The 70,105-nt window shown below is 37.9% G+C and overlaps 6 protein-coding genes, 2 long non-coding RNA genes and 2 pseudogenes across 10 annotated transcripts in view; 6 read left to right on the top strand and 4 right to left on the bottom strand.

The window, feature by feature from the left end:
- The window catches only part of LOC103929220 (probable isoprenylcysteine alpha-carbonyl methylesterase ICMEL1), a 3,791-nt gene extending 1,349 nt beyond the window's left edge, over positions 1–2,442 (top strand). Inside the window, exons 3-11 of the mRNA XM_009338375.3 lie at positions 145–214; positions 300–380; positions 650–724; positions 875–976; positions 1,073–1,213; positions 1,389–1,454; positions 1,564–1,707; positions 1,921–2,011; positions 2,173–2,442. Of these exons, the coding sequence (XP_009336650.1) occupies positions 145–214; positions 300–380; positions 650–724; positions 875–976; positions 1,073–1,213; positions 1,389–1,454; positions 1,564–1,707; positions 1,921–2,011; positions 2,173–2,334 (932 nt within the window). The 3' untranslated portion in view covers positions 2,335–2,442. The remainder of the gene's footprint in view (positions 1–144; positions 215–299; positions 381–649; positions 725–874; positions 977–1,072; positions 1,214–1,388; positions 1,455–1,563; positions 1,708–1,920; positions 2,012–2,172) is intronic.
- Positions 2,443–2,683: 241 nt separating this feature from the next.
- LOC103929218 lies at positions 2,684–4,758 on the bottom strand. 2 transcript variants are annotated; one of them, XR_007253652.1, is made up of 3 exons: positions 4,300–4,314; positions 3,019–4,156; positions 2,684–2,878 (listed from the first exon to the last, which is right to left on the bottom strand). It is a non-coding gene; the product is annotated as an uncharacterized LOC103929218 (long non-coding RNA). The 2 variants fall into 2 exon arrangements; XR_664481.3 differs by having other exon boundaries at positions 3,019–4,758.
- A 702-nt stretch (positions 4,759–5,460) lies between these two features.
- LOC103929217 lies at positions 5,461–6,041 on the bottom strand. Its single transcript, XR_664480.3, has 2 exons — positions 5,721–6,041; positions 5,461–5,619 (listed from the first exon to the last, which is right to left on the bottom strand). It is a non-coding gene; the product is annotated as an uncharacterized LOC103929217 (long non-coding RNA).
- Positions 6,042–7,465: 1,424 nt separating this feature from the next.
- Positions 7,466–11,820, bottom strand: LOC103929216 (ABC transporter G family member 21). Of its 2 annotated transcripts, XM_009338374.3 has the most exons (5): positions 11,355–11,819; positions 10,359–11,157; positions 8,782–8,976; positions 8,519–8,700; positions 7,466–8,365 (listed from the first exon to the last, which is right to left on the bottom strand). In XM_009338374.3, the coding sequence occupies exons 1-5, from the start codon at positions 11,577–11,579 to the stop codon at positions 7,715–7,717; spliced, it is 2,052 nt and encodes a 683-aa protein (XP_009336649.1). In that variant the 5' UTR covers positions 11,580–11,819; the 3' UTR covers positions 7,466–7,714. The 2 variants fall into 2 exon arrangements, with proteins under 2 accessions (XP_009336649.1, XP_048428337.1); XM_048572380.1 differs by having other exon boundaries at positions 8,519–8,976; positions 11,355–11,820.
- A 16,467-nt stretch (positions 11,821–28,287) lies between these two features.
- Positions 28,288–35,377, bottom strand: LOC103929215 (phosphoenolpyruvate carboxylase 4). Its single transcript, XM_009338373.3, has 20 exons — positions 35,048–35,377; positions 34,659–34,822; positions 34,278–34,401; positions 33,972–34,049; positions 33,825–33,893; positions 33,652–33,730; positions 33,481–33,557; positions 33,284–33,379; positions 32,921–33,062; positions 32,326–32,448; positions 32,004–32,056; positions 31,644–31,886; positions 31,343–31,468; positions 31,113–31,214; positions 30,893–31,039; positions 30,539–30,637; positions 30,281–30,369; positions 29,947–30,073; positions 29,661–29,867; positions 28,288–29,308 (listed from the first exon to the last, which is right to left on the bottom strand). Exons 1-20 carry the CDS (start codon positions 35,201–35,203, stop codon positions 28,484–28,486), a joined length of 3,126 nt encoding a protein of 1,041 aa, XP_009336648.2. The 5' UTR covers positions 35,204–35,377; the 3' UTR covers positions 28,288–28,483.
- A 2,547-nt stretch (positions 35,378–37,924) lies between these two features.
- On the top strand, positions 37,925–38,640 carry LOC103929227 (nudix hydrolase 1). Its single transcript, XM_048571627.1, has 2 exons — positions 37,925–38,089; positions 38,207–38,640. Exons 1-2 carry the CDS (start codon positions 37,942–37,944, stop codon positions 38,515–38,517), a joined length of 459 nt encoding a protein of 152 aa, XP_048427584.1. The 5' UTR covers positions 37,925–37,941; the 3' UTR covers positions 38,518–38,640.
- LOC103929226 lies at positions 38,518–39,942 on the top strand (annotated as a pseudogene).
- A 16,388-nt stretch (positions 39,943–56,330) lies between these two features.
- LOC103929214 (geranyl diphosphate phosphohydrolase-like) lies at positions 56,331–57,405 on the top strand. The gene is made up of 2 exons (XM_009338372.3): positions 56,331–56,511; positions 56,765–57,405. The coding sequence occupies exons 1-2, from the start codon at positions 56,355–56,357 to the stop codon at positions 57,058–57,060; spliced, it is 453 nt and encodes a 150-aa protein (XP_009336647.2). The 5' UTR covers positions 56,331–56,354; the 3' UTR covers positions 57,061–57,405.
- A 3,184-nt stretch (positions 57,406–60,589) lies between these two features.
- LOC103929225 lies at positions 60,590–61,189 on the top strand (annotated as a pseudogene).
- Positions 61,190–66,348: 5,159 nt separating this feature from the next.
- LOC103929213 (protein MIZU-KUSSEI 1-like) lies at positions 66,349–67,644 on the top strand. Its single transcript, XM_009338371.3, has one exon. It carries the CDS (start codon positions 66,628–66,630, stop codon positions 67,423–67,425), a length of 798 nt encoding a protein of 265 aa, XP_009336646.1. The 5' UTR covers positions 66,349–66,627; the 3' UTR covers positions 67,426–67,644.
- The last annotated feature ends 2,461 nt before the right edge of the window (positions 67,645–70,105 follow it).

Genomic DNA, 70,105 nt, shown 5'->3' with positions numbered 1-70,105 from the left:
GCTTAACCTCTTGCATACCTTTTAGACATTATACATGTTTTTTTGGTCCATTTCAGACGTTAAATTTGTAGGCATTATCATGACCATGACATAGAGGACTCGTAATCCAGGGGAGCATGACTTAATCCACCTTTCTTTTTGTAGTTGGCTATTATTATTTCTTCTCCCGTCAGGTTCGCAGAGGTATAGTTTATGGCGATCAACCAAGAAATAGGTAGGATACGAATATATGTTTTTTATGTATTTAGGACAATATTCATTTGTGTTGCAGCATTAATACCTCAAGTTTTGTTCTGCAGGCTAGATCTGTATCTACCCAAAAATAGCGATGGGCCAAAGCCAGTCATTGCATTTGTAACTGGTGGAGCCTGGATTATTGGGTGAGTGATGTTGCTCCTTGGCAGTTTAGTTTTTAATAATTCCATGAAAAGTCTAATCTAGCAGTAGTGTACATTTCTGTTGGTTTCGGAATGTTAATCTTAAGCAGTGTGGCTGAGAGGTCACTTTTCTGGGTACCCTTATTCCTTATAACTGAATTGTAGATTCAGTGTCATAGTTTTGGTTTGTTTGTTCAAATATGATCTTAGTTGCCTTGTTCTCACAACAGATTCCTGCTTATCTATTCTTAACATGTTTTTCGGTAATGCAGTTACAAAGCATGGGGTTCTCTTTTAGGACAGCAGTTATCAGAAAGAGACATCATAGTGGCATGCATAGATTACAGGTGAATATTTAAACTTCAAGCAAGCACACATACTACAAATAACTGATGTCGGTTGTCTGAATGAAACTGTGTTCTGCTGAAGTTCCTTACTAAATACAGAGAGATTTGAGTCTTTCTTAAAAAGTTAATTGACTTGACATCTTCGTGCAGAAATTTTCCTCAGGGTACTATCAGTGATATGGTAAAGGATGCTTCTCAAGGCATCTCATTTGTGTGCAATCATATTGCTGATTATGGAGGCGACCCAAATAGGTAATAAAATCTTTTCTTATGTTTGTATAATTTTTTCCGTTGTGGAGGCAATCCTAGTGGCTAAAAGTTGGTGTTTTTCCTGCTATGTTTGTGCAGGGTTTATGTAATGGGACAATCGGCTGGTGCACATATTGGTGCCTGCACCCTCGTTGACCAGGCAATTAAGGAGGCCGGCGAAGGAGAGAGCTCTTCTTGGAGTCTCTCCCAGATAAAGGCTTACTTTGGTTTGTCTGGAGGGTAATGACAGTTTAAGATTATTATGACTATTTCTTTGTTCTTTCATTCTAAATTCGAATGTAAGAGTTCTGCAAGGAATCATACTTATTTCTTTATTCAATCTTGTGTTTCTGATTTCACCTTCTGCACTTTTTCATGTATCTTTGTTAGGTCTGAGTTTTCTGATTCCAAACAGGTACAATTTGCTTAACTTGGTAGATCACTTCCACCGCCGAGGTCTGTATCGTTCAATCTTTTTAGGGTACGGGCTTCTTGGTCTCCTAAAATGTTAATCATACATATGCTCTTATACTCTCATAGTTTTAAGTTCGAACTGCATTTAATTTTTATGACTTAAAAACCTCTCGCAGCATAATGGAAGGAGAACAATCTTTGCAACGTTTTTCTCCAGAACTCATGATTCAGGACCAGAATGTTAGAAATGCTGCCTCTCTCCTACCTCCTATTATTTTGTTTCATGGTACTGCAGATTACTCCATACCATCGGATGCCAGGTATACGTTCCCCTGAAATGAATTATTTGATTGCCTGCAGTTATTTCTTAATCGAAATAGTGCAAATCTATAGTTGGCTCTTCAGAAATAAACTCTTATAGTTCAGTATTTAAGTTTCGTATTGCTTAATATCACTATATTAGAGTGGAAAATATACTATTCAGAAATATGGTTCCATTGCCAGAGTCTTTGACAAACATGTTCTCTGTGCAGCAAGAATTTTGCAGAAACTCTTCAGAGACTTGGAGTGACAGCTGAGTCGATTCTTTATGAAGGGAAGACTCATACGGATTTGTTTCTTCAGGTAAGGGAGCACTAAAGATGGTTCATTTTTAACTCTCATGCCAGTTTTTCATTTTCCTGTTCGATAAGCCCCCCTCATGGGCCTCTCCCCAGGAAAGAAAGAAACAACTTAAAAAAGAAGAGTTTCATATGTTAAATTTAGTCGGTGGATGTGTTGTTCAGGATCCAATGCGTGGTGGTAGAGATGATATGTTTGAAGATTTAGTAGCTATCATTCATGAAGGTGATTTAGAGGCTCTCGCCAAAGATGCAGTGGCTCCGCCAAGAAGGCGCCTTGTGCCTGAGTGCATGTTGAAGTTGGCTCACCGTGTCAGCCCGTTCTAGCCAATTTTTGTTAATCATTTATCAACCCTAAACCCTTTGAGTTTCTTGGTGATTGATTGTATTCATTTTGTACATATCATTAATGACACGTGAAGTTTTTACCCCTTATTTTTTCTGCAACCTTCAGAATTATCCAATTCTCGTCTCATATCAAAGATTTTCTTTCCCTTATTCTTGTTCATACCAAACTATCAGTTAGCAATTTATATTTTGTAATTTGAAGTGAAATAGTTTTTAAACTGCACGTATTTAGCTCATTTACTCGAACATGTTCGCTTAAATTTTGTAATCTCAGACCATGCCTTCGTTGCGGTTAATTTGAGTTTGATTCTAGACAAAACCAGCTCCATAGCTAAACACGAGTTTTTATTTCTTTGGGATGGGTTACGTGGATTACATCAAAGTTACCATCCTTACACACCTTGCTGATTACAAAATCCAAAAACACAAAATATTACGAGAAAACGAAATGAAATCGTTTCTTTTGCTGCATGCCTCATCAGCAATTTGGTCAGTTCTTTGCTGCAGATTTGCCACCTTTACCCTGGTCAATTATCACCGATTTGTTAGTAAAACCAAATTAACTTGACGCAAGAAAATGACGGAAACGCAAAAACGAAGCCATGGTGTTTGTGAAAGTAACTGATAACATATATATATATATATATATATATATATTTATACCTTCTTCTTGGGTGCCGGAGACTTTGGTGCGGCTGCGGCCTTCTTTGGGGTGGCTTTAGATGCCGGAGCTTTGGCATCACCAGCCTTGGCAACGGCAGGTTCTTTCTTGGCCGGCCCAAACAGCTGAGTGCCGACTTGCCTATCCACCTTCATTGATGCCATACTTCTCTAAATTAACTCTCTTTTCGCAAATATACGAAAAATTTAATGTCTGTGTTGTGAATATTGGCTGCTTCTGAAACTACCCTCTTTATAAGTGCAGGGCACAAGTGTAGAAATGGAATTAGAATAACAAGTTATGATAAAAGGTGTTTGGAAGAGAATGGAATAACCGGTATTGGCAAAAAAAAGCATAGCTGCACTTAAAAGGCTGTTGGCATCAGATGCTTTTGCTTGCTTATTGATATATACTGAAATTATGAGAGATCGAATTTCGCCAAATGGGTTGTGAATGACATTTTACAGGAATAACATGCGATCAAGAACTAATTATATGATTCTTTTCATAAATAATTGTGTGATTCTTGGACTTTTGGGGTCTTCTGGAATTTCATTATGTAATAGTAAGTGCATTTAGTAGTGAAATTACACTAATCAGGAAAAACTACTATGATCCGTTGCTCCGAATCCGATCAACGAAACTTCTGTAAAATTAAGTAATATCCCAATACTTACATAACTAAATGTTGAAGACTAGTTTTTGGGGCTCAAAAATCACATCCATTGGCAAAATTGAAAACCCGCTAAGTGACAGTGTAACATACATTATTCAAGCAATACTCTAATCTAATCTAATCTAATCTAAACGACGTGGATAGGAATTTGAACTTAGGTGCAAAGGGGTTAGACTTCTCTATCTAGTCAAATTTGCTATGCCCAGATCCTCTCAGAGTGATTTAAATTATTAATTTATGTATGGTGACAGTATATACAACATTCTCTAAGGGAAGGGCTGAAATGCATGCTCATTTCCAAACATTCTTAGTTTCATTTTTATGAGAAAAAGGAGATCCTTTTGTATGAGTTGTAGAAATGGAGATCGTTATGCATTTCTTCTTTGTCTTAACTCTTGGTATTTAGAAGTTTACCAACTCAATACCAAAATATGTGGGAGATAAATTTACAAACTCTATCACACCTCTCACTTTGCACTCTCAGTAAATTTGGACAAAAGAAATAGAGAAAGGAGGGAAACAAGCAGCTTCGGCAAAACACTTGCACTTTGATATATTAAAAGGAGTTTACAAACTCAGGGTGATAAGTTTACAAACTCTATCACACCTCTCACTTTGCACTCTCAGTAAATTTGGACAAAAGAAATAGAGAAAGGAGGGAAACAAGCAGCTTCGGCAAAACACTTGCACTTTGATATATTAAAAGGAGTTTACAAACTCAACTGCTGAAAATGGAATAGGATTACAAAGAGCCTTACGGGAAGGCTTTCTTATACTTGCAAAAACAGAAGAACCACACAAGTGGTTTTAATAAACAAATGCAAACAAAGACTTCCTAAACCTAGCTAGTGTTGAAATCTATCCATGCAAAATAAATGAAGGTGTTCAAAGTCTTTACTTGCAGCAGCTTTAGACTTTTGAACACGCACACTACATTATTCCAGTGGTTGCAACCACATTTCGGCTAGCACAGAGAAGAAGCATTTAATTTGGGTAAGTGCCGGAACCATGAGTCAAAAAAACAGGTAGCAGTACACAAACATTGAAACTGGCTATGAATGAAGAAGGTCCTAGTTATTCTTCTTCCCTATTTTGATTTTTGCATTGATATTGTAACTTATTGGGTTGCATATATCTGATTTTATCGAACAACAACAGGCCGGTATATGCAGAGGATCTTTAGCCAACTAGAAAACAGAAGAATAAAGCTTGGTGCCTGTTTTTCATGACAGCTTATACAGCACTGCGGAGTCTCTCATATTTCCCGGTCATACGGTACATCAAAGTTCGCAAATTTAATGCCGCGTAATCTCATAAATCTGCTTTCTATTTCACCTTTTATCAATTTCTCTTTAGCATATTATTTTATGTTTTACTTTCAACGGCATTTATCTATTGGACTAGTCATCCTTTAATTTTTAGCACAAAATCAAACCCCTAATTTGTACCAAGAAACTTCAGTTCTATTGAATTTTGATATCTTTAATTTCTTGTGATCCTTGTGATCAAAGTTTTTCAGATTCACTTAAAACATTGTCTAATATTAGAAAGTAAATGGCCGATTCTTTTTGGAGGTTTTCGGATACTGAAAACATACAGAATCTGCCCTTTTTTTTTTATATATTTTTTAAACGGTTAAACACTTAAACTTTCTCAGTATCTTCATATTCCGGCACTTGATTCATATTTATGAACCCCTTTCTGAATGCTTTATGTTTGCAAATTAATATTTCATGTAGTTCAAGCAAATACCAAGCAAAGGTTCCTCTAAAATAAAGTTCTCTTTTATTTATCAGGCCAAGCCTAAAAGGAGAGACATATTATTATCAGAATATGGAGGACCACAGTGATTCAGCATCTTCGTGCACTCCTTGCCTCACACCGTTTCTTTCGTCTAATTCTTGGCTGCAGGCTTGCTTCCTGTTGTCTGATAAAACCGTCGCAAAACAAAAATTAAGGTATTAATAAGCACATGTTTGGTGCCCAATAAATATGAAAATATATGGATCGATGTATTTAGGCACTTACCCTCTTCTTAAGCTCCCTAGGCTTTGTCTCAGCCGTCTTAGGGTCGGGTTTGGAGGCTGGAGCTTTGGGTGTGGTACCACAAGCTTTGGGTGTGGTACCACAAGCTTTTGAAGCAGGCTCTTTCTTGGCCTGCCCGGCAGTGGGTTGAGTGCCAGCAGGTTTCTCTTGCTTGAGTGATGCCATTTCGGTTTTGTTAATCTTACACGCTAAAGTGTTTGCTTCCTGTTGTCTGGCCTCAAGTGTTACCTCTACTAGGGTTCAACCATTTTATAGTCGAAGTTCATAATTGTGACACGGAATTAGAATCCCTACTTGCAGCAGATATAAGGTGAATAAGATGTGATTGCACATGAGCAAAGGGGGATAAAATGGACTGGTGGCCTGTTGGGAGACGGTGCTGAATCGGATGCTTAATCGAGACATATGTAAATTGACATCATTTGATGCGTATTCGAGTGCGTGTATTGGTAGATAGTTGATTTTGATATGCTTAATTAAACCTACAGAGAAGTACAAACACACTATAAAGAAATTATGTACATTTTCAAATTATGTAGACATTAATCCATGCATGTGGACTAACATGGTTGCGTCTCGTTTGAAATTTTGGTAAATTTGCAATTCAATAATTGTCTGAAGGTTAGGCGCGTACATTTTCAAATATGAAGCACTGCAGAACTTTTGACTGCATGAAGCAAGTTAAAAGTCAGCCAAGCTCATGAAATGCACCATTCTACCAGAACACCATATTGCAGCACTGCAGAACTATTTATTGCTTTATGTAACACTTGAAAATCACAGACAATATAAAACGATAAGAATATTTTATGAATAAAAAATAGAGAAACGCTGCCGAGACAGCTATATAACTCGAAACGATTACATCTTGACAAACTTGTTATTCTAAGATTTACAGAGCATCCTATTCATAAAGAAAAACTAAAGGACACCCTAATTCCTAACGGCCGAGAACTCATAAACTTGACGGGCAAAGAATCATTATCTTTGGCCCACAAGAAAACCAACAAAATAATAATAATAATAATAATAATAAAATGAAATAATTTTCCAACAGTAACAACTTCTGAACTTTGATCAATTGCTAAAACATGACGGTTTGGTGACTTCACCTAAACAAGTCCAAGTGGTTCAAGTAAACTCATGTAGCATCCCCCAGAAAAACTGGTATATAGCCTGCAAATTCAAGAAACTGAGCTCCGGATATGGAAGACCTAGCTACAAGCTAAATACAATTCGATCAAGAACTTGAAATCAACTCCCTTAGGCTTCGGTGTGGGGTTGAGGAAGTTTTTATTTTGATCCTTTCATTTTTTTTTTCTTTCACCAGCTTCACTTGAAGAATCTTTGCTAGTAAATCGTCTAATATATTCACATTTTCACCCTTTCCCATTTTTAAGCATGGATTAGGATCATAAGTTAGAACTTTGGCAAGCACATTAAGGGGAAGGACATGGGAGTTTAGGAAGAAGAGACTGATAGTTTTGACTGGAAAATTTACAGATTAAAATTCTCCCTGTTTATTTAATGGGTTTTGAGATTGGGTTGAGTATGAATTTACTCCTTTTGGTCGATTATGTCAGCTTGTTTCAATTAAATTAGTTCCATCAATATCTGCCGAAATATTTTTAAAAGAACCGAAATATTATGTAAACAACCTTTTTGTTATTAAGGTTTTTTATTTTATATATTTTTTCTTTGTTCGGATAATGGAATAAGGCATGTCATCAGCAAATTGAGTTTTTTTCAACAAATCTAACAATTTATCATTACCATCATATCCATTTCCTTGTAACGGAATACAATTCATTACAATTTCTCCAGCCAGCATACATGAAATCTTGGTTCACAATATCAGTTCAAAACCTTCGATTACTCGATAAAACTGGATATCCGAACGTATGTCATCAAGTTCTCTTGCTGCAATAATATGCTGCATGTCAGTTTCTGATCTATCATCATCAAGATTCAAGAAGTCAGTGAGGTTGCCCCATCCTCAATGCCACATAAGCCAAAACCCTATATCCCACCAGCATCACAGCCAATGCAGCTACATCTATCCACATATTATCAAGACCTACACATTTAATACCAGGAAAGTCCAGCACCCTACAATGCACCCCCATCCCACACTCATAAACCTCATGCACCGAGTATTGCACTCCCACAAGAAGCTTGTAGCAGTAATGGCTGTACGAAATGTACTTCAACCAAGCTATGAAAGGCGGCAAGTGCTGAATGTAATATCCGCCTACAAGTAAAAACACCAGCGTTGTCACAGAAGCCAGAGTTGTGCCTTGCTTCACATCCATTAGAATGGCCCCTAGTGCTAGCCCTATGCCTTGGGCGACTAACACATTGTAAAGAACAATGAAAAGGGTTAGTGCAAATGTGACTATTGAAGGCTTGAGACCACTCATCCAATAGCTTATTGTTACAAAGACTGTTGGGAGAACAAGCTCCATTGGCAAATCACCAACCGTTCGCGCAAAAAAATAGGATGAGAGACGGTACATGCCCGAGGAACGTTCTTTTATCAGCATTGGTCTTTCCATAGGGAATGAAAATATGGCATTGGATAGAGGAAAGAAGCCCCAAAATATGGAGAAGAAGAAAAGAAGTCCCACCTGTTGAAGCTACTTTATTAGTATTGCTTCTTATTATAAGTCCAAATCTAGCCTGGTTTTTGAAGTCAGTTTTCATTTTAAAGAAAAACAAAAACTAGTTACTGAAAAAGAAATCTTTAACAGACGAGCAGAGATGAGAGGAAATTGGAGTACCTGATCTTGTATATGCGAAATGTTGGAGTGCCACCACAAAAGACCGGAAATAATTGCAACTGACATGACTTGGAAAATCCTTAAGCGAGAGAAAGATTCATGCTTCCTCTCTTTTAAACCCCTTTCCAGCAAAACGCTAAATTGCTCCCACCAGCTGGTGGTCCATTTGTAATTTCCACTACCTACATACCATATACATGCACAAATGAATATTCCAGCGGAAAATCTAGTTGAAAAATAGAGACTTATTGACTGGAGGTTACCTCTGGATGATGGTGTTCTTGAAGAAGAAACAACTGTGTCTTTATGAGTTTGCTGAATCTCTGTCTTCAATGCAGGGTATATATACTTTTTATAGGAAGATATTAAGAACTGCTTGGTTGTGTTTTGATCTTCTTGGTGGTCTAATCTGCCATTATACTCTACTTCCTCATCCTGTTTTGCATCAGGTGCTATACCTGCTTGTCAAAAAATATTCAAGAGATTTTTATTAAACCAATCATCACGGAAAAAAGGATTAAATCTCAAAGAAAGAAAACAATGTATGACCCACTATATTTATATTTCTTAATGGTGAATGGTGATATAAAGTTCTTCATTTTGTTTTTGTTTTGATCTCATCAAACTCACATGCAATTGGACACTGATGAAATTGTATCTTAAGTCAATAATGTATTATATGTTTTAATAATATGACATCTCGTAAATGGTTTGGAATAACACTACCTTTGACATCTTAGTTGCTTGTAAATTTCTGTCCACAACTTGATACTTACGAGTTCATCGTTCCATCAATTTTAGGTGGTAAAAAAAAAAAAACTAATAAAAATGATTTGAAAACGTAGAGTTTTAACGATAAGAAAAAAATAAAGTGTAAAATAAATAGTACGATGATTGACATTTTAATATAAAAATATAATTTTTCGTTAAAATAAATAGTACCGTAAATTTATCGTTAAAATCCTCTTAAAAAAATTGTCAGATGAATGAAAATGATGCAAATTGCAAAACAGATATTTTCGGACGAGGGGTCAAATCAGACTATACAAGTTTGTACATGCATAGGCGTTGTAGTTGTGGCATTGACTTTGGCAAAAGTTTTTGGTGCTTTGAGTACCGCGTACTCCAAATTTTTATATTTTTAAATAAAGTTCTGGCAGTTAAAATATTCAGAGCATTTAAGAAAGTCCTTAATTTTGGTGTTTGTTGGATAAAAAGTAAAAAACCCTAATTTGGGATTAGGTTTTAGGGTTGGCAACAAGTCCACATGTCCATGTGAATCCTCCCTGGCTAAGAGAGTGCTGAAAGGTTCCTTTCAATATTTTTGTGCTTTCCAAATGCGATCGACTAAGATTAAGAGTCGTGGTCTGCCCTTGCCCTCTATTGTATTCACGGAGCCGTCGGTGCGATGAAACCATTTTCTTTGTGGACCACTCACTCACACGCACGCACTAATATTGTTGTGAAAAATGGACTCGTACCCGAATGATTAAGTGTTAAAAGTTCCTCAAACTTACATTAATCATATGTCTAGTTTGTGACTTGTGGGTAAGCGCTGAGGTTGACATGTACTCATTAAGACTTGCGTATATGAAATGTATCTTTAGGTAAGGTGAGTAATGTTTTCTTATTCGTGTTTGGCATGTTGATGTGTTAATTAAAGATTGTCAATCCAATCTTTTTCTTTTTTAAAGTAAAATATTATTTTGATAACGTAGTATGTCAGAATCTCTAATGTTTTTATATATAAAAAAAATGCATAGTTACCATATTTTGATAATTAGTGCTAGAAACCAAAAAAAAAAAGGCAACGCTAATAATGAGAGAAGAAATTTCATACCGTTTGCAAGATCAAGCAAGACATCAGCCGGGTTGATGAAATTGAACCCGACCTCATATCCAATGGACCCGAAATACTCCATGACCCGACCAGCATGCCCGCTATAAATTGGGTACCCGTCCGATAACACCACTACTTTATCAAACATCCTGTATAGCCTGCTTGACGGCTGATGGATGGTGGTGATCACCGTCCGACCACCACGGGCCAGTCTGAGCAACGTCGTGATGATACGTTGGGCCGTGGTTGAGTCGAGCCCAGAAGTGGGCTCGTCCAAAAGCAAAAGACTCGGGTTGACAAGCATCTCTTGCCCAATACTGACCCGTTTTCGCTCACCACCCGAAATGCCTCGCAGTAGAGGCCCACCAACTACAGTATCACGACACCGGTTCAACCCGAGCTCCATTATCACCGTTTCGACTTGCTCAATTTTCTCTTCTTTTGTAAGCTGCTTGGGCAGCCTTAGCAAGGCAGTGTAGGTTAGGGTCTCCAGAACAGTAAGGTGAGGATACAAGACGTCATCTTGCGAAACGAAGCCGATGTTGTGCTTCATGGAGCTTGAGAAGTTCTGGCCATTGTATGTTATCTTACCAGAGATTTTACCTGGCAAGCGGCCGCCCAGGGCGGTCAAGAAAGTGGTCTTGCCGCTCCCGGATGGCCCCAACATTGCGAGTAGCTCACCCGGTAGAGCGATTCCACTCACTCCATTGAGTACAGTGCGTGTTGGTTTTGGCTTATGTGAAGCAACACAACCTCCGTTTGTTGCTTGCAGCTTGATGCTGTATCCAACATCTTCAAACTGTAGGGAAATGTTAAATTAAATACATATATTACACAAATGTTAGCTTAATAACTACTATAATAGTACCACTATTTTTTTTCTCAAACAATTTAGTTATTACATACTTACCCACATAACATGTCAAATTATCTAATAAAAAAGTTACTCATAAAATATCAAATGCGAATTATCAATAATTGGCCCTTAACTCTAACCTTAAGTGTTATAGGGCGCAACGACTGGTGCAAAATTGAAGCTCTGTGCGAGGTTGGTCGGGGCTGGCCCGGCATGTCGTCACCCAAACATGGGCTCACATTAGTCCTCGACGAAGCGGAGGGTTCGGGCTGAACCGAACAGTTCTGATCAGGCCGGTTCATATTAGAGAGTAGATTGTTTGGTGAAGTGTTTGTCATGCTGTTTTCCTGCCCAAGAGGTATCATAATTGCAGAAAATGTTGCACTATGATGATCAAATACAAATAGAGAGTCAATATTAGGCAAACGGGTGTCTGCAGGTCGACCAGCGAGAGAGAGAGAGAGAGAGAGAGAGAGAGAGGGAGACAGAGACAGAGACAGAGAGTGGTGGATGAATGTAATGGAGGGACTCAGAGGAGAGGAGAAAAGAGGTTTGGCGGGGAAGAGAGGAATTAATAGGGGAAGGAAGGAGGATCACATGCAAGAGAACAAGACGTGATGATTCTTATAAAGTGATCGAAGGCACGAGATTTAAGCAAGCAGCTGATCACTACTACATAAATTAAATTCAAAAATAAAAATAAAAATGAGTAGTACTGTTTGTTAGTTCGGCTTCTACCAGAAAGAGACCCCAACCAACTGAGTTGGACTGAGCATATAGGCGAGGGGTAATGCATTCCAATTAATAAATTAGTGTTTCTTTCCTACTAATTGGCTTAGGTGGGGTACGTGTTTGCAAGGCATTTGTTATATTCTTGTGTTTTGACATTTCAACTTAATTAGTTAACCTCTTATCACTATTTATGAATGATCTGAATTTTACGGGAAATGATAGCGTACACTCCTATTTTAACTTTTCGCACATCTATATTTAATTGTGTTTGTTGGTTTCGTTTAACTTATTCATTTTGATGAATAAAAATAAAGAGAAGTATGCGATGAGATGCTAAAAAATGTAAGGAAAACTAATGAAAAATACTTGAAAACTTTGAGTTTTAACGATAAGGACAAAATAAAGGGTAAAGTAAATAGTACCAGAATTGACTTTTTAGTGTAAAAATATGGTTTTTCGTTAAAGTAAACAGTACCGTGGATTTTTCGTTAAAACTCCCAAAAATGTATGAGAAAATCACTTCCCTTATATGCCGTTTTCTTTTTCTCTTCCATTTCTGATGCTAATTTCAAATCACAACTTGACAAAAATTTGGCTATCAAATTAGGTTGTATGTATTACTATTACTGTATTTTAATATTCCATAAGCTTTGGCAAAGCTAATAATCAAAGGGTATATATATTATACTAAACGTATAAATCTATGTTTAATGTGTCGTAGCTTAAAATTTTCTGTCTAGTTTCTGCTTTTGGTTTGGCCATTAGACTACTTTGTGCTTGAGGCTGAGATTATATACAATAAAGGGTGAGAGATATAATTCAAGAAGTATCACACTCCGATTCCTTTTCCAAAATTAATTAGAAGCACCAGACAGAGAAAGTATGCATTGCCCTTTATTTCTATGCTGCTAGCTAGCTAGCTTATTTGATATTTTCGAATGCAAGAACTGCTGTGGTCCATAATCTTCATTTCGTACGTCCTATATTATTAGATTGGTCGAAGATGTTCCCTTGATAATTCTTTCTTGTTTAAGATATTTAATTGTAGGCCATGGCCACTGAAAAAGTATGCTTGATATTATGTGTCAAAGTTTATGATGAGATAGTCTGGCCGTTCACTATTATTACCTTCAACTTAATCACCTATGCAAACTAAATGTAAATTTCGTGAAAAAAAAAACCTTGTTAGAATTAGTACTAAAAGGAGGATTTAACTTCATCAAGTTTTCAGTGTGATATGTTTAACATTATGGCACCAAAGATCTGGCACCCCAAAGGCTAATGTATATCATCAATACTGCGTGACTGTGTGTTTATTCGATCAATTAATTAAGACTAATGAAGCTGCTAATACATCATCATCGTCCACTTATGCGTTGAACTTAACTTTAAATGCATAGAAATTCAACTAACCAACCCTATATATTTCTTTTTAGGGAGACTTTAGATGCAGTCCTTAGCTATGAATATTCTTTGACTGAAACCTTGTTGATTTTCAATTTCTTATTGAAGTCCCTGAAATTAATGTGATAATTTATTTCTATGTATATTACTATATTTTTAAAATTAAAAATTGAAATTTATAGTTGTTTATATTAAAGAGATTTTAAATAAAAAGACCATAATTTGTGGGATTAAAAATATTAAAATATAAATTATACTATTGTGTGTGTATATATATATATATATAAACATGGGTACATTCAGCAAAATTAACTAAAAAATTATTGTACCAATACATGGATGCGTTCTTCAAAATCACACACACACAAATAGATATTAGGCTCAATAACATTAGTAAATTTCTTCGATTAAACTTGACATGGATACATTCTTAAATCAAAGAAAAAAGAATGTACCCATATAAGTTTAAAAATGGATTAGAAAAAAAAATTGAATAGATTATATATATATAATAAAAAAAGGTACATTTTACATGTAACAAATTGGTATATTTAAGAATGAGTACATTTTAAGATAAACATTTGCTAAAAAAATTATACGAATGGGTACATATAAGATTAAAAAATTGAAAACAATTTTTTTTTAAACCTAATGGGTACAAACTTATTCTAATTTTTTATTTATTTTGAAAATGTTTTGAATTAAAAATTAGTTAGGATTTAATAAAGGTGTGAGTATTAAAATTCTAAGTTAATTATTAATTTTTATTTTAAAAAATTATGTAACTGACATGTAAATTTATTATTACATTAATACTAAAAATTTTGATCAAAATATAAAAACTAATAAAATTTCAATTAATGTATATTAGCAACTAGCGACTGAATACTAACTTTTCCTTCCTTTTATTTGTCTTGGCTTTATTTTCTTTGTAGGGTATCTTCTTTTGTGGTGTGCCTTACGAAAGAAAGAAAGGAAATGCTGGGTTCCTCGTGCCCTTTATTGGTGTCAAATGCCTATTCATTAATACAAGATAGTGGCTCAGATCGTGTCGTCTTGACTATAAAAGGCTTGGTCTCTAGGTGGTCTCACCGTCATTGAAAGGCTGCCATGCTTTTCTATTTTTTTGTTGGAATTGGAATCACCATGTAGCAATTTGGTTGGTGGTCATTATGTTAATTACTATATATCTCACTAATTTTATTACGTATTTTAGGCAAAAAAAATGTAGCATCAATGTGTTGGACCGCCCGGAGAGAAAGTATATATACTATATAATTTACAGGTCGATTGTATTATTCGACCGATAATATAATGTAGATATCCGTCGGAAAATTGAAATGATAATCTGTTAAGATCTGGTGCTTTTCAAGAGAAGATTCGGGTACACAATTGTGTTAAAGTTCTATTATAAAATAAAAACTAATGCAAAGGGTTTGAAAAATTTTAGTTTTAATAAAAAAAAATCATGTTATACGTTTTGTTTAATGTTTAGTACAATGCCCATATTAAAGTAATCCAACTAAAAATGTCCTAACCATAATAAATTATGATTTGTCTATTTTACCCCTAACCTTTTTAGGTTGAGTTCCAAATTTTCGTCGTTAACGGAGTTCATCGTTATTTTGCAGACCTTCTTCTTTTTCTTTGAAACAAAAATATAGATCCTCATACTATTTCATTTATATTTTGTATTATTTCGTTGAAATGTGATCGTCATTATTATTCATAATGTATTCGAGGTACTGTTTTTCAATTTTTCTTCATTAGTGGAGTTCATCGTTTGTTTCTCCAAAAAATAAATTTGAGATCTGCATGTTATTCAATAATAACGACGAGTCACTGTTTCTGGACTATAAAAATAAACTGTTTCTAGATTTTAAGTAACACTGTTTTTTGAATCTAAGTCATTGTTTCTGGAATCTAAGTTATTGTTTTTGGAATCTAAGTCACTGTTTCTTGATCCAAATGAAATAGACACATTGTTTCTTAAATATAAGCTAGAAAAGAAATAGTGAAATTCATTGTATTTTGATTCAAAGCAAAATAAGCATCATGTTTCTTAAATATAATCAAATGATGCATGAAAGAAAAGAAACAATTAAAGGTTAAAACATAGGTTGTTTCTGGAATCTAAGTCATTGTTTCTAGAATCTAAGTCATTGTTTCTATAATTTAAATCACTGTTTCTGGATTTTGGTTTTTTTCTATCCAGATACAGTGTTTGTTTGTGCACAAACAAAACAAACATTGTATCTGATTTTTTTTTTCCAGAAACAGTGTTATGTTTTGGGTTCTCTAGAAACAGTTATATGTTTTGGTGTTTTTTTTTTTTAAGACACTTTTTCGCCGGTTTCTGCCATTAAACTTCTTTGAACTTGTTTTGGCGGTTTTGTTTCAATGAATGCTTCATTTTTCAACTTTGACTTGAACTTTGATTTGGTAAGCCTATAGTACAGTGGTACATTTCCCGGATGAAAGAATGCCTAATGCCTATGCATTTGCACTTTCGACATTAACCTCTACGTTCAAGGGGTCTTTTTATACCAGAAAGTTATTATATATCACATTAACCGTTTCCAGAATATGAAGCCAAGGAAAAAGAGAAATAAATAAACCGAGGGGAAAGGAATACAAATGGTGGCACTATTTTAGAAAGTAATGAAGTCTCAAACGAAGAAAGTCATGGAAGAAAAATCAAAATACACATCCTTCCCTCACACAACCAAAAAACACATCATTGAATGCGTATGAAATGCATATCTAGTATTTTTCTTCCTAAATGCTCATAATTTTGGGTGCACCTTATGTTTAGTCCTGATCTAACAAGAACCTAAGATAAAGACCTAAGTTAAGGTTATGAATTAATCTTAGCTATTTACAGACGCCAGACATATAGGTACATCATCGGGACAATAGGTCCTTATTGGATCTGATTGGAATAAAATACTAACACTATAAATTATTCGTGGTGCAAATAAGAGGATGAGGATGAGAACGAGGAAGAGGACGATAAGGGCACGAAAAAGGTAGACAATAGTTTTAGATGATTTTTTTATTAAACTTTGAGCCCTTTTGGTTAAATAACATTTTAAGATGGTTTTTGGTTAAATATTTGTTGGCCCAAACCCTTTTCATTAAAGCTTCCAATTCAAAAACCTGTACAAGCCTCTTCTTACATTGAAATATAGTGAGTGGAATTAAACTAGTTTTTACAATAATAAAACTTAAGGGTGCAAGTTTGAATGGTGTTTCCGAGATTCTGACTATAAAATTTCCAATTTCAAACTGAAAATTCTAAATCCGAATGCTTTCCAACAAATACAATGGAAATTGGAATGCATTTGGAGATTCGAGAATTCCGAAATTCCAATCTAAATTTATCTTCAGTGTTCTAAACTTATTCCGATATAAAACTTCTAAAACATTCTGATTTTTTTTTACTTATTTACTCAAATTATATATTTTGTAACAATTTTTGATATTTTATTGTTTGTTTTGGATACATTTTGTATTGTTTTTATTTTATACATGTTGTTAACGCAGGGGTCCTTTCCAACCCCAACAGACCCAAAGGAACACAGGCCCAAAGGAAAAGGTCCAATGAGCGTGGAAAGATGAAGTCAAACGCTTTAAAGAGCCCATGGACTTCAGGCGTCTAATCAGTAATCAACCTGAGCACTTCCCCATAAGGTGATTTCTAAGCACTAGATGGCAAGGTGGTCACTGACAGTTCTAAGGCACGAGGTCCTAGGAGCAGAAAGAGCATGTATACTCAAATGTAAACTCTGAGCTGCTAAAGGAATAGAAGTCTACGAAGGGGTATAAAGGCTAATAGGTAGGCGCTCAGGTACGAGTCCCCACCAACTCCAAGGCGTCATACTAAGAAAAGACACAAGTAGACCTGCACAAGTGTCACCTCGTTGCCACATGTCGGCCAAAGAACAGAGGAACATCTAGCAGCTCTAATCTATGCATTCGGCCCATTAAATATGCAAAGGAAGTGATAGACTTGAGCCCAGGGAGGCCGACGACTCAAAGAAAGCCTATGTAAGGAAGATGCGTACTCCTTAGAGAGGGTCGGACGAATTGAGAGAGTACTTGTACTATATTGGCCAAGCGTTACTTGTAATCTTGTCCTTCATTTATCTAAGAGACTCGTAGTCTAATTTTGAGGGGTGAGCCACTTAAATCTTTTGTCTTTCCCTTATTGTTTGCAAAACCCAAGTCCATCAAGGGCAAATAATCAACCAATTCTACTTTTGTTGACTTCATGAGTTTTGAGCACTAACACATACACTTATATATTAAAAAGGATAAGCATGCTTGTATAACAAAAAATTAATCAAATTTTTGCATATACATATACCAAATATTAAGAAATAAAAATAAATTGCAGGAACTAAAAAGTTAGAGTGTATTAAAAAACTTATAAAATATATAATTTTTCGAATTATATTCCGATATTTTCAAAATTAGTCAAATTTTGAAATTTCTGAACCAAATTTGAAAGCTTTGATCTGATTTGATCTAATTTCAAAATTTTAAAACAAAAATTGGAAAAGTTGTTTCCAATCTGGTCGTCCCAAAATACACCCCTAATAAAACTATTTACAACAGATAGTTTTTTATGTTTTAAAAGAGAACATATATTCGAACAAAGTACCATAAACAAGAATTCCCTAATAATATGCATGTAATCCACCATGCAGATTGAGTACTACTCAAAGCTTTATCGAATAATATAAAGGTTATAACCCTAAAACCGTAGAAAAATCCATTTATAGAAGGTAACACACAAAAATCACGAAATATCAAAAATATTCTCATACTTAAATGTCGTTTTGGGCTAATAAACAATACAATTCGACTAAAAATGGCCACAGGCTAGGTTAAAGCATACAATGTCGATGCACACATTATTCTTTTGTCACGAGAAAAAGAGAAGGGGAAGCCCTTTTTTGTATGCTTTTTACCCTTTACTGTATACTGCAGTTGCACATACTACAGTAAATTTGATTCGGACGCACTTTAGAAGTCTTATCTTGGGAGCTCTTTAGGTGCCAGGTGTGGCGGTGCTTTGTTTGGAGTTCCCTTTTAAGACGTATCCTTTCCACATTGCCATGAAGGAATGGTGGATAATTGAAATCAACTTTGACGTTAATCCACACATTGCCACGTATACCATTGTTCTTATGCCTTTTTCCCATAATCTTTCTTTTTTCCTTTTTTGCTATCCAAGTTTTGATGTGAGGGGCCAATGAACAGCAATTATGATCAGATTCTTTACTTTAATCGCAATTAGAATAAGATCTTAATTTGTCTTCTTGACCATAACCATATAAAGAAATGATAAACATGGGATGTTTACAAAATCTAATAATTTGATTGGTTAGAAAAGAAAATGAGTCATGACTCATCCTTTAACATAATTTGTTTTATCGATTACGGATAAAATAAATATCAATTTACAATTATAATAATGAAGACATATTTTTTATCATCACCCTCGTACTGGACACTCACATGTGGAGATCTCTTGGGGGAGGTTGGAAAGATTTTGTAATAATTAATCCTTCTTTCACTTTTTTTGGGTTTGTAAAAAACGATCAATCGCTCAAAGTTTGACTTGTAAATATCGAACAGAAAACGTGTAAGCATATATTTTAATTTTTATGGAAGAAAAAACCCGTTACTTTATCCAAATACATATAAAGGGGAGAATGTCAAAATAGTGAAGATTTCATAATACTCAAAATGTCTTTCTTGCATTAAAATTTTGATAAAAGAAATTAAAAAAACATGTAAGGTGGTTAGTAAGTTTATTATTTTATAAAAAAAAAACAACAATATTTTAAATAAATAATATTAAAATAATAATAAAAAGCCACTTGCCACACGCTAGTGGACAATAATTTTCAGCACTCAAGTGTTAGTGACCTTCAAGTGCACTTAAGAAAATTCTTAGCTTTCCATTTAATCACAATGTGGGGGTCTTGATGATCATGAGTCATTATGTTCTTGTTTCAAACATATGATGAATCGGATTCTTTTAATTAGAAGGAAATTAATTACTATTGTTGGGCAATAGATGAATAAATATTTGTATCAGTTACAATGTTAAACTTACATCAAACAATAACGAATGATGACCCACATGAGCAATTAATGTTGACATTGTTCAATAGCTTCATCCTTTCTGATATTGCGTGTGTATAATGCATGTCATCCTATCAACAAGTCAATTCCATGAGCTATATATAATAAAAGATTACGGGGACAACTAACATATGGTCTCGACGAGCCCCTTTTTAACGGAAGAAAGAAAAGAAAAATAAGTAGTGATAAGGTTTGTTAGCATGCATGTTAAGGAAATTAGCGATAAGGTTAGTTAACTTTTTTTTTAGTGAAGTAAAGTTCTTCCCGGATAATGTTCATCAAGAATTATATATTATTGCAAGCGTATACGGAATCATGTTAGTAATCTTATTAGGATCATGCACGAATCATCGGTCAGTCCATTTGGAAGGAGAAAGTGGGGAAAGTGAAGAGTATCTAAAACGTAATATATTGTTCCAAGTCTAAACATATGATTTGACTCAAGGAAATTAGTTGCATGCATGCATGCATGAAGCAAATGACAAGGCTACATCCGCACTGCTTAGTACTTATGCATTGTGACAATTCAGTGCAATAAATGAGCAAGTTATTTTACAAAATATCAACCATGCAAGCTAGCTAGCTAAGATCTATTTTGTCATATATATTCTCTCATGCCACCGATATTTTTTGTTCTTTTTCTATGATCGATGAATGTGTGTGGCCAATTATATGTAACAATATTGTACCTTAACCCTATGAGCTTTCCCAAATTATTTTGTCGAAATGAAAGGCATACAGAAGTGGTTGAACACTGGGGACATGCGCATACCAGATAAGAGCAAATCGATCATCTTGTCCAGACAGCTTTAGGGACACATTAATAAGAAGCACAGGATGCAGCCGGCAGGCCCCCTACATTGCCTGTGCATTGCTTCTTATATTATGCTCTTTTGCTTCCACTGAAAACCTCATCGATATCAAATGAGTAAATGCATTTGGGTATGGAAAGTTAAATTAATATTATGGGTCACTGCATGCATGCTATACTAAAGGGAAGCATTCCACCCTATCAAGTTGAGTATGACATCTACAAACATTTCGATTAGTGCCTTCTTATCTTTGTTGTAGAATTCTGCTGCATGTACCAAAGAGCACGGAAGTTAACCTCAATATATATTCCCTATTGGTTCCTTGTTTATCTCCAAGTTTAATCGATTGTCCATTAGGGTTCTTGTCGCACGTCAATTTTTCCTTTCATATCTTATTTATTATCAAATAATTACGCAGTTTGGTTCAGTGGTGGAGCTAGAATTTTGGTCTAGGAGAGGCCCAAATGTCGAAATCCGAAACGCTCATTGAATCTTACAAAAATTAATCTGCCATGTGGTGAGCAACCTACCAACATCGTTTAGGTCTAGTATGGCGTCCATCTTATCATCCTCTTCTTTAAACCTAAACCCCAAGCCTCTTTGACGTCCTCCCTCTACTGATTTCCAGAACAAAGTTCTTCTCAAAGCTCACAAGCAACGAATTGCCTGAACTCTATAGGAGTCACCAACCTCAAATCAAACCCAATGAAAGAAATTAGAGTAAAAATGTCGGATTGGGGCTCTGAGCCTATGAAAAAACCTTGAAAATCATAAGCATAGTACTAGATTGTTCTATGTAAAAAAATATCAGGATGGTCATGGGATCATCCTAGTCCTTCCATAGCTTCGCCTATGGTTCGGTTGGCCGGATTATGAGATTTTAACGTTGGGGACTGATCATTCCCTAAATATGGCTCTGTTCTTTTAGAGTCAGTAGCATATGGTCATCAGAGGTTTGCAGAAGGTCTTGGGTTCAGTCCTCATTTCTCACCTTTTTTTTAAGGATCTTAAGTTTTGGGACCAATGATAGGAGCTTAAGTTTCAGGACCAATGATTGTCTCAACTTTAATGTTGTATTGCTATAGAGTTCAATTGGTTTGGTTGAATATTGTATATGCATTTAGCGATACATGAAATGCATCCGCAACGTCGGGCTCATTTGAAATTGCTTTTATAGAAAGTATTTCTACTTGTAAGCACTTTAATTAAAGTGTTTTCATCATAAACACATTGAATTTTTTTATTAAAAATTCAAGTCCTACACTTGGAAGTGATTCGTCAAGAAGCAGTTGGTAGGTGCTTCTCTAGAATGCTATGATCCAAAAGCACTTTTTTTTTTTTTTGTCAAACACGATCAAATGACTACATTTTCATAAGCATTTTCAAACAAGCCCTATGTAATAATTTGGACGTCCGAATAAAAGAATAGTGATATTATGTAATATATAAAAGTGCGTATTCAGTGAACTCCCTAATTAAGTTGGTGGTAGGCTAAAATTTATACGGTGAAATTGATGGTTGTCCTTAGTCCACCAGTGTAACATCCCACATCATTCAGGGGAGTGGATCTTGTAAACCTTATATGTATATTCTTATCTCTACCTAGAACGAGGTCTTTTGAGAGCTCACTGGCTGAGTTCATCGGAACTTCAAAGTTAAGCGAGTAGAGCGTGAGAGCAATCTCATGATGGGTGATCCACTGGGAAGTTCTCATCTGAGTTCCCATAGACAAAACTGTGAGAGCATGGTCAGGACCCAAAGCAAACAATATTGTGCTACAGCATAATTAGGCCTAGGATGTGATGGCGTCCGGGCCGGGATGTGACAACCAAAATATTGTCTAATATGGTGCCGCTTTTCAGGCACAACCAAACGAATGTTACCAAACGTATATATCCAGCTAGAAAAATATAAGATATCAATCTCTACATTTAGACTTTATGTAGTTACTAGCATTTTGTTAAATTTACATTATTATAATAATTTAACGATTTAGGGCACGGCACATCACCTATAATTAAGTTTAATTTTAACTACAATTAAGTTTTCAAAATTTTAGAAAGAAATTGCAAACAGAAGTTAACCCTTTTTGCTGCTTGTAATTCAAGTATATTGATGCAGACCCTATTCCATTTTGGCTTGATGGGGAGATTGGATTCGATGTCAACGACTCCCCCTACTTCAACTTCTTCCCAAAAGCATTTTATGCATTAGTTCTACTTTGATAATCTTCTCTCATTATGTGGCCCAGCTGGCAAAGTCGAATAAATTTCGAATTCCCTGTGATGCTTTTGTGGCAAACATATGTTGCGGATGATGAGGAGGAGGGGCATTCTGATTTTGTTTATAAGATTGGACAATTTATTAGGTTCTTGAAATATTGGCTGCTTTCTAATTTAGAGCTTACTAACTAGATTAATTGATTTTGTTCTCATATTTAAAGAAAAAGACCCAATAGCTACTGATGATGAGGCAAAGACGGGAAAACTAACCAAGAATCGTAAATCATAACGGAAAATTGAGTTATCTTATGTTTGAAATTTAATTTAATTTTTAAAGTTTCAAACAATTAAAGTTAAATTTAGTTATAAGTGATGTGTCACACCATAAATCCTTAGATTATTTATATAGTGACGATTAAACGAAATGCGAGTAAATGAGCGAAGCCTAAATCTACAGTCTCGGGATCTAAGAAATATAATACTACAACGTCACCAAAACAGTGTGTATCCTCTCTAGAGTTATGGCACTTATACAGTTTAGCCGCTTTACAATTGTTTTTTAATTATAATCTATATACATATCCTCGATGCTTAATGGTGCTTTAATTATTTTAATTATTCTCTGTTTACAGTTTGGATTAAACGAATAAGAGAAGAAGAGCACACTCAGTACTATATATGTACGTGTATGGTGATGATTGCAGTTGCTTTAGAAATTAGAAAACTGCAGTTTCTTAATTTTACTGCGAGATAAGGTGGCCGGTGGCCGGTGACAGGTGTTGCTGTTGCTTATTGTTAATTATCGTGCATTTAAAATAGTAAAATGCAAAGTGAAAATTAATGGATTAAGTTGGACATTAACCACTGCTTAGTCATTGCCAAAACATTAAGCCCATTAATCTCATCATGTCCATTATATCACATTTTCTCAGTTTCCAACTATCCATGGCTCGGTGTAATTCCTTCTTTCTTGTTCATCGTTGAGGTTATATGAGTGGTACTTTTGGTGGCCGGTTTGACCAACAGAATTTGCCTTATCATGCTCACCATAGTGCATCAAATATTAAATTTTAATTAGTCAAGCGCACAAACAAGACAGAAAATCTCGATCGAATAAAATATATGCCGCCATATCAACATTTGCTAATTATTAGATTCTTATTTACGTAGCACCATTAACTAAGAATCGATGTTGGATTAAAAGGCAACAAAAAGAAAAGAGAAAAAAAATAGTAACAGTAAAATTCAATCAGAACATTGAAGGAAGAATATGTATTTCAGCAAACCTAATTTCATTAACGTATGTATTACACCATTGACTCAGGTGGTTTCTGTGCCCTAAAGCCATCTTCAACCGAAGGGTCCAGAGAGACAGAGGGTCGAAAATCGTCTCCAACTGAGGGCTCGTGGGCCCACAGAATCTGAAGGGGCTAAAGGGCTGGCCACAAGCAGCCAGCCAGCTAGCCAGCCAACCTGGGCTGGCCATAAATTCATAGCAAACCTGTCGGTTATAACCGACAGGATTGCTTAAAGAAAATTTAAATATAAGTTTTCGTTTTTAAATTTAAGTTGTTGTTTTTAAATTTAAGTTGTTGTAGTTTTTAAATTTAAATAATAAATTATGTTTGGCCCTTTAGCTCTCGGTTGGAGACGGTTTTTTGTGATAAGGCTAAAACGAGCCTTATGGCCCTCGGTTGGAGACAGAGGCAAATATGGCCATGTACTGTTCATTAAAATATTAATATCTTGGAGGGCTAGAGGGCTAAAACGACCCCTCGGTTGGAGATGGCCTAAGCTAGCTAGCCAGGGCAACTGCAGTGATTTAGATTTTTCTTATCTCAACTGATGTATCAAGGCAATGATTAATCTACCACGTATATTGAACATAAAGGGGTGTCTCAATTGATGCTAGGATGCACTATCAAGGATTTTTAACCACACATATATTGTCTTTTAAATTGTATCTTATCACCTGCATAACACGACAAGTGTCGGGGTTTTGTTTCTCACAAAAAGTATTGATGATAATAGAAGTAGAACAATTCATTATATATTATATTTTAGGTTATCAATCTTTCAATATAATTCTTATATTTTTTTTAACATGTTCGGCATTTGTCATACATGAATTAATGATGAAATATATTAATGGACTTGGTGTCCATCCAACAAAATATATATCGATCACTGTCTGGAATCTAAGTTTAAAACAAAAACACACACTGTGTTAATGGGGAGAAGTGGATATTCAAGGTTGACACGGATGTCACTCGCATAGAATTTAGACCTAAAACCAAAGGCTCCACCCCCATCGGTGTCAATTCCATACACAACTTGCGTTTCGTACGGCAGCATAACCATGTTGAAAACACTGGGTTTGAAATTTCAAACATTTTTTAATAATTATATATGGCCGGCCCTCTAAATCTGAATTTGACAGGGCTGCAGATTTTTTTTGCTTGTAGTCGTAGGCATGTTTGCCTTCACTCGGAAGAAAAAAAAAACATTTATTGACTTCTGTCAAAGCCTTTCGATCGCTGGCTCCATGTTCAAAATGGCATTTGATAGAATTAGGACTGGTTTGATATTAAGGTGTTTTTATTAAAAATAGGTATAAAAAAAATTGAGCTTAAAAGAATGTTCGGTAAACATTTAAAAATAATTTATTTTCACTCATGAAAATGTGAAGCATAAAAAATAAACTTATTCTTACAACACAGCATAATTATTATTTTTTTTCAAAACAAAAAAATACCAAATCAACCCTTAATCTAATTGTGGAAAATGAGTTGATTATTTAGTAATAGTAGTCCCTAACAGTCAATGCTGCAGCTTTGAGGAATAATAGTGGTGCTCCTGGATTGAAAGTTTCTATGTCCTTGGAAAGGGCTGAAACCCTAGTTAGAACTCTTTGGAGTTTGGACCGCATTGGATTGCATTATTGAGTGGGATAATATAAAGCACGGAAGCATGCAAGATTGTACTAAAGTAGCCGGTGCAATGATCTAGAACATATGGCTAAAATGATTGAAGCAGTGACGGCTTTGAGAAAAAGCGAAATGTTTGATTGCACAGATTTCCAAAATCAAAGGAGTCCAAAAATTTTGCTAATCTAACATATAGCATTATTATATCCAAATGTGACTGATTAAAATTCAAGTGGGACCTATAATTGTCTCTTTTCCTCTTTTCTACTTTCTTTGAAATAAACAAAAAAAAAAAAAACATTTCCACTTTTCTTAATTTTTTTAGCAAATTAATAATAATGAAGTGGATCCTACAACAATTACAAATCATACGTACAATCAAACATGTTGCCGGAAGGGTTAAATGGGCTTGTTTTGACATCCATTGAAAGTGTGTTTGGGACAAAATTGATTATGAAGTTTAATTGATGATTTTGCAGCAAAGTATGCACGAAGAATCATCTTTAAGTGAAATTTCAATGCTGGTGAAATTTCAATGCTGGACTTTTTGAAGCTCTTGTTCATTTGGTTTCTTAAGATTAAACTGATTGTTGATTATTTTGTAATAGAGTTGTTTTTTGTAGCCTTTTATGCATTTAATGATATATAGAAACCGACAATTATTGTGAGTTTTAAAGTTTGTTTTAGTTTTACTTACTGCTTTTTAGCATCAAAGCATTGTTTAATTTTTTTTAGAAGACTGTTTTAAGAAGGGTCTTTATGAATTCCACACAGGGCTCCGAAATCTCAAAGACGTGTCTAGATTGATGGACGGTTGGAAAGACGTAGAATCGGTCGTAAGATTCAAGCATTGCATACTTAAGCTCCGGTGTCTGATTTGGGCCCTTAACACACTGTTATGTAGAATACGACGACGTCAGGAACAAAGCTCAACGCTTTACTGAGATGTATGAGCATTTTGATCGAATTCCGTTGTTTACTATCCAAAATGGAATTTTTAAGAGTATAAGATATTTTCGATATTTTTCTATTTCTTTAATCGTTTCTTATTTGTACTTCTACAAAGTCTAGAGCAAGTGATCTAGGGCGATAGGGTTGTTATCTCTTGATCCATCAATAAATTTGAGATTTTCTTATTCCCTGAATTATTTCAGTTTGCTAATGGATTCTAACTTAGGGTAGTTTAGTTTCTCTGTTATTATATTACGTTGTGTCATGCTTCTAGATCATGATGACCTAGGATTCTGTATGGGAAATCAAATCCCAGGCATGGACCTAAAGCTGTCCGATCACGGAAAGTACTGAAATAATGCAAACACACCACTTGTTTTATTTCAGATGCTACCTGAGAATTTAACACCTATAGCTTACTGTTAGCAGAAAAACCGACCTGTAAGCTTAATTTGACACAACATTCTCACAAGTCGCTTTAGTGATTGAGTTCCACTTTGGTCATGGCTAGCAGCTGGTTCGCATTTAGTAGCTTTCCAAATGAAGAAATTGTGCTCATCAAAAGAACAGATTCCTCAAAATTCTATCCTATTTTTCGTGAATCAGGATCATGTTAGCTAGAAGCATCAAAACAAAATGGAACCCTACCTAGCTAGCCTTAGTTATAAAAAAAATTTAGTTAGGCCGGGTCGCACGGCACCAGCTGTGTATGTGATGAACATCTTCAATCATACAGTTGCACGTAAAAGTTTGAATCTAATTGTGTGGCTTGGTGAAATTTGTAATGGAAGTCAGAATCCAAGAAAGAAAGAAATGAAATGACTTCCCACTAAAAAAAATGCATAATACAAAACAGGCTGGTGCAATGCTGTATAATTGTGGCACTACTAGGGCTGATACCAGCAGTTTAGATTCAAAATTGGGTGTAAAGCACTACTATATCGACGTCGAAAAAGAAAGAATTTGTGGTTGCTCCAGGAAGCTTCAACTAGATTTTGTTTTTTTGGAGGTGTTGATTGAAATCACTTCCACAGCTGCAGGCATGGTATCTTCTTTAAGCAACATTTAGCATCTTGTAAATTTAAAAGAAAAGTTTGTGAAGAGGACAAGAGCTTGTGGATTTTGGAAATCAGGTTCTAATTTTAGTGGACGGTACAGAAAGTCTACTTTCCAGAGAAGATTGTAACTCAAGTAAACATAATTGGCAGGCTGCTTTCTCTGTGTTTGTACTGGCCTTTTATTTTGTTTGATAAAATCTGATCACCAGTAACCACAATAACCACAAAGAGACAACATAGCTCCAATGGCTTCCATTATGAAATTCACTAGGATTTAACAAAGCTTTTGCTCAAGTGCTATTAGATGGGGTGGGGTGAGAATGGTAAATCCTTTTCTTTCTTCCGACACAATGATGTTCCAATTACACTAATTTACGGGGAGGGGGAGTCGAATCCAAAATCAAGGAGACATGCACATTATCCTGATCAACTAGTCTAACCACATTTGCGAGAATGGTAAATCTTAGATTTAATTCGTAATGTGTACTTTAATTGTCTTTTTCTTTCTTTTTATTTTTATTTTGAAAATGGCCCATGATGGTAATAGGGCTTTGGTTACTATTGAGTTGGCTTCAGTCCCGAGCTGGAGTTTGTTTGGAAGTTTGGTATTTGGTTTCAATGAAACGAGTGTTCAACCGTTAGATTTGTTTTCAAAATTTGTTAAATATTTTATGTTCAATCACAACTGTTCTTTTTTCGTAGCATTGAATGATACGTATCATTCAAGCAAAATTAAGAAGTTTGGGGCCTTTAGTTCTCAAAGAAAACTTTGTTCTAGACTTGTTTTTCATGTTTTAGCTACCGTGAGAAAAGAAAACATTTCAGCATTTCGCCATTGCAGTAGAACTATCTGTATAATATGTCCATGAAACCGTCTGATCGATGCATAGAACGTTTCTCACGGACTTAGCCTCCGAATTACAGCAACCCTTGTGATAAAGCAAGACTGAAAAACAGAAAATGTGGAAATGTTCAGTAAAATAAGCTACATTCAATGGCCTCACTCAGCCTGTGTTTCTCATCCCTGCGGCGATCCCATTTATTGTGATGAGCAATGCATCCCTGAGTTTATTGTTATCGTCATCGCATCTCAGTCTCTTGAGTACCTCAACCTGTAACATGTTCATGGGATTGAGAAAGGGGAGCCTGCTTTCAATCAGCTTCCTCAAGCTCCGATTGTTCTCAGATAGTTTCTCGTGCCCGCTGACCACCAATACATATTTCTCTGTCGTCAAGAGCTCCTTTCGCAGCTCAGAACCAAGATGTCGCCTGCTTTCTGAGACAAGGACTTCATCGTAGTGTTTGGCTATTGGAGCGTCTGCCTTCCCCAAAATCATCTCTATAAGGTCAAGGGTACATTGAAAGAAAGGCCATTCTTTGTACATGGCTTTTAAGTCTTCGGTGTGGCCCTTCTTGCAAACCCCCCTTAAACCTGCTCCAACTCCGAGCCATGACGGAAGAACAAATCTGGTTTGGGTCCATGCAAACACCCATGGAATTGCACGAAGATGTCCGATTCCTGTGGAGCTCTTTCTTCTTGTGGGGCGGCTTCCTATGTTGAGGAAGCCAAGCTCAGCCTGAGGTGTAGCCTCATGGAAGTAGGCAAGGAATTCTGGATTTTCATAGACTACGCTCCGGTAGTTCTGGCAACTGATTTTTGAGATTTCCTCCATGAGGTTACGCCACTTTTCTTCACGAGGTGAGTGTGGAGGGCGTATGGTTGCAAGCAGCACAGCTGTTGTGTATATTTCTAGCTGCCTGACAGCAGTTTGTGGCAGCCCAAATTTTGCCTCAACCATCTCTCCTTGCTCAGTTGACCGTAGGGTACCCTGGAAATTTTAGAAACCATTGTAGGTTAAACATCATTAAGTAGAAACTACAAAGGTTTGTGTATTTATTTAGCCATCAGGCATAAGGTTACACAAATTCCGGAACCGCAGAAAGAATGTACACTACAGAATCAAACATAGACAGATTTAGTTGGGTACATGAAGATATCAAGTTATCGACAGTGTCTAGGTTCCAAACATAAGTAGAAGCGTGAACTGAAGTAGGTTGCAGATTGGGGTAAGTCTTTATTCAATGCAGATCATGATTGAGCATTTATCCCTTCAAACATTTTAAAGCTAGAATGCAATCAAGATACAGCAGACTAATGAATGAAAGAACAAGAAAACTTACCATTACAGAACCAGGCGGTTGGGATTGAATGGCAAGATATGTAGGGCCACCTCCACGACCAATACTTCCTCCTCGCCCGTGGAACAGGGTAACCTTAATACCGAATTCCTTACATGCTGCCACAACATCCTCTTGGGCTTTGTAAAGTTCCCATGCTGCAGTAAAACGCCCAGCATCTTTACCAGAATCGGAATATCCAACCATCACCTGCTCAGTATAATTTTGTAAGCTCCACGAGATTCATGGGACCCTACCAAAGTTTATTCAAAACTGCTGAGATAATTACCTCTTGAAGGCCATTATGGTTCTTGATTATGTGATCCCGGTACCAATCAATGGATAATAATTTTCTGATCGCCGAGCCAGCCTCTCTCAAGTCCTTCACAGTTTCAAACAAAGGAACCACCCGCAGCCTATACCAAGATGCATGAAATCCAGTTGTCATATTCATTCTAAGTGCAATTTATGCAGTAGGAAGCGCATTCCAGGAACAACTTAAAGGATACAAATCAATTATTACCCTATACATTAAGACAATGTTCTTACTCATAAAAGTTTAAGATGGTAAATAAACTGCTTAAGTAATCTAGCAATATTAACATAGAGGTGTGCAAACTTACGTTCCACCAGGACACGGCCTTCCTAGCCCCCCACTGACAGCAAGTCGTGCATCTTTCTGCAACAGCTCGACCGCGAGAACATCACTTGCCTGCCAGTTATGAATTGAATGGCAAAATTGATGTCAATTTTATCACTCAAACACATTTATGGAAACACTAATCTTGGAAAGAAAAAATCTCTTAATTTTAATGTGCACAAATTCTGCTTTATAGTGCACAACTTCAATATGAATCTGGTATATAAGTGGTATGACATACGTTTGACGCCATAGAAATCACATAGGCTCCAAGGGAATCGCTCCCCAGCTCAGCGGCAATGCGGAAGGTATCAAGTACTTCCTTAACATCAGAACCAACCTGAAAAGATTTTCATGAGAAAAGCCATAAGTCTCACAGTGAAGCACGAGCTCGGCAAATTGACAGGTAAAGAGTGTAAATTAGAGCCTTGATGCTGATAATACAAAGGTTCATGTTCAAGGCCTGCATCACCATTGTTCGAAGTATACATTTTCAACATTCCCAAAACCCTTGGAATGAAATTTTCGATTGAAGTAATTAGGTTAGTAATTCTGAATTATGTTAGCACAGTTATCCTGATGCTAAGAACCTTACCTCCATGCTTTTTGGAACCAGTGGTCTCTTCCCTTTGAGCTCTTTAGTAAGAAATTTGAGTTTCTTTTCTTCATCCCACTCACTGTATGTACCCATATCCAAATATTTGGTAACAGCATCAAGTGTTTCAGCATGCCTACCAGATTCCTGTCTCGTTTAAATCTTCAGTTAAAATATGTTACCAGAGCAAGATAAAAATTATATGCCAAAATAAGCACACCTGACGCAAGTCGAGCTTCATTAGTACCATCCCAAAGGTAGCAACTCTTCGGATCAGATCAGCAAGCCGACCGTCAGCTAGCACCCCAGATCCACATGCTTGCTGCAAAAAAAAATGATGGTTGTCAATATTAGATAGAAGTTTGTACAAATGTTCTGCAATTGTGTGTGACGCAGGTGCACAAGATAGTAGTAGAGAAGGGGAGGAGGGATGAGTTAAAGAGAGATTACCAAAGACTCATAGCATAGGAGCAGCGGTTCTAAAAGTTGATCTGAAGTGTCATAGTAATCCCATGGGTCGTAGTCACAAGGAAGATTTTCAAGAAGAAGCTCCAAACGTGTTCGTGTCTTCATAAGCTGAACCCGCGGAACAAATACAAGCATTAGTAATCGCCAGAACATACAATGACCCAATAGTCAATCCTTTTGAATAAAGCCTAAACCAACAGCACAGGAATATAAATAGAAACTTCTCTATGCAGACAACGACGACATACTTGACATAATTGAAGAATGAGTTCATAAACAATACCTTATCCTTTACATTACCAAGAACCACTCTATACGGAGCAATTCCAGATCTCTGAGGAGGCCTTGGCTCTAAAAGCTTTTGGAAACTAGACCTTCCAATCTGGGACTCTGCAAACATTTTCCTTTGGTTAAGCAGTCGACTTGAATTAGAAGAGGGAGACCCTGAAGATCCATTTGGTATCGTATGCCCATTGCGAAAAGGATTCTGGGATGAAGGATTTGACTTTGGAGAGTCCTGACCGTCCTGTCATAAGAGTGATATAAAAGTTCAAACAAAGAGACTATTTATAAGTAACCACAAACCATGTAAGAATCAAAATCGATGCTAGACTCAAATGCCAGCATCATAGAACTTCTTCACCTGATGGTTCAGCGGGTAATTAGCCCTCGGAATTTCAATTCGGGGAATGCAGTCTACATCAAGGAAAACGCAAGAATCAGTAGTATGAAATATAGCTGAGAGGAAAAAGTTAGCTTGCTATATTACAGACACTAAATAATGCTTTGCCCAAATTCGATTCCCTCCACACTTGATAATGAATTAAACTCCAGTGGGATCATTTTCATAAGCACTGCAACGATGAAGTATTACTTTGGGAATTGATGTGGGTTCCCACATGCATGATTTATTGTATGATGCAGAACTAAACAATTGCAGTTTTAAGAGGATAATTAGATGTCACCTGTGCACGAGGGTTGATCAGCTCTGGCTGGAAGTTGTGATGGAAGAGCCGCACCTTGTTGCTTCGACTGATGTCTACCAAAGTACTGATGCCGATTCTCATGGCGATCCTCAGATGAAGTTTCTGGAGAGAAATTTGATTGCCTTAATAGTTCAAAGTGAATCACAAATATTGTGAACATATATATATATATAAAGATAATGAATCCCAAGCATTCCAATGGAGATGACCAGTAGGCGGTACATAATTTCAAATTAGAAGGCTTGGGATAAGCATCTAAGATTACGTATAGGTTATGCTACATACAGAGTATTGTAAACAAAAGAGAAAAGATCACAATTCATCAATTTAATTACTCTCAAGTGAGTAACCGTGCAGTCTATCCCTGACATAGTGAAACTAAAGTAAGCGTTTAATGGCATATCAGTGTCTCGCAACATTTTTCCTTGAGCATGACAGAGATTTACAATTGTTGATCAGAACATCAAACTAACAAGTAATTGAAATCTTATTGTAACCGCAAGAGAATAGAATTATTGATGTAATCTGGTAAGCAGTTGATATATCAATGCAAAAGAACTGCAACATGCCAAACCTTGCTCTAGAATTTCTTCTGCCAGCCTTGACAGTCGATCACTGCAACGGTTCATGGATAGCTCAAATTTGAGGTTATCAAGTTCTCGAATGTAGAGATCAATAGCCATCCACTTAGATAAAAGTGAGACATCTTTTGTGACCTGACAATAAAAAGAGTGAGCAGATCAGTTGTCATCCTCCTAAACGAAAAATAACATAACACTACACAAACAATTATAAAAGAATAAATTGGGCTACCTTACAAAATTTTCATAGGAATGACGTGGTTATTGACAGAATAGACTCGTCTTGACTTCAAAGGAACAAATAATACAAGTTGGAAAAAATTTACAAATCAGAAAACATTCGGAACTAGAATTACCTTTGCTGTTACATTGGGATTTCCATCTCTGTCACCCCCCATCCAAGACCCAAATTTGATAGGTGTACAAGTTAATGGAAGTGGTTTTCCGGTATGCTGACAAATATATCAGAGAAAGAAAATCTTGAGATAAAATTCAGAAAGACAGAAGAGAGTGTATGCACAAAAAGAAACTAGAAAAGAAATTGAAGACGAACCTTCTTCAAAGCATTGCTGACTCGACGTAGATAATGAGGTACAGCTTTCCAAAGGGATTGCTCCACAATGTTCAAACCTGCGGTATGATGTATGCAACTCTTTCTGTTAAGAACCAAAGAACTTGAATACCATTAGGTAGTAGATACAAATCTAATATTCAACTATTTTACCTGCCCTAGCTTCATCAACCGGCGTAGGTTTATGGCGCCTAAGCTCATCCGTTTGCCATATTGAAGTTATTTCTCTTACCTTGAAAAGCAAGATACATTAGCCAAACGGAAAATTAGAAATATGACATTTCTTTGTCTTTTAGAATAAAGGAATTAGGCTGGAAAAACAATACCAGATCTTCAATCAGCATTTCTTTGTCTTCATCGCCAATATCAGGTCGGTGCTTGTAGTCTAAAAGATGCTGCAGGAAAATATATATCATAAATCAAAATAAATGTTCAACATGTTTAAGATTAATGAAAAGCCGCAAACAACTTACAGCAATTCTTATATGTTTGTATTGTAAGGTGCGACGATTAATTTGTGTAGGATGTGCGGTAAGAACAATTTCAACCTCCTGCAGCAAGAAAATGTTTGAGATTGAGAATAAATAGACTGATAACTCTTTACCACAAAAACATTTAAAATGCACACGCAAGGAAGATTAATACAGGACTATGCCTTAATCGAGCGAGTTCAACGTATACTCAGAGACCCAATTGAGCAATATATACTCTTTACTTCTCAACCAAGGCGTACAAACCGAGATGAAAAGAAGCTAGAAGCAAAGGAAACAAGAAGAAACCTGCTTGCAAACAGTATTATAAAGGTCGTCTGGGGAAACACCGCTATGAACAAGCTGATTAAAAACATCGTCACAAGATTTCGATAGAGATGCCTCATTCGAGTCATTTCGCTGCTTGCGAACCCTACACAAAGAAACAAAATTTCAATACTAATAACCATAAAGCTTATAAAACTCAAATATACAAGAAATTTAAATAGTTGTCTTTTCTCCAAGTCAACATTCTCTTAATTTTCCTATTTCATTGCCACAACTGGAAAAGAATGAAACTTGCATGTAGTTATAAGTAACTAGGCTACTCTCTGTATTGTTATATGGTTATACGGTGGAACCTCAACTTTCTAAACAAAACCGCGGATTTCGAGTAGGCGAAGAGATTACCTGTGATGGGTTTCGGCAATGCTCATCAAATTAAGGTAGTGGCTGAAAGTACGAGCGAGGATCAAGGCCTCCTCCAAGCTCATCTTTGATATTTCCGACGCCAGTTGCTTCTCCAGCACCTCCGCAACGTCGTCTATCCCCGCATTCCTCATAGTACAAGCACTCTGAAAACACGCACGCACACATTCAAAAAAGTAAAAAAAGCCCGATTTAAGCCTCTGTTTGGTTGCTAAGAAAAGCCAGGAAATGGAAGGAAAGTTGTCGAAACACAATACTCTCATCGCCATTTTTTGTTTTCTTTAGTTTCTTCTGTTTTTCTCGGCAACCAAACAAGGGTTAGGAAGTTTCGAAATGCAAAGGGAAGGAGAGAGACAGAGAGTGTGAATTACCTGAGCGAGGATTCGGGTCCTTTCGACTTTCTCCATGATTTGGCTTGGGACCTCTCGCTGCAACACCTCCTGCAGAAGGCTGCCGAGCATTCTGCAGTCGTCTTCGAAGCTCTGGAACGAGATTTCCTCCGCTATGTCGTCCGTCGTGTCCGTCATTGTTGAAGGGGATGGAGTTCAACAGAGAGAATGGGATGGTGGAGTTCTAGAGAGAGAAAGTGTGGTTCTATAAGTGTATGAGAGTGTTTCTGTGTGTGTGTTTTAGAGAGAGAAAGTGGAAGCGGGAGAGGCAGAGGAGGAGGAGGAGGAGGAGGAGGAGGAGAGGATGATGGTAATGGTGGAAGTAGTAGTGGTGGCAGGAAAACAGAGAGAGGGAGGGACAGAGTCTCTGCTTACGGATACTCTGGGGTGAAATTCGGACACACTTTTACCGAATGGAATGCCAAGGCTTGCTCCCGAGTGGCACTCTCCTCGTATTTTAAGGACAGCTCTGTGGCTCCGTGCCCACCTAATTCGGGAGATATTTTTATTTTTATTTTCTATAGAACCAATTATTTACATCAAGTCATTTATAAAACAAAATTAATAACTATAATTTATAAAATTTGATCTATATAATTAGTCTCCTTCGCATTACATTAGATCACTAGACTTAAGAATAAGTGACTGGACAAAATCTAGTTTTATTCATAAAATGAATAAATAATTCAACAAATAAATACAGTAAATAAATATAATAAAAAACTGGTGGGATCATACCGGTATATTCCTAGCACAGATCTTATCCTGATCAACAAGTTTGAGAGATAATTGAAAGGAAAAGAATCTTTCTTTTTTGTTTTCTACTTAAAAGATAGTAGCTTACAAATTAGTAATGAAAAACGAAAAATTTTAAAAAGAAATGGTGTATTTAGAGATGGAAGGTTTTTATTTTTATTGTTTGTTGTTTATTGTCACCTATATTCAACTCTAATTTACACTAAAATTAATATGTTAAACTAAAATATTTATGTAGTTGAAAATATCAATGTGTAAATTTATAAAAATATAGATGTTGATATCAATACTGGTTGTTTTCGACAAATTATGAAAATTTGCAATGAGGCAATATATCAACTCATTCAGATTTAGTAGAAACTAAAGAAAATTTTCTAAAATAAAATTTTAAAAGTTCGAAATCTGTAATGAGTTTACCAAAATTTCTGTTGTGAATTGATAAATATCATCAATGTTCCCTAATTTTTCCATATCTCATCAAATAAGATAAAGTTTACATTCCACCTTTTATTTCTGTATTGATCTTTAATCATTAAAATATTTCAACAAAAGAAATGATAATTTCGTAAGTATTTTAAACATTGATTGTGACTTTTACTTTTTTTTTTATCACAAATATTGTTTGTGACTTGAGTGTGTGACAAAGTAGGTTAAAAGAGGACGCGAAGGGCTAGTCCTCGTGATATATTTGGTCAATAATGCACTTGCATAGTTGCATTCAACTGCCAAAAACAAAAAAAATGTGATCAACTTTTTAGATATTTACTTTTGGATGCAGCCACTTGGCAAAATTTTGCTTCATCTACCATTCTCGATCAAAGCTGAAGACAGAGAAGCTCAGACATCTCCAAATCACATTTGTTTATCGTTTATCGTATATTATGCAATAAAAAATTATTATAAATTTTTTTATTTAAAATGAAATATAAACAGTACTTAACAAAAATTGATCGTATAATATACGATGAACATATATGATTGAAGATTTCTAAAATCTTCACAAAAAGAGCCCGAGAAGGATCCCCATTCAAAGCTGAATACCCGCAGGAAGAAAGCGACTGTCTCTGACAGCTATTTGGACGGGCATTGTTTTTCCTTCTTTTGGGTAAATTGGGGGTACAGGCCCAACAAGCAAAAAGTACTTGACCATGCTCTTTTTAGTAATTTGGTCTTCTTCAACCACTAGGTAAGTTGATCCAGGTTTGCCAAACCCATTAGTTAATTAGTCAACAAGTCTCAGTGCGAAGCACGACAACTGATAAGTCATACCGTTATGCACTACTGTTAATTTACGTGTTAGGATAAGAATTAATATTTAACATCAATAACATCAAGAACACTATTCTAAAAACATATGTAAAATATTTGAACTTCATAAATACATTAAAAAAATGAATACGCATGTAGCATGTCACGGATCATGAATTATTTTATTATACATTAAACATTATTTAGATCAAGCCATACAACGAGCTTGGTACAATTAAGTATGAAAATGAAATCTTCATTTTTCTTACAAATAAAAAAAAAAGACCGAATGCTAATTTTCTCGAACAATTTTCTAAAAATGAAATTAAACTTTGTTAGTGAGGTTGGGTAAGTCCAAAAGCATTTTTGCGTGTAGCACAAGCATGACGAAATGCACAATAAATACTTATTTTTTGTTGTTGTTATGGACTAACTGCGTATTTAAATCCTAAACCCTAAAGTTTCAACAAAAAGAGATTCAACGTCAATCAATCGGTCAACTCCCAGCATCCGTGGCGGGAGAGAATGGTCATTTTCGAATCTCTTTCATGAAGGCCACCAAATTAAGTGATCTATATATTTAAAATTTCAGTCAACGGTTTATTTGTTTTAACTTCTTAAAAACTATAATAATTTTTACCGTCAGATGAAATTTTCAAGATCCGGATCATTTGATCCAATGATCTTGTTGGAAGAGATCTAGATTTCTTCTCATGGCGGGAAAGCCCTAAAACAAAATGGGGTCGAAACGACATCATTAAACAGCGTTTTGACCGAAAGGTCCACCACAAAACAGTGAATCAGCCTTGCTTTTAAAGTGAGTCGAGTCCTGGCGTCAGGTCAGGTGCGTTGCGTACAAGAACAGAAACAAAATGGAAAACGGGACTACAGCCGCCGCCGCGAAGCCTAGAGTAGCGGTGGTGGTGTTTTTGCTGAGAGGCAAAACGGTGCTGTTGGGACGCCGCCGCTCCTCCGTCGGCGACTCTACCTTCGCCCTTCCCGGCGGCCATCTCGAATTCGGTAATTCTCACATGGGTTTTGTCCCCCTTCTTTCCTAATCCCAAATTAATTACTTAATTTCGTTGAATCAGTTCCAATTTTTCGAATTTCCACGGCCGCGTTTTGTAATTTTTGCAGGAGAGAGCTTTGAGGAGTGCGCGGCGAGAGAACTGAAGGAAGAAACTGGGCTGGACATTGAGAAGGAGAAGATGGAGTTGCTGACGGTCACGAACAATTTGTTCTTAGAGCCGCCGAAGCCGTCGCATTACGTGACGGTTTTCATGCGCGGAGTGGCGGCGGACCCAGATCAGGAGCCCCAAAACCTGGAGCCAAACAAGTGCCATGGTTGGGAATGGTACGAGTGGGACAACCTCCCAAATCCCCTCTTTTGGCCTCTGGAGAAAATGGTCAGGACCGGATTTAGTCCTTTTCCTAAAACAGTGGAATAAATGGAGATTCAGCAACCATATGTATTGCTATGTAATTTTACATGCATGATCACGCATGTGTATTATTGTACCTTTTTGAATGCTTATGAATCAGTTAAAATTGAGGGGTTTATTTTGTTTCAAGATGCGGGCTTTACTTTTATGAACCCTTATCTTTATGCTCGTAATCACTTGAGTTGCAAAGCGTTTACAATTTGGTTCGTTTGGATCACAGTTTCTGACTTTGATACAAGTCAAAGTCAGAGTTAGTCAATTATCAAAGAAATTTTGACGCATCATCATGTGGTGTTACTTTTTGATCATGTTCTATATATTGATATTGTATTCAATAATACAAACTTATCGTTGCGGATTAGTAAACCAATTTTTTTTGTTTTTTGGAAAAAGCTGAAATTCATTAAAAGAACAGCCCAAAGAAAACGGTGGGAGGGCCAATCCCTCACCGACAAAGGCCTTAAACAGAAGGCACGCCACATGCAGAAAAAACCTAATCTCCAACAGGGAGAAGCAGCCACCGAACTCTTGCTAGTAACCACTGGGGTGACAGCCATGTAGGAACCAAGACGAAGGGAGGATCCGCAAAGAGTCAAGCACAACTAAAAAAAGCCAAAAAAAAAGAAGGAAAAAGAAAACCCACCTCAACTAAACAAAACCAAGACGAGATTGGTGGTTGTGGTATGCCTGTTGAAAGGGAAGAAGGTGCTCTTAGGACGCCATCGTTCCTCCATTGGTGACTCCAAGTTTTCCCTCCCCAGTGGTCACCTCGAGTTCGGTAAATCATTTTCATATGAATACTTGCACAACGTACCATACCGATACTCTGTCACAAATATTTGCATCTTACCAATTTCACAACACGTGATTTTGTAACAAAAGACATCTCACTAGTATTAGGAATAAATTATTTATTGTATATTGTAGTTATTCTGTCAATTATCCAATATGAAATTCGTCTATTATTCAACATCTATTGCTTCGATGTGGGATTTTCAATTTGTTTTTGGTGTTTGTGCAGGTGAGAGCTTTAAGGAGTGTGCAGCAAGAGAACTGAAGGAAGAAACTGATTTGGACATCAAGAATATAGAGCTGCTGACGCTCACAAACCATGTGTTTCTAGAGGAAGCGAAGCAGTGCCAGTACGTGGCCATTGTCACCAGAGCAGTGTTGGCAGATGAAGATCAAGAGCCTCGTAATATGGAGCCAAACATGTGTGATGGTTGGGATTGGTATGAGTGGAACAATCTCCCTACTTTTGGCCTTTGGAGAGGGCGGTGCATGCCTGATTTAATCATTTCCGTCCATGATTGAATTAGTCAGGCAGATTTAATCTGTTAACAAAAAATAAAAGAACCAATTAATCTATGTACGTGAATAAAGATGGTAGATAGTTCTGCGCCGAATTAGCATTGGTGTGTTATTGTTTTATTTTTTTGGTATATGACAACATAGACAGTTTGTTGCTATTGATTTTTTTTGAAGAAATGGATTTTCGAAGTTACGTTTTTACTTAAAAGAAAATTGTAATTGATTTTATGGGGCTTTGAAAAAAATCCGATGATGATTAGGAAAAACTAAAACAAATTTCATGATCAGAACCCAGTGCTGGTCTTAAGCTTTTTGCGGCCCTGGGGGACACTAAAAATATGCCCTCACATAACTTCACATAAAATATATTTATTTTAGTATTAATAAATATGTACATAAAATATTAAAGAAAATAGACATTTTTCGTGTCAGGGACCTTTTTGGACAAATGATAGATAATCTCTACTGAACTAATTAAAACTACGGGGAGAGGAATTTGAACACGAGACCTTGACTGCAAGGGCAAACACTATAGGACCTTTCAAAAGAATTTTTCATAATTTAAAATCTCTAATTTTTATACGTACGCAATAAATGAAAACGAAAAACTGCTACTACTAAAGGCCACATATATTAATTTAACTTTTGTTTTTTATTTTTTGAGTTCTTATGAAAGGTCACACTTCAAAGTTATAAACATCATAAGGAAAAATTATAGAAGTATAGGATGATATTTTTGGATTGCCGATAACAACACTTTATTTAACAAAAAAATAAAACACCTTAAGTAGGATTTGAACCTAAGACCAATCAGTTAACAATCGACCACTCTACCACTGAGCTACTAAGGAACAACAAACTTAAAGAAGCCGAATCTAGTTCTTGGACCAACCTTTCCTCTGGATTCATCGTCTATTTTGGATTTTATCAATTGCATTGATCTTTCCTTTCTCTTGGTGAATCATATCTCAATCTTTTCTCTTGACAAATAATACAATAAAAAATTAGTGACTCCGCAGAGTCGAAGATAGAGTAAACCTACATCCGCGGAGTCACTAATTTTTTATTGTATTATTTGTCTAATTAGATGTAGGTTTACTCTATCTTCGACTCCGCGGAGCTTTGTCGAAACAGTCATCCTGACAAGTTATACCACTCCACCTAAGAGAATTATCAACAGCAAAGTTCAAGCACACACTTATAAGAGAATTATCGACAAGCCCCTGAATTGGCTTCAATCTTCTTATGGCCTGTGATGTCATTTTATTTTATTTTAAGTAGATTTGAGTTTTCAATTTTAAGAGAATTATCGACCCTTGCTGTTGTTGGTGCAATGCAACTAATCAGGTATGACTCTTAATTTTTTTTCATTTGGATTAGTCAATTTATTGCTATATTTTAGTTCGGTTTGTTCTTCATAGAGTTTGGAAATATATTCATACTATTGGATGGTCTAAGGTGTGTGTGCAAGTCTAGTGCTCTTGGGAATGGAATCTAGAAGAAACAAAGAAACAATAGCTTTTTGGCGTGTCCCAGAACTTTCAAATACATGTTTTACGTTTATATGCCGCAAAGATCTTGATTGTGGATCACTCAATGATTCGACTTTTGGTTGCATAGATTTAAGGTTTCTAATATGATTTTCTGCATCGTTCTCCTTACGCTTGAACTTCTCAACCAAATAGATGGATTTGAGGCAACAAACACAATAAAGTTACTTTAGAAAATGTGGATTTATTGAAATCGAAACATTGACTTCTAAACATTTCGTTTAATTGACAGCCACCTGTGAACACGAAAGTTCCTTGAAACAAGAAACAAGAATACGTGTACAAAATAATATTTTGTTTGATGATTTTGGGGTTACGATCTCTCTCAAATTTGGTCCTCTGATTCTATCTTCGTAGGGTGTAGGTTTGTGGATGAGTGGTTGATCCAAAGGGCCGTCGGGGCTTGATCTAAGGATGAACAGTTGATGAACGGATGAACACTTTCTTCAAGGGCTGTCGGGGCTTGATCTTGAATAATGGTTGTGTGGATTTCTTCAAGGGCTTTTGGGCTTGATCTTGAAGGTTGATGGATGAGTGGATCTTCAAGGGCTTTTGGGCTTAATCTTGAAGAATGGTTGGATGTGTGAATTTGTTGAGGTTGTTGATCCAAAGGGCCGTTGGGGCTTGAGCTTAGGATGAACGGATGAACACTTTCTTCAAGGGCCGTCGAGGCTTGATCTTGAGTTGGTGGAAGTTCTTCAAGGGCCGTTGGGGCTTGATCTTGGGATGAACGGATGAACACTTTCTTCAAGGGCCGTCGGGGCTTGATCTTGAGTTGGTGGAAGTTCTTCAAGGGCCGTTGGGGCTTGATCTTGAAGGAGGATTTGATGAAGAACAAAGAGTGCTTTCTTGATCCTTCGGGATTTTCTTGAGAGCTTTAGAACTCTAAGGCTTCAAGGTTTTGGTGTGTGGAGAAATGTATTTGTGAATTGGTTGATGCTTGATACCTTGATGGAGAAGCCTATTTATAGGCTTTGAGAATGAATCACCACCACAAAATATTTTTTTCTTTTCCAAGCACCATTGCCTAATTTTCCCACTTAATGCAATATTGAAATTGAAGTGGTGTAACTTATTGCCTAATTTCCCACTTAATACCATTTAAAACTTGAAGTGGTGTAATTTATGGCCTAATTTCCCACTTAATACCATTTTAAACTTGAAGTGGTGTAACTTATGGCCTAGTTTCCCACTTAATACCATTTTAAACTTGAAGTGGTGTAACTTATGGCTTAATTTCCCACTTAACACCATTTTAAACTTGAAATGTGTATGCTTTGTCATTGCCCAAATGAGAAAAATTTGCTTTGATCCGTAATGGATTGAAGTATGCTTGCCTTGTCATTGCCCAACATGAGAAGAAAAACTTGTTTTGATCCTCAATGGATTGAAATGTACTTGCCTTGTCATTGCCCAAAATGAGAAGAAAAACTTGTTTAATCCTTCAAGGGTATTTCTCCCTATTTTGTTGAGTCACACGCCACGTGTATAATTTGTACAACACGTGGCGTATGCCATGTATGCCTTGACACGTCAAAACTTTAATGCATTGGTGAACATTTGTTTTACTGAAATTTCGATGTCTACAAATGCCCCCACTTCAAGGCGCGTCGTAGACATGTGCTTGACACGTGTAGAAGATGCGTTTTGAAGTCCCTTAATGTAGATGTCAACCCAAGGGCCGTCGAGGCTTGATCTTGAATTGGGCTGGAAATTTCTTCAAGGGCCATTGAGGCTTGATCTTGAGTTCGACTGGAAGATTTTCTGGTTTCCTCCAATCGTTGATTTTTTCGCAGGCTTACTCTTGAACTGGGTGCAGGATTATTTTGGTCTCCTCCACTCGTTGATTTTCCTTTGTGCTACTCTTGAACTGGGCAGCAGGATTCTTTTGGTCTCCTCCGAAGGTCTGAGCTTACTCCTTTTTTTCTGTTTCTTTGTTCAATCTCTCCAATTCGTATTGAAGAGGGTTAGAGGATAGCTCAGCATATGCAGTTGCAGCTTGTCTCCACATGCTTCAATGTATCATTTTCACTTGCCTTACTTGCTCCCCTTTGCAGAAGTGGTATTTCCTTATGCAGGTTTAGCATCTTCTCTTGTAGTATTTGTTCCTGATGCAGGAGTTGAATGCAAACCTTGCATTTGAATGGACCATCACTTCTTGGTGGCAGCGCAAGTTTGAGTGGAGGTTCCGACATATTGCTTTCTCTGTCCTTGTCTTGGCAGGTGAGAACAAGGGCAAAGGAAAAGATAGGGGAAAAGCATGATATGAGATACCTTTGCTTTCGCCCTTGATGATATGAGATACTTTTGCCTTGGTGTCATTTGTTTGCAAGGGCATTCCCGGAGAGGAAGAAAACTGAGCATTTTGAGATGCTTTGCTGGGAGTGTACTCTCGGAGGTGAGGAAGAGTTGGGCATTTTTTTTTTTTTTTTTTTTTTTTGTTTGCAGGTCTGCCTTGCCATAAAAGATGAAGGTCGACATATATAGGGATTTCCCAATAGCAAGTGGTGGTACTGTTCTTTTACCCTTGTCGACAAGCGTTTTTGATTCCGCAAATCCGGCTTTTTGAAATAGTGACGACTCTTCGATCTTTGAATACGCCTCTTTGATTTCTGAACGACGCCTCTTCGATTTCTGAACGAGCGCCTCTTTTGACAAAGCTGCACGCGTTTTCTGAAAAGCAGAGAAAGCGCCACCGAACTTCGCACTTGTCGGCTAAAGATGTGTAGCTGCGATGATGACCTCCACGTGATCTTTTGACAAAGTGGCACCCGTGTTCTGAAAAGCTGAGAAAGCGTCCCCAACTTACGCCAGAAAACCCAGCTTTTGAGATTTGCAGAGCGATGTCTCTTCACTTTTGAATAAGCGGCCCTTCGATTTCTGAACCAACGCCTCTTCCTCTTTATAGAGGTATTGATCACCTCTAACATGCACACTTTGAAGGTTGCTCATTCCTGAAAATCATCTCCGGCCTTTTGAGTTTTAACTTCATCCACCCATCTCTTTTAACACCTTTGGAAAAATGGCTAACCCATCGAACCTTAGCTTAGAATTGAGTCTCAGCAGTGATTCGATTGCGCCGCGTCAAGGTAATGTATGGTGCCCGTCTTTCTTATCTTCTAACGGTCCTCTTACAGGTGAAGACTCAGTGATGCAGAATGCAATAACAGCTACAATAGTTGCTAGGAACCTCCTCACACCAACAGATAGTAGGCTGCTTTCAGGACGGTCCGATGATTTGGCCGTTCAAGAGTCCCTCGCTCTCAGTGTTCAGTGTGCGAGCTCTGTGTCCAACATGGGCCAACGCCTGCTTGCTCGGTCTCGTCAAGTGGAATCATTGATGGCAGAGGTGGAAGATCTTAAGCAGGAGATTAAACAGCTTAAGTACGAGAATAGAAGTTTGCATGTGCTTGCAAATAACTATTCGTCGGGCATGAAGAGGAAGCTTGATGAGATGCAAGAATCTCAAGGTCGAATGCAAAGTGACCGTCAAAGGCTTGCGTCTTTCTTCCAGAGGCACCTTTTTCCTGGGTCATCCAGCGTTTCGCCAAGTATTGAGGCCTCGAATGCTCTATCTTCAATGCCTCTTGCTCCGATGACTTCTGCTCCGATGCCTCCTGCTCCCAGAGTGTTGCCATGTAGTGGGGCTTCACGTACACATCCTTTGTGAAAGCTTCATCTTTTTTTTTTTTCTTTTTTTTTTTTTTTTTTTGTACACACTTGTAATTTCTCGGAGATCAATGTAAATGCTTTATTTTATTCAGTGTATTGTGCTAAATACAGATAAAACATATACATCACCAAGATGTGTTTTTTTTTTTCCTTTTTTTTTTACTTTTTATTTTGATGATGTGACTGTACTTGAAGTTTTGAAGTTTCAAGTTGCCTACGTACCCTTGGTTAGGAGGGATCAAGTCATGACGTAGTTCAAATGAGTGATGGTTTTTTTTTTTTTTTGATGATTTTGCCGTACACAGTTTATGCTCTTGCGGGCCAGGAGCATTTGGTGCCGTTTGCTTTAGGGGTAGTAGCGCTTCAAAAATCTGCCGTTGATGGGGCCGATCTTCAACCCGTCTTCTGCCATGATTAAGTAGGCGCCATTGGTGTAGATCTCTTGTATTACGTAGGGTCCATCCCACTTTGATGTGAACTTGCTTTTTGTCTTATGAGTTGTAATGATAGGCCTACGCAATGCCAGCACGAGATCTCCGGCTTGGAAAGACCTTGGGCGGACTTTCTTGTTGAATGCCTTGGATAACCTTGCTTGGTAGCATTCCAAGTGTTGTTGAGCTTCGAGCCTTCTCTCGTCCAGCGCTTCCAACTCCTGAAGGCGCAACTTTGCATTTTCTTCATCAGTCAAGCCTTCTTGTATAGCCATCCTTAGTGAGGGAATTTGACTTTCGAGCGGTAGAACAGCTTCTACGCCATATACGAGAGAATAAGGTGTAGCTTGGGTAGGAGTCCTATGTGTAGTCCTATATGCCCAAAGTGCTTCACTTATTCTTTCATGCCAATCTCTCTTTGTTCGGCCGATTACCTTTTTCAGGAGGTTGCACAGCGTCTTGTTGAATGCTTCCGCGAGGCCGTTGGCCGGAGCATGATACATGGAAGACTTGTGCTGCTTGAACTTGTATTTGTCGCAAAGCTCGTCCACGAGTCGGTTGGAGAACTGTTTTCCGTTGTCAGTGATAATGTAGCGAGGCACCCCATATCGGTGGATGATATGCTCCTTGATGAAACGAACAACAGTTTCCTTTTTTACTTCCCTTAAAGGGATGGCTTCAGCCCACTTGGAGAAGTAATCTGTTGCAGCTAGGATGTAAGCTTCCCCTGCAGATGACTTTGGCGTAATTGGTCCTACAACGTCCAATCCCCATGCGTCGAACGGCCATGAAGCAACTGTAGGGTGTAATGGTTCAGGCGGTTGATGTATGAAGTTGGCGTGGAATTGGCAGGCTTGGCACCTTTTGGCGTGTTCCAGGCAGTCCTTCACCATGCTCGGCCAGTAGTAACCCATTCTTTTAAGCCGGAAATGTAGCTTTGGTCCAGACTGATGTGCCCCACACACACCTGAATGTGCTTCTTCCATGGCTAGATTAACTTCTTCCTCACCTAGGCATCTCAGGAGCACTCCTTCAAAAGAGCGTCGATAGAGTGTTCCTTTGTAGTAAAGGAAGCGAGGTGCTCGTCGACGTATTTCGGAACGGTGTCTGAGATCATCAGGAAGCTTTCCGTGCTCTAAGTAGTCGATCAGCGGCTGTCTCCACTCTTCAGCATCAACTGGAAGTACTGAGATGACATTTGTATCATCTAGTGACATTTCATTAACGAGCGGAATCACCCATCTTTGGCAAACTGGCACGTCTGCAACTTCATCTTTTCCTAGTGTCATAATCGAGGCTAGATTGGCGAGAGCGTCTGCCATTTGATTTTCCTTTCTTGGCACATGTTCCAGTGTCACAGCTTCGAACTTTTGTAGCAGTTGGGTCGCTAGCCGGAAGTATGGGACGAGATCATCTTTCCTCACCTCATATTCAGTTAAGAGTTGATTGATTATGAGCTTGGAATCGCCATATACCTCAAGAGCTGTGATTTCCATGTTGATCGCCATTTGGAGCCCGATGATCAATGCTTGGTACTCAGCAACATTGTTGGAGCATAGCTCATTCAGTTGGAATGAGTAAGGTAGTATTTGCCTTTGTGGTGACATGAATACTACTCCTGCCCCCGCTCCGTCTGCTCGTGCGGATCCGTCGAAGAACATCGTCCATGTTGGGAAGATGTCGATGTAGAACACCTCCTCGTCAGGCAAGTCGTCTGAGATTTTCCAATCAGCCGGGATTGGATGATCGGCAAGGAAGTCTGCTAGCGCTTGTCCCTTGACGGCTTTAGCTGGGACGTAGATGATCTCATATTGATTAAGAAGCAAAGCCCATTTAGCTAGTCGCCCTGTCAAGACTGGCTTAGTCATAACGTATTTGACAGGGTCGGCTTTAGCAACCAAGTGGATGGTGTAAGCATGCATGTAATGTCTGAGTTTCTGAATGGCAAACACCAAAGCGAGGCACATCTTTTCTATTGGGGAATAGTTCAACTCAGCGCCGGTGAGAGTTCGACTGAGGTAGTAAAGTGCTCCTTCTTTTTGGGATTCATTCTTTTGCGCCAAGAGTGCTCCGATTGAACTTTCCTGAGCAGCAATATACAATATGAGTGGTTTCCCGGGCACAGGTGCCCCCAGGACAGGTGGACTTGACAAATATTTCTTTATGCTTTCAAAAGCATTATGGCATGCTTTGTCCCATACGAATGGAACATCTTTCTTCATAAGGTGACTAAACGGTTGACAACGCCCTGCAAGGTTGGAGATGAAGCGTCTGATGAAGGCTAGCCGTCCTTGTAGACTTTTCAGCTCGTGCAGGTTTCTTGGCTCGGGCATGCTTTGAATGGCCTTGATCTTTGATTGGTCAACTTCAATACCACGGTGCTTGACGATGAAGCCGAGGAATTTTCCAGAGGTGACGCCAACCGCACATTTTAACGGGTTCATCTTGAGGTTGTATTTTCGCAACCTTTCGAACACTATTCGCAGATCCTTCAAGTGGTCTGATCTTTTCTTCGTCTTAACCACCACATCATCTACGTAACATTCTACGTTTTTGTGTAGCATGTCATTGAAGATTTTCTGCATTGCACGTTGATACGTAGCTCCAGCGTTCTTTAGACCAAAGGGCATCACCTTGTAGCAGTAGATACCTTTTGGAGTACGAAAGGCTGTTAGTTCCTCGTCTTCGAGGGCCATGCGAATTTGATTGTACCCAGAAGAGCCATCCATGAATGATAATGCCTCATGGCCAGTGGTTGCATCCACCATGATTTCAATGATTGGCAAGGGGAAGTCGTCCTTTGGGCAAGCATCGTTGAGGTCCCGGAAGTCTACGCAAACACGTATTTGTCCTGATTTCTTGAGGACAATGACGATGTTGGAGATCCATTTGGGGTATTGCACTTCTCGAATAAAGCCTGCTTCGATTAGCTTGTCGATCTCGACCTCGATTTGTGGGATAAGCTCAGATCGATAGCGTCTTTGAGTTTGCTTTATCGGTCGTGTTCCAGGCCTGACCGCAAGATGATGAACAGCGATGATAGGGTCCAGGCCGGGCATTTCTTTGTAGGTCCAGGCAAAGACGTCTTTGTACTCTAACAACAGCTGATAATACTCCTCTATCTCATCTGTACTTAATAATGCACTTACGAAGATAGGTTTTGGTTCCTTGCCTGTACCTAAGTTGAGTTCCTTGAGATCATCGACCGTGGCTTGCCCCCCATCTTCGAGCTGTGGTGGTGCAGCAGTGACATCTTCCTCGGGGATTTCGTCTTCTTCACCTTCTTGAACCGTGATGTGGAAAACATCTTGGATCTCCTCTTCAGTGCTGTCTTCTCGGGCTTGTTGGCATAAAGATTGTCTGGTGTTCTGGGAGAGGCGTTCCTTGCAATCTTCATAGGAAGGAGCCTTGACCGAGTAATTGAAGAAGTCTTCTGGGAAGAGGTCGCACATTGTGATGGGGATGGACGATCTTTGTGTCGAAATTTCATTATCTCCAGCACTTTCACATTGTTCTGGAGGTTGACAAGAGCTGTTTTGCCCTATTTTCGACTGGTAAACTTGTGGACAAGATGGTTGCTGCTTGTCCAATTTCGTCGAAGCGATCTTCGAACTGCTTTCCTCACAATCTTCATAGCAAGGAGCCTTGATCGAGTAATTGAAGACGTCTTCGAGGAAGAAAAGATCCCGCATGAGCGATCTTTGTGTTGTAATTTCATCATCCTCAACATTTTCATGTAGCTTTGAAGGTTGACAGTAGCTGCTTTGCCCCCTTTCCGATTGGTGCACTTGTGGAGAAGACATATGTTTCTCGTGCAGTTTCTTCGGAGTGACATGAGTCCATCCTTCAATTTCACTTGACTTGGAGCATGCCCCCAACAGTCGAGGTGAAGACTTTGAGTCGAAAGAGCCAGAAGTGACATCTTTCTTAGGGATTTCATCTTCAGTGCCGTTCTCTTGGGTTTGTTGGCATGAAGATTTGCCAGTGTGGATGATGATGCGCCTCCTTACCTTCAGTGGTCCTTTTGTGTCGACCTCTAGGATTGCTTGGCGCTTCATCCTTGAAGGAATCAGGCTTCGAACGTCGCCTTTTTCTGCTAACCCATTGAACCTTTCTTCCTTTAGTGTTGTCTTCCTCTTCCCAAAAGGCTTCTCATTATTTTCAAATCTTTCCGAAGCTGATCGTCGCAGAGGATAGATGGTTGTGTTGCTTTGTTTCTTAGGCTTTAACAACCTTTTAAAAACAGAGCTTTGGGATGTTGGCGCGCTAAGCCTCTTGAAGACAGAGGTTCGGCCTTGATTACCAATGCGATTAAGCACTGAAATTCTGGAGCTTGAATGGCTCATCCTATCGAAGACCGACGTCCGAGGGGCGGGTTTAGGCTCTTTTTGGTCTTGTTCAATGCTCACGCTGATGTGTTGAGCGCTTTCTTCACTTTGCTTGAAATCTTCACGGGTGCATTTGGTGTGAAGCCAAGTCCGGCTTTGTTGTTGTCAACTCCGTAACCATGCTCCTTCAACTTCTTTTGAGTTTTGGTGAGGTTACGTTCTTTGTCATTGACAGTGTTTGAAACCTTCTTTCCAGCCGCCTCAGAAGAAGCGAAGTTGTACCCGGCCTTTGACATGAGTTTGTAGGCGTTTGGGTCGAATCCTTCCTCAGTCCTCTTGGTTGGAAGAAAGCTTGATTCCACCTTCTTTGGTAGAGCTTTTATGAAGCCTTGTGGTAGTCTTGCGGCCTTAGTACCCCCTAACTGTGTCAGAGGCAAAACTGCATTCGTCTTGAGCAACTTCACATTATCCGTGTGCCACTGTGTGTCGACTTTTCTTGTTCCAGTTTCGAATGGAGATTGACCATTCTTTCTTCTTGACATCGGGATATACCGGAATATGGGTGCGTTTGGTCCTTCTGACGGCATCCTACTCCCTTTGGTTGTTGCAGGTTTAGCAAACTCGTCATCATCTTTGCTTGAAGATGGCACAGCCTGCTCTTTTTGCTTTTTAGGCATGGCTTGCCACTCCTGCTTTTTAGGTGCTGCTTTGCCCGTGGATTTGATCTCTTCCGGAAGAGCTTCGGGTACCATGTCTTCGTCCATGTAGAACTTGGCGTCTGCAAAGTGTGATTCGGCTTCGGTGAATGGCTTAGTGTCACCTTGGATCACCTTCACTTCTTCTCGGTAAAATTTTAGGCATTGGTGAAGGGTGGACGGCACTACCCCATTTGCGTGGATCCAAGGTCTTCCTAAGAGCAAGCTGTAGGAAGTTCTTGCATCAATCACGTGGAATATCGTGCTTGATTTGAGCTCACCAATGGTCATCTCTACTCGGATCGTGCCCATCGCCCTTTGTCCTCCTTGGTTAAAACCCTGGATCAGCAGACGGCTCAGGGATAGCTCATTCACCTTGATGCCGATTATGGTCATTGTTGATTTCGGCATGATGTTTATGGCCGACCCACCATCCACAAGCATGCGGTTGACTTTGTATTCCCTTACGTACCCTGAGACGAAGAGAGGACGGTTGTGAGGCTTTGATCCCAGCAGTAGGTCTTCGTCAGTGAAGTTAATTGTGTCATGGGTGGCACAACATGTGGCACATTCATGTGGCTGAAGCTTCGAGCCTTCGTCGTTACTTTCTCGCACTTCGTGGTCGTCGGGACCTGCCAGGACTGCTGCTAGTGCTCTTCGTATCTTTTTTGGCAATGGCAGCGCTTCCTCGATGCTAAAGTGTGTTGGTAGACCTTCTTCGGGTGTGAGGGTCTTTTCTACCTCAGTGGCGATAGCTTTGCCTTTTGAGGGCTTTTCTATTTCTACTTCAACCATGTGACAGGCCACAGTAGTGCACTGTTGGAAAAAGTCATTCGGGAAGTATTCACACAAGGAAACGGGAATGCGTGGCTCCTGCTCCATAGGTTCCCCAGCATATGTTGTCTTATCATGCTTTATGCTTCTTTTAGGCTTCGCATTGTTGCGGCCGTGGTGATTTCTTCTTTGTTCCACCTTTGGCTGTATGACTCGTGGTCTTGGTTTCCTTATCTTTTTGTAGGTTACCAATATCCATCCTTCTTCATCATCAGCATGTGCATCTTGGTCGCTTCTCTCCAGTGATGGTTGTGTAGGAGGTGCCGTGCAACTTGAACATTCACGGGAACGGTCAGGTGTCGTTTGGAGAGGCACAGGATTAAACGATCCAAACGCAATTGTAGTGGTATGCGTTGCGGCCGTGTCTTCAAGGTCGAGCTCAATTTGCCCTTGTTGTGCTAGCTTCATGATGAGTTCTTTAAGAACGAAGCACTTGCCAACAGGATGGCTCACGATACGATGGTACTTGCAGTACCTAGGATCGTTTGTGCGATTCATTTCTTCAGGACGCTTGCATTCGGGTAGCTCAATCACCTTTTTTTCCAGCAAGTCATCTAACATGGCAGCCATGTCAGAGTCAGGAAAAGGGTACGTTTTCTGTTCCAACTCTCTCAAAGTGCTCTTGTATCTGTCTTGGGTGCGAGAAGGCTCACTTGTCTTTATCTCCTTCCCTTTCTTCTTGGAGGAGATCTTGATGGGCGCTGAGGAGGTCTTGATGGGTGCTGAGGAGGTCTTGACGGGGGTAGTGTTGACGGTGAAAGCTTCCTTAGCGGGTTTCTTCCCAGTCTTGTCTATATTTGGGGCGAATACTTTATCCTTATTGAAGTTAGTAATCGGCTCCTTTTTCCCGTGATTAGCGATACTCAGCTCCATGTCGTGGGAGCGAGTTGCTAGCTCTTCGAATGTTCTTGGTTTTATGCCTTGGAGGATGTAATGTAACCCCCAGTGCATGCCTTGAACGCACATCTCAATGGCAGAGGTTTCAGAAAGCCGATCTTTGCAATCCAGACTTAAGGAGCGCCATCTATTTATGTAGTCGACGACAGGTTCATCTCTCCACTGTTTCGTACTGGTCAGCTCTAGCATGCTTACAGTACGACGAGTGCTGTAGAAACGGTTGAGAAATTCCCTTTCTAGCTGGTCCCAACTGTTGATAGACTCAGGTTCGAGGTCAGTGTACCAGTCAAAAGCGTTACTTTTCAGCGAACGCACGAACTGTTTGACGAGGTAGTCTCCCTCTGTCCCAGCATTGTTGCAAGTTTCAATGAAATGGGCGACATGTTGCTTCGGGTTGCCTTTTCCATCGAACTGCATGAACTTTGGGGGCTGATAACCCCTTGGCATTTTCAAAGCATCAATCTTCTTGGAGTAAGGCTTTGAGTACAGTACGGAGTCATGTGAGCTTCCTTCGTACTGTGTCTTGATAGTGTTTGCGATCAACTCCTGGAGCTGCTGGATAGAGAGAGATCCCATGAATACCGTTGCTTGGTCTAGCTTCGGCTTCTCTTCAACTTTCTCCGCTGGTGGCTCATCTTCTTCGTCGTCTTCTTTCTTTAATAGGCCAACATCTGGGTCGACTTTCACGTCGGGCAGCGCATCTAGTTGGCTGACAAGTGCGGCAATCTGCAAGTCCTTCTCTTCCACAGTCCGTGTGAGCTTTGCGATTGCTTCATTCATCTGAGCTAGCTGCTCCTCGATTGAAGTTGCTCCAGTGGTCATGACTTGCATGGTTGTACTGCCGCTCGAATCAGCGTCGGAGAGTAGGGACTCTGAGTATTTCCTCGGGCTTTCTCCCCTTGATGCCCTTAGCGAGGCTAGGGTGATCACAGGCTCGTACCTCAGGTGCTCTTGTTCCTTTGACAGAGTTAATGCAGGGGCGGAAGCCGCGGCAAAAAGAGCTCTTGCTTTACTTCGGGTTGTGATGCCCGAAATACCACCACTTGCGGCGATGATGTTCTTGTTCTTTGCTTTGATTGCAGGAACAGCTTGATCCTTTCTTGATGCCATTTGCGTTTTTTTTTTCGATGATTTGAGGATAGAGATGAGAGGTAGAGAGGTCCCACTGGGCGTGCCAAATTTGTGAACACGAAAGTTCCTTGAAACAAGAAACAAGAATACGTGTACAAAATAATATTTTGTTTGATGATTTTGGGGTTACGATCTCTCTCAAATTTGGTCCTCTGATTCTATCTTCGTAGGGTGTAGGTTTGTGGATGAGTGGTTGATCCAAAGGGCCATCGGGGCTTGATCTAAGGATGAACAGTTGATGAACGGATGAACACTTTCTTCAAGGGCCGTCGGGGCTTGATCTTGAATAATGGTTGTGTGGATTTCTTCAAGGGCTTTTGGGCTTGATCTTGAAGGTTGATGGATGAGTGGATCTTCAAGGGCTTTTGGGCTTAATCTTGAAGAATGGTTGGATGTGTGAATTTGTTGAGGTTGTTGATCCAAAGTGCCGTTGGGGCTTGAGCTTAGGATGAACGGATGAACACTTTCTTCAAGGGCCGTCGAGGCTTGATCTTGAGTTGGTGGAAGTTCTTCAAGGGCCGTTGGGGCTTGATCTTGGGATGAACGGATGAACACTTTCTTCAAGGGCCGTCGGGGCTTGATCTTGAGTTGGTGGAAGTTCTTCAAGGGCCGTTGGGGCTTGATCTTGAAGGAGGATTTGATGAAGAACAAAGAGTGCTTTCTTGATCCTTCGGGATTTTCTTGAGAGCTTTAGAACTCTAAGGCTTCAAGGTTTTGGTGTGTGGAGAAATGTATTTGTGAATTGGTTGATGCTTGATACCTTGATGGAGAAGCCTATTTATAGGCTTTGAGAATGAATCACCACCACAAAATATTTTTTTCTTTTCCAAGCACCATTGCCTAATTTTCCCACTTAATGCAATATTGAAATTGAAGTGGTGTAACTTATTGCCTAATTTCCCACTTAATACCATTTAAAACTTGAAGTGGTGTAATTTATGGCCTAATTTCCCACTTAATACCATTTTAAACTTGAAGTGGTGTAACTTATGGCCTAGTTTCCCACTTAATACCATTTTAAACTTGAAGTGGTGTAACTTATGGCTTAATTTCCCACTTAACACCATTTTAAACTTGAAATGTGTATGCTTTGTCATTGCCCAAATGAGAAAAATTTGCTTTGATCCGTAATGGATTGAAGTATGCTTGCCTTGTCATTGCCCAACATGAGAAGAAAAACTTGTTTTGATCCTCAATGGATTGAAATGTACTTGCCTTGTCATTGCCCAAAATGAGAAGAAAAACTTGTTTAATCCTTCAAGGGTATTTCTCCCTATTTTGTTGAGTCACACGCCACGTGTATAATTTGTACAACACGTGGCGTATGCCATGTATGCCTTGACACGTCAAAACTTTAATGCATTGGTGAACATTTGTTTTACTGAAATTTCGATGTCTACACCACCCTCTTCAAATGCACCTTACATACGTTTTAATGGCCGCAAATCGTGTTGAAACACCAAGATTAATATTACTGGGATAAGATAATAAAAGCAAAAGATGAGAACACACAAAAACGATAAGGAAGATGTTGTGGGTAAAAGTAAGATTAAAATTCATGGTATATCAGATGCTGTTGTGGGTAAAATGTAGAATAAAATTCATTGTATTTGAAAATTAGCATTCGTGATTAAAGATACCAAGATTTGGTAATGACACCATCACGTTACAAGTAGGCTTTATGTTTTTGTATGTAGATATTGTTAATGTTTTGTTTTAGATAAATGTATCAAAACATATCATCATTATTTGGTCATGACAACTTTAGAAAAGTTAACGCAATATTTGCTTATACATTATCAAACACATTTAGAAAAACTTTAGAGGCACGTAGCGTCCGTAATAAATAAAAAGCCTTTTGCACGCGTCAATACGCATGCAAAAAGGCTAGTATAAGATAAATTGATAACAATGATGAAGGTTTATTATTTATCTAAAACAAAACAAAACCTTGTATATATGAAGCAACGTAAATTTTTTTGATTGCCCTTCGGTTTTTGGGGCCACAGCGGTCGCCCTTGTCGGAATTGTGTATTTTCTCAATCTTCTTCTTCTTCGCCTACCATAAATAGAATAGCTTCGCCCACAAAATTCATCCCCTTATCAAAAAAATTAAGCTCATAGTCAAGCGACACTTATAGTTGAAGCAAATTTTCCGAAAATAAATGAAATTTCATAATTGAAACAGTGTATTTTTTTTATCCGCATTTAATAATTATCTCTATAAAATTTCAATCAAACCGAATATCATCGAGTTATTGAAGCAAATCAACGATGTTGATATCAAGTAACATATTCATGAATATCAACAATTTATTAATACATATAGATGACTAAACGGCCCCGAATTCAAATGAATTTTTATAAGAAAAATTTTAAATGATAACGAGAAAATAGATTATTTTGATTATGAGATTTAAATGATTAAAATATGTTAGTTGCAAAGGATGAGTAAGATGACACGCCCATGTGTTGGATGCAAAGTTGTCCCTAACTTGATACCAGCTCATTCTTGTGACACTTGTCCAATAGTTATCCAAGAAAAATTAGAAACCGTCCGTAACTATTGGTTAGCATTCACATTTAGTCAGTTCACACGTGGAACAAGTGTTGTATACAACATGGTACTACAATAATCAGTCATTAAGTTTGGAGGCACATTTATCTCCCCTCCTGTTATCATGTTCTTTTCATCTCTTTCTATTTATGTAATCACGGTTAAATTACGTTAATTTTTTATATTCTAATTATTTTTTTGTCTTATTACTTCTATATAAAAAATCAATATAAAATATTGACGTAGTTTAACCGTAATCGCACACTATAGGAGAGGATGAAAAGAGTATGGTAATGGGAGGACAGACAATCTGCCTCTGGAAAGTTTTGGACCAAGTTTTCATCTTCAGGATTGACTGACTCATTGAGTAGTCCACTATTTATAGAAGGAGGGGCTGTTAGGCTACAACATCCAGTACAAACTAGGACACAAAAAGCATGGTTGAGCAAACACAAAACATGCAAAAAGGGATTGCGGCGCCGAGAGTGGTGGTTGTGGTGTGCCTGTTGAAAGGGAAGAAGGTGCTCTTAGGACGCCGTCGTTCCTCCATTGGTGACTCCAAGTTTTCCCTCCCCAGTGGTCACCTCGAGTTCGGTAATCGTTCTTTCATTTGAAAACCTGCACAACACTAATACAGATATTGTGTCACAAATATTTGCATCTTACCAATTTCACAACACGAGAAGTTTGATAATTTTGTAACAAAAAAAACATTTCATTAGTATTAGAAATGAACTGTTACTATATATTGTACTTTATTCTGTCAATTGTTGGATGTAAAATTCGTTTATTTTTCAAAACCTATTGCTTCAATGTGGGATATTCAATTTGTATTTTTGTTGTGCAGGTGAGAGCTTTGAGGAGTGTGCAGCAAGAGAGCTGAAGGAAGAAACTGACTTGGACATTAAAAATATAGAATTGCTGACGGTCACAAACCATGTGTTCCGAGAGGAAGCGAGGCCGTGCCACTACGTGGCGATTGTCACCAGAGCAGTGTTAGCAGATGAAGATCAAGAACCTCGTAATATGGAGCCAAACATGTGTGATGGTTGGGATTGGTATGAGTGGGATAATCTCCCTGAGCCACTCTTTTGGCCTTTGGAAAAGGCGGTGCAGGCCGGATTTAATCCTTTCCGTCCATGATCTAATTAGTCCAGGGCGGATATTGAATATGTTAACAAAAAATAAAAAAGAACCAATTAATCAATCTACGTAAATAAAGATGCTAGAGAGTTCTGCTCCGAATTAGTGTTGTCTGTTGTAGTTTTTTTTCTTTTGGTATATGATAATATGGACAGTTTGTTGCTATTGGTTTTTTGAATAGATGGATTCTCGAAGGTATGTTTTTACTTAGAAGAAAATCGTAATTGGCTATGGGGCTTTGGAAAAATCCGATGATGATTAGGAAAAATTGAGACAAATTTCATGATCGTAACCATATATGTATTTTCTCAATCTTCATTAATTTTAGAAAAATATTTGCATTCACTTCTTAAGGTGTCTTGACCCTTGGAAACCAATGTATGTTAATCATAAAAATTCCAAAATCGAAACAGCATATTTTCTTAATCCTTATTTAATGATTATTTCTATAAAATTTTAATCAAATCGGATATCGTTGAGTTACCTAAACAAATTGACGATGTTAGCATCAAGCAACACATTTGTGAATATTATTCATTTATTTGATACATATAGATGACCAAACGACCTTGAGTTCAAATGAATTTTCATAGAGAAGATTTTTAAATAATAATCAAGAAAATACATTATTTTAATTATAAAATTTACGTTGTAAAAAAATGTTAATCACAAAGAATGAATAAGATGGTACACCATATGATGGATGCAAGTTGTCCCTAACTTGATACTGGCTAATTTTTTGACAAATTTTCAAGAGTTAACCTGTAACCCCTTAAAAATACACTTTCACGTCTGAACTTTAATTATTGGGTGGTTTAACTGATCAATACACGTTCATATCGCGAAGAACTGAAAAATCATGCCAAAAAACAAATTAATTTGATGTGAAAACAAATTCTTATGTGTGCTCGACCGCGCGCATGTGTGTGGAAGTACAAGGGGTGATATGTCCTTATTATGAATTTATGAGATGAGCAACTAGCATATATGAAATTTTCAACACCTTCGAAAGAGTTGAATATCGTAAAGGCTTCGAGAAAGTTGAGGTTGGATAAAATGTGGCCAAACCAAATTTAATGCCCCAATAATTTTGACTTTATTTAGGACGATGAAAGCCATCGTGCAACAACAATAGCTAAGGTTATTAGCCTTGTAGTTGTCGACAGAGAACACACTGTGCAAAACAAAGAAAATGATGTTTGAAAATCAATTTTTTAATAATGAATTTAAAACATGACGTGTTTGTAATGTTAAATTGTGTAGTTACATTTCTGTGATCAGGGCCGTCTTTAACATTTTGGAGGCCATGTACGAAATTTATAAAATGGCCAATTTTTAATATAGTTTTTCCAAAAAAAAAAAAAAAAATGTAGGGCAGTATCTTGTTACTAGAAATCAATAACTTAACTCAAAACAAACTTTATGACTCACTAGAAATCAATAACTTAACTCAAAACAAACTTTATGACTCACTGATTGTAAATTTACAATTATCATTAAATAATAAGTAAAAAGAGTTGCAAACATAACCTTCATTAAATAATCAAAAGTAGTTTAATCTTAAGCAACCAAATAAGAAAAAAACAAGCTTGAAAAACTCTAACTTTAAAGTTTCACCTGAATATATAGCATTATTATATAATAAAATTGAAAAGAAAATCAGTTTTTAATGTGTTATTGGCATTCATAATATCTAATTGTGCAATTCCAAATTTCTATACTTAGAAGAAAAAAAAATTTACACTTATAAGAAGAGTAATTTTTTAATATATAACATTATTACATATAAATATAAGATACCAAAATTTTTTTAAGGTCCTATGCAATTACATCTTTCGCTTCCTCTCAACGCTGCCTCCGATCTAGCTCAGATGGAACTAGTTAGTTTCCAGCCAAGTATTCATTGTCTCAATTTTATGATGTGTTTTCTATCTCGACTCATTAAAGCATTACAACATGCAAGAGAGGATTATCTCATACTTCGAGTTTTCAATTTTTTTTTTTAACGAACGATATTATCTATAGTAAAGGAGAGGGGGTGAGCTTAGCCTCATTGAACTAACAATAATGTGATCCAAATTCGCCCTTAGCAAGAATCGAACCTAAAACCTCTTACTTACAAATTAAAAGAAATATCACTAGACTATAGTACTAACTAACACTTCGAGTCTTCAATAAGACTCCAATCGGCGCTGGACCAGTCCTTTTTTGTTACACTTCAGCGTCAACCATAAATGTCTATTGATGTCTAAGACCATACCGGTAGCCGTCCAATTATTTGCTGTGACCGGAGAAAACTTGGAAAAGGACACACCGACAACGTTACTAGTATTTTTCCTAAATGCATACAACTTTTTGTTTCTTTTTTTGTTTTTTTTGTTTTTTTTTGTTTTTTTGTTTTTTTTTTTTGGTTTTTTAAAGAACTGGAAACATAAATAACCAGGGCGAAAGCCAAACGTACATAAACATGAGAGGGCAGTGCCGGGGTTAGGAACCGTAAGACGCTGCCAAAGAACCAAGCATCACCCCAAAGCACCCCCGCAGCAAAAACCTATTAATGAGGGCATGGAAGACCATCCTTGTTGAGAATGTGAATTAATGAAGATGGGCGCCGTCTAACCCAAGTTTTATAGCACATCTTCATGTTCTTCCTTGACGACAAACAGTCTACCGTCTAGTTGGCCAATCTTGGTATCCAAGACCAGCAACAACCCTGGAAAGAATTTTCCAGACTTAAAATTCCTTCTAAGATTGGAAAATTTTCCCACCTGCCATTAGAAATATCTCCTTGCAGTGAAGAGATTACCTCAATGGAGTCTGATTCCGCCATAACCCAATGCAAGCCCAACTCCGCCGCCAACTCACAACCCCGAAGCATCGCCAACGCCTCAACATTCAGAATTTGATATTAGGGTAATTTAGGGGGCACCAGTGGGGAATTGGCCTAGATGAATCAGGAGGTGACCGAGGAATACGAGAGCCTGCCAAAAGGAAGCCGATGTGAAGGAAATAGCATGCACCACCTGATAAGGAGCAATGGCTTTTGCATTGAAGACATTATACATATAAACGTAATGTATTTTAATCTCATCTTACGCCAAAATGAACCTAATATAATATTAATGATGTGTTGACAACTCTATTAAAATTTCTCATATATACATGCAAGTATATTTTTATTCCGGATAAGCACAATACTCGAAGATGGAACACCTATATATCTGTCTTACGTCAGTTAATGCATGGATCTACGCAAATATCATCGCCTTTTTTAAGGGTTATCTTATACACAAATTAAATACAAACTGAAACGATCAAAGATTCAAAGGTCATTGCTGAGATAGAAAATGATAATACAAATGATAACGGTGTTCTGACCAAGAAAGTCCATTTTCAAAATTCAACTTCTTAGCTGGCCAGAGAGAGTGGCTTGAGCCTGAGCACTCCATCATCGATCTATATATAAGGGTTGGCAGTCAGGCCACATCCACCGCAAAACTATAACACATACTAAGTTTGATATCAAAACATGGTTAACGGAACAATACAGGGTCCGGTGCCGAAAGTGGCAGTGGTGGTGTGTTTGTTGAAAGGGAAGAAGGTGATGTTGGGGCGCCGCCGTTGCTATCTTGGCGACTCCACCTTTTCTCTCCCTGGTGGCCACCTCGAATTCGGAAAACACACAATAATTGCATATGTATTTATTTTCTTTATCTTAGTTTTTCCGTAAATAGTTATGTTATTTAAACGCATAAAATTAACAAGTTAATTACTGACCGACTCTCTATTGCGTGTATACCCGTTTAAATATTTGTATTTTTGTGTTTGCGTAGGCGAGAGCTTTGAGGAGTGTGCAGCAAGAGAAGTGACGGAAGAAACTGGGTTGGACATTGAGAAGATATAACTGCTGAATGTCACAAACAACATATTCGAAGACAAAGGCAATCCGTACCACTACATAGGGATTTATCTGCGAGCAGTGTTGGCAAGTCCCGATCAAGAGCCCGAGAATGTCGAGCCAAACATGTGCGATGGTTTGGATTGGTACGAGTGGGACAATCTCCCCAAACCACTCTTTCGCCCCTTCCAGAATGCGGTGGATTCTGGATTTAATCCTTTTCATGCATGAGAACGAATTCGATTACCTCAATAAAAATGCTTTCTCATGTTTAGAATGCTGGAATTTGTACGTGTTGTTGATATTGGTTTCTTAAAATAGTATGGTAAATGATAAAATAATTAGCAGGTTTGGAATTAGATGATGACATGACACACGAACGTTCAACATTTATGTACATACTTTTGATGCACATTTGACATTAATTTTGTAGGGTCTATTTCATAATATATTTCAACGATCTAAACCGTTTATATTTTTGTAAACATTGTTTTTGAGGTAAGACGTAAAAGATAAACGATTAAATCATTGAAATACATTACAAAATGAGCTATAAAAAAATCTGAACTGTCTATATTTTTGTAAACATGGTATTTGATGTAAGACGTAAAAGATAAATGATTAAATCATTGAAATACATTACAAAATGAGCCCTACAAAAATCTGAAATGTCTATATTTTGGTAGACATGGTCTTTGAGATAAGACGTAAAAGATAAACGATTAAATCATTGACATCCATTACAGAATGAGCCATACAAAAACATGTATCAAAATATATGTCAAAATGTGTCCCTCAATCCTAACATATATATCAAAGGATTGCAACAGTACGTAGTCAACCAAGTCCTGTTCTCGAAAGTATTTACATATATTTTAAAGAGAATTTGATTCGGATAAAAATAGATGTGGTTAACCAAACGTAATATTTGCGATTGTGCCCGCCCATATTTAGCTAGGTTTGCCTTCTTCCAAAACGCACGGGCGTGCATGGCATGAAGCAGTGATGCAATCATACGCAAAACTAATGGCCTCAGGACTTGATGGAATTTGTCACCTGCAAACAAATATACAGTGAGTTTAACTGTTAGAGATATTATGTTTTAAGACCAGTTTTGGTCCATGATTTTTTCATACAAAACAAGATTTCAAACTATTTTGACTTGTCGAGAGAAATTTTAACTTGAATGCATAAAAAAATGCTCTAGCTATGTGATACTCACGTATCTTAATACGGTAATACCACATAATTTAGTAAGTGGTGTTTACAAACATCTTAAGGCATTTGAAAAAAACATTTTTGGTCTTATTTTTTATTTTTTCTGACCAACTCCTCGTGTATGCTGTTTTATTTCCTTTTTCTTTTATTGACCGTGTCCGTTTTGTTTCCCTTTCTCTCCCTCACACACACACACACACACGTATGTATGTATGTCCTGGGCCTTAGGCCTTTTGTAGCCCAACCCACCATCTCCATATCCTACTCGAATTTAGAGGACTCCTGTCCTCCTCATTGGCAAGTAATAAACCCTTTTTACTTTCCCTAGCGCCCAAAATCAAAGGTCAAATCCAAAACTAATATGGATTTAGGTCAAACCCTAGCAGCAGTGCACCGCTATGAATCACCGTTCAGCATGCGTTTTGTATTCCTCTCTTCTGCTTGTCAATTTTTTTCCGACTGCGCTCCCTCCGTCTCTTCTTCTCCTAATTGCCTTTTTGTAAGAACTACATATGTACATGGAAGTAGACAAGCCAGTGCTTTTAAGCGATATCATATGGTATCAGATACTCCCAAGGCTGCCGGCTGAAGTCGCTGATGCGCTTTAAGTGCGTATGCAAGTCTTGGTTCTCCCTCATCCGCAACCCTTCCTTTGTGAACGCTCACCAGAACTATCACAACAACAATAATACTACAAACCACCTATTCCATAATTATTGGCAGGGGTGGTACTCCTCCGCAGAAATAATCAAACAAAGTACGGATTCAGTACCTGTCACCCAACTTCCAGACTTTACTCCACATACTACGTCGACATTACTCCGCATACTACGTCTTTCTCAAGTCAGCAAAGTATCAACGGCTTGGTCTGCGTCAATTATGTTCAGGGTTTTATATTTAATCCTAGCAATAGAGCGTATCGAACTTCACGGTACACTGGCAATTAAGCTCTGCATATCATTGTGGTTTCAGTCCTCTTACGAACGAGTATAAGGTTATCGAAGTTCTGGATGATGACAGGTTCATGTTGAATATTTTTACATCAGGTAAGGACTCATCATGGAGGCCATTGCCGCACGTAGACCTGGATCCTCTAGATTGTCCGTTAAGGAGGAGACTATATATTATCTTAGGGAGGCTCTACAGCTATGTTGTCGTTTGCCCTTTATGTGCAATGCACACCGGTGAGCTAGCGTTCGTCCATTATCAAGCTCCGCTGTTCACTCACCTAACAAATACAACTTCTGACATTGCGAGTTTCTTGTTTCCCCCAAAACCTCGCATATGCTTTCTAAAAATCGCATACAAAATTGTTTGAAGATCTCTCATATGCTTCCCCAGCAAAAACATTTAAAGTGACTTTATAAGTGAGCACATAACAGGTGCTTCTTTCCATAAGTGCTTTTGATCTTCAAATTATCAATTTAACCAAGTCCTTAGTCTTATATTGTGGGTTGTGATGAAGTTTGTTTTTGGTTGGTTAACTAGATTACTATTTTGAGTTTTTCTAGCGTCATATTTCTCAATGTAATAGAACATGTGTATACTTTATAAGCACATATTGTTAGGACATCCATATTGTACTATTAAACATATTTTGCGCATAGATTATGCTAATAGCATGATGATGTTAGCTCGTAACAAAAATATTATGTTTGTAAGTTGTTATATCTAAATCTGTTATTGTTTTCACTTCAAGTTGTTCGTGCGGATCCTTGTTAGTTGATCCGTGATTATATCTGGTCGGTCCATATTACAAGTTAGGAATCTTATTGTAACATTTCTATGTGGATTGGCGGACTTTTAGAAAAGCTGCCCAGAATTCAACCACTTTTGACCAAAATAATAGATGGTCCAACTTCACATGTAGAGCATACGCAGATCACGGTGTGTGACAAAATTCTAAGGATTGGCCTCTTACGTAGGGATCTGGCCAATTAAAATTATTCAACCTAATTAAGTAGTTGTTAATGATGGTGATAAGTAGCCAATCTAGCACATCATTTAGCAGAAAGAAGTTTATCTGCTCAATGTTATTCGCCATCATGATCGGATAATTAGGCCTAGTGCTCTAGTGTGAACCAGTAGACACTGGTTGACCAATATTAATAGTTGGAGACGATTTTTAGACCTGTATTTCATACGTCACGTTATAGGTTCAGTTTTTGGCGTTAATGAACTATACGATGCTGGCCAAACGAAGATTAAAATACTCATGTAAGTCTTCTTGACCTAAAAAAAGGTGAACAACCTTAAAGAAACCACTAGATGGTCCCTTTTTTCAAAAAAAAAAGACTCAAAGCCTGGAATATGATCTTACTGTTCCTTACGCATAAACAATTATTTATCATTAACTATAATTACGTTTGACATCGCAAAAATCCAAAGAATTTATACACAAAGATATGATTTGTATACAAAAAGTACATATAAGGTAACTACTGAAAAAAAAAGTTTTGCTCTCTCTTTTTCTTTTTCATCAAATTTGAGAATCACTGCAAGGTAACAGATAATCCAAAACTTAAAGATAGCCAGAATCCAACAGCTTCTGAATCTCATAAAACTACTGTTTGTGAACAATGTCTGCAACTCTCAGACCGGTCACTCTATTGAACCAGAGAGAGAAATTAACAGATATTCAGATGCAAACATAAAAAACAAAGGAAAACAGAAGATAACAAATTAAGACACAAAACATTACGGGGGCTAATGGTGGCTCCTGGGTACGTGTGTTGGTGCATTGTTACTTGTAGTAGGGGCATGAAGGGACTAAATGGCCGGTACGGTGGTGTGGCCTTAACTGTTTCCAATGCAATAGTCAGTCATTCCATTCCATGTCTACCCCATACCACACAGTCACACTCCCCTTATTTCATGGGAATAATTTTTGCTCTTTAATCTGATTTATTATTATTGGATGAATTTTGATTTAATTTAATGGTAATTAATGAGATGATACGCGAAATGCACTTTATTTTATGCATGCATGTAGGCAATTCAAACAATTAACAGTTTAATACATGTGTAGAAACCTTTTCATTTTTTCATATAACAATTTACTTTATATACGTGATGGATTGAAATTTATATGTAATAGGTAATGACTCCTCCGCCCTAGTGAATTGTGCAATTTGATTGTCAAATAAAGGCTCATTAGACGGACTAGCTTACTGTCGGGAAGCGATTGGATTAAGGGGAACCTCAGGCCCTGCTTCCCCCCGATTTATCTAGGTTTCCCCGTTGTTTCCGATTCGGGGAAATGTTCTGAAAGGATACACACACCAAATGAATCCTCCGTAAAAGAGGAGGACCTTACATATAAGAAATCAAGCAGTGTTCTTTGTACATCCCTTACCTTCACATGACGGACATATTTTTGCTCACCACTCTCAAGTGGTGATAATGCTTATCATTCTATTTATCATTGTTAGATAAGTCTAAATTTCCAGATCTGTGTAGTAGATAAACAAAAAATTTCAAAATTTAAACTAATCTAACTGTAATAAATGTAGTAGTATTATCACCACTTGAAAGTAGTGAGCAAAAATACACTCTTCACATGACAAAGAATTAGCACAAAGCATTGTCTCCTCTGCTTCCACCATCAAATTATATCTCAATCATCTTTCCACCCTCTCCAAATTCACTTTTCACCTATTCCTCTCTCTCTCTCTCTCTCTCTCTCTCTCACTCATATTCTCAAGTGGTGAGCGAAAATGCATATTTCCCATGACAAAGAATTAGAGCATTGTCTCCTCTGCTTCCACCATCAAATTATATCAATCATTTTTCCATCAATTGTCCACCCCTTGCCTTCCATAAGGGAATTATTTTTGGTCACCCATGCTTACAATCTTATTTATTATTGTTAGATGTGTCTAAATTTTGAAATCTGTGTAATAGACAGACAAAAGTATCAAAATTTAAATTAATTCAACTAAAATAAATATGGGGGCGCAAAAATTTATATCAATCATCTTTCCATCCCTCTACAAATTCACTTTTCACCTATTCCTCTCTCTCATATTCTCAAGTAGTAAGCAAAATGAACCCTTCACATGACAAAGAGTTAGCACAAGGCTTTGTCTACTCTGCTTTTACCATCAAATTATATCAATCATCTCCCCACCAATTGTCCATTTCCATCCCTCCCCAAATTCACCCTTCAACTATTCCTCTCTCTCTCTCTCTCTCTCTCTCTCTCTCTCTCTCTCTCCCCTTTTAGTTACAGTTAGGTGGGGACTGCTCACCTTCTTTTTGTCAGGATTCTCTAAAGTTAGCCACAGATCATGAGAGATAGTGTTACAAGCAAACAATAAAATCACACACAACACAATCACAATCTTCCATCGTTTTTACTCTCCTCTTCTCTCCCATCACTCCCTCTGAGTCAAACCAACCAAATTTATTAGTGTTCCCCTGTTTCACCACTCTCTTCCAAAACTTCCCAGATGAGGACAATCATGGCAGCAAAGACCCTTCATGATTCATCACTCTCTTTCTCCAGGAGGTACTTCCACTGGAAAAAGAAATCCGAGGACGAGGAGGACGACGACCAGGAAATCTTAAACTTCAGCCACTTGCATTTCTCGGAAGAATCATCGGAGAAAGAAAATCACGAGGAGCTCAGAATCCCAGTCGTCCCGGCAGAAACTGCAGTAATCCCACCAAAGAAACACTCTTTAATGTCGGTCTCCAAGCTCCGCTCGGCTCTCACGGTGTTTGGAAAGAGCCACCGCTCTCACCGCCCCGTACTCGGCCGCAGAGTGATGGGCACTCTGTTCGGTTACCGGCGTGGACACGTCCACCTGGCATTTCAAGACGAACCCAAGTCGGCGCCCGCCTTCCTGATCGAGCTGGCGACGCCGACGAGCGTTCTGGTGCGAGAAATGGCATCTGGGTTGGTGCGGATAGCGCTGGAGACGGAGAAGAAAGCGGAGAAGAAGGGTTTGAAGTTACTGGAGGAGCCGCTGTGGAGGACTTACTGCAACGGGAAGAAATGCGGGTTTGCTATGAAGCGGGAGTGCGGCGGTGAGGAGTGGAAGGTGTTGAAAGCTCTGGAGGCGATTTCAATGGGGGCGGGAGTTCTGCCGGCGAGTGACGACGGCGTTGGGGCGGAGGGGGAGCTCATGTACATGAGAGCTAAGTTTGAGAGGGTTGCGGGGTCCAAGGACTCTGAGGCATTTTACATGATGAACCCTGATGGCTCTGGGGGTCCTGAGCTTAGCATTTATTTGCTTAGAGTTTAGCTTAATTAATTAGGCTTGATTAATCCATATTCTGCTTCATTTTGTGATTGAGTTATGAAAACTTGGAGGTTGGGTTTTTCTCCCATGTATCTCTCTCTCTCTCTCTCTCTCTTTTTCAAATTTTGTAGCTAATTGAGAATGTCGGATTGTGGGTTTTTATGTATAGGTGTTATGCTTTATTGCTTATGAGAAAGAAGCTCATGGTCTTTCAAGTTTGAATTCTTTTTTGTATTCTTCAAAATCCAAAACCAATTCATTTTGATGGAAGTTCTAACGGAGTTGACGAAAATAACTATAGTTGAACGTTTTGATAAATAAAGAGACCAATAATCATGAATTTTTAATTAAGGGACGATTACTATGATTGGGTTAAATTTAATAGATCATTGCTATAATTTATTCTTTATGTAAACTACGAGAGCAAGATCCAAATTCCGATGTGGAGTTAGAAGCATACTAACTTATTTGACTAAGTTCAGGTCTGCTATAATTTTGAGTGTTAAAAATCTTTGACATCAGATTGTGTTAATGTTGGAAACTTAGACTTCAACCCTTTCAATTTTGCAAGTTAATTACCACTACCACACTAAGTAGCCATAGTTTGGTACTGAAGTGATTCTGAAAAAAAAAATGACTAAAAAAAAAAAAACTGGGATTTTTTTTATGTTTGATAAACATTCAGCTTCAGCTTTTTTTTCACAGTTTTGGGTGAAAAAAAAAAACCAAAAACACAAAGCTGCAAAACCTAGCTTTGAAAAACTTTTTTTTTTTTTTTCCACATCTGTTTTACATAAAAGTTTATCAAACACTATAATACTGCTTTTTTTTTTTTTTTCAAAAGCACTTTGACAAAAAAATTTACCAAACACTCTGCTGCTTTATTTTACAGCACAGCAGAAACAGTTTTTTTTCAAAGCACAGCAATACCAAATCAGCCCGTAGTCTCTCTCAAACTAAGAAAGTGATACAAAGGAAAGGGACTTTGCCGCTTTGCGATGTTTATGCAGGCTGCAGCTCTCTTTGGACCTCTTTCATAGTGCATGATGGGAAAATCAGATGATCATGGGAACTTTTGTGTAATTATTTGAAAGGAGAGTTTTACTTTGCAGTTCGTATCATGAATCCAGGAAAATCATGGGATCCTGAAAAAAATGATAGTGTAGTGATTTTATTTTCACTCTTATTTTCACGTCCTCAGCTTCTCTCTATACGCTTTTCCCTTGTACAAGTTATATTAGTCTATTAATACTCCGGTTTATTCAACCATGCAGCTAGAAAGAAAAAAAATGAAAGAGAGCGGGAAGTGAGAAAATCACTTTGTAAAGATACAAGTTATCACTACCCATGACTAACAAGCAATGTTATCTGCAATTACTGCCCCAGGGCTATGGAATTAATTATAAAACCAACTGATTAATTAAGTCATCGGATCATGTTAATTATATTCAACACTCAATGACAATGTGAAGAGTGACCAACTATTAATCTCCTTTATTTAATTGATTAGAAAAGCATGGGTTAATATAGGTACTATTAGGTTAACAAACTCTGTCCCAGTCTCATTATGTGTCTCTATCTCTCTGTCTCTATCTCGTTGGAAATTTGAAAGAAAAAAGAAGGTAATTTTTCAGGGGTTGTTGGTTACAGGCAGGGCAAACAAATCCATTGGGATTCCCGTCAGCAAAGCTTAATTTTGGTCAGGGACTGTTTGGTTGGAATTCAATTATTTTCAAAAGATACTGCTCCTCGTTTGTCTGATGCTGAAAAAGCTGCCATCTCTGTCTTTCGCTTTATTGTCACCCTGCAGCGTGCCTACTCAGTTCATACTTCTGCAGCAGCAGCGGCCCATCCTAAATAAAGCTCTTTTATTTATCAGTTTCACCAAAGTTGTGAAGCAAAATAAAAGTCTCTGGTGACAGCTTAGGGTGAGATTTCCATGAAATGCGCATCATTGTATAGAATGTACTAGTGTTTGTACAGTTAGATTAAGATCGTTAAAATTTGTTTGTGCAAAACAATGTTTTAGAAAACACGCCTAGGCGGCTTGGGAGGTGGGGGCAGTGGTGGAACTACCTCTGCCTAGTAGAAGGATTAAACTTACCTAAATGTGGTCGAGGTGCGTCTGCAGTTGACCGGGCGTCCCAAGACCCTTCATCGATCCACTACTTGATTCTCCCATTCACAATTCATCCAATCCCTAATTCCTCAAACTCTAATAACGTGTTTACATACCCGTAATCGAAATTAAAACATGAAGTTGAATTCCATTACGAAGTATTGAACTGTTTACTAATTTTAGATGAATCAAAAGTGTGGATCCCATACGAAAGAGGGATTCCAACTCCCCAAATTTGAGGAATTGAACTCCCTGGATGTGGTATTTGAGTTCCAGGAGAGTGAGGTAATGGGAATGCATTTTTCCTACCTATTATGCCCTCCAATTATTTTTAAACTTTCAAGTCTGCCACTCAACTCATCGCTCCCCACCGCTCCCTGCACACTCTGCCTTCATGCGGCACACCTCACCTTCCAGTTCCACCTCCCCGTGCAACCTTCACTACCCAACCCACCAGCTCAAGAACCCCATCTACGTATCCTGAAACCAGATTCAAAAATCAATCACCAAAACCCTAAAAATAAACAATTCAAACCAAACCCAAACCCACAAATGCAAGGAAGC

Source organism: the organism of the source record quoted next, unplaced genomic scaffold (genome assembly GCF_019419815.1).
Source record: "Pyrus x bretschneideri cultivar Hongxiangsu unplaced genomic scaffold, Pyrus_bretschneideri_v1 Contig6, whole genome shotgun sequence".
Taxonomy (NCBI): Eukaryota; Viridiplantae; Streptophyta; class Magnoliopsida; order Rosales; family Rosaceae; genus Pyrus; species Pyrus x bretschneideri.
Note: the sequence above shows the minus strand (reverse complement) of the source record. Positions and strands in the feature narration are given on the sequence as shown.

What these genes read in the sequence shown, in the direction of transcription:
- LOC103929216 (XM_048572380.1), bottom strand. Translation starts at nt 11,579, where the DNA reads ATGATACCTCTTGGGCAGGAAAACAGCATGACAAACACTTCACCAAAC. An exon ending in TGCGCCCTATAACACTTAAG is followed by an intron (nt 11,158 to 11,354) that starts GTTAGAGTTAAG and finishes ATTTCCCTACAG; the next exon opens with TTTGAAGATGTTGGATACAG. An exon ending in TTTCGCATATACAAGATCAG is followed by an intron (nt 8,366 to 8,518) that starts GTACTCCAATTT and finishes TAGCTTCAACAG; the next exon opens with GTGGGACTTCTTTTCTTCTT.
- LOC103929215 (XM_009338373.3), bottom strand. Translation starts at nt 35,203, where the DNA reads ATGACGGACACGACGGACGACATAGCGGAGGAAATCTCGTTCCAGAGC. An exon ending in AGAAGAAATTCTAGAGCAAG is followed by an intron (nt 32,449 to 32,920) that starts GTTTGGCATGTT and finishes ATTTCTCTCCAG; the next exon opens with AAACTTCATCTGAGGATCGC. An exon ending in TCCTATGCTATGAGTCTTTG is followed by an intron (nt 31,215 to 31,342) that starts GTAATCTCTCTT and finishes TTTTTTTTGCAG; the next exon opens with CAAGCATGTGGATCTGGGGT.
- LOC103929227 (XM_048571627.1), top strand. Translation starts at nt 37,942, where the DNA reads ATGGAAAACGGGACTACAGCCGCCGCCGCGAAGCCTAGAGTAGCGGTG. An exon ending in CGGCGGCCATCTCGAATTCG is followed by an intron (nt 38,090 to 38,206) that starts GTAATTCTCACA and finishes TAATTTTTGCAG; the next exon opens with GAGAGAGCTTTGAGGAGTGC.
- LOC103929214 (XM_009338372.3), top strand. Translation starts at nt 56,355, where the DNA reads ATGGTTGAGCAAACACAAAACATGCAAAAAGGGATTGCGGCGCCGAGA. An exon ending in CAGTGGTCACCTCGAGTTCG is followed by an intron (nt 56,512 to 56,764) that starts GTAATCGTTCTT and finishes TTTGTTGTGCAG; the next exon opens with GTGAGAGCTTTGAGGAGTGT.
- LOC103929213 (XM_009338371.3), top strand. Translation starts at nt 66,628, where the DNA reads ATGAGGACAATCATGGCAGCAAAGACCCTTCATGATTCATCACTCTCT.